At 38.2% G+C, this 72089-nt stretch overlaps 1 protein-coding gene across 2 annotated transcripts; it reads left to right on the top strand.

Annotated features, from left to right (window-relative positions):
- Nucleotides 1-23836: 23836 nt before the first annotated feature.
- GNAI1 (G protein subunit alpha i1) lies at nt 23837-57278 on the top strand. Of its 2 annotated transcripts, XM_040061414.2 has the most exons (9): nt 23837-24186; nt 43277-43319; nt 43397-43538; nt 47934-48091; nt 49579-49707; nt 52791-52920; nt 54117-54270; nt 55152-55355; nt 55468-57278. In XM_040061414.2, the coding sequence occupies exons 1-8, from the start codon at nt 24069-24071 to the stop codon at nt 55340-55342; spliced, it is 1065 nt and encodes a 354-aa protein (XP_039917348.1). In that variant the 5' UTR covers nt 23837-24068; the 3' UTR covers nt 55343-55355; nt 55468-57278. The 2 variants fall into 2 exon arrangements, with proteins under 2 accessions (XP_039917348.1, XP_039917347.1); XM_040061413.2 differs by having other exon boundaries at nt 23838-24186; nt 55152-57278.
- The last annotated feature ends 14811 nt before the right edge of the window (nt 57279-72089 follow it).

The raw sequence follows: 72089 nt of genomic DNA, 5'->3' as shown, positions 1-72089 counted from the left end.
GGTGGGTAAATTATTTTCATCAGATTTGCCACACATGCCAGTATGTTTAGGCCAGTATGTTTCTGAGAAAATAACCCAAATATTGATAAACTCAACAAGCCTCAGGCAGGTCTGTTCCCTCCCAGGAACAAAGGGACTGGTGTTATTTGCAGAGTACTCACATTACAGAAAATCAGGGGAATGAGAGTGCAGTAAAGACTGCACTGGCAGATGCAGAGCTGAATCAATCAATATTATTGTACATAATTCAGCTAAAAAGTTCCATTTGTAATCTACTAGAAAACTGTCTTAATTAGGACATGGTAATGGCAAGTCTGTTTTCCCTTGAATGGGCATACTGAATAAAAACCTATTTTCTAAAAATGCCTGGAACATAAAAATTTGAATGAAACAAAATACTTACCTTCCTAAAAATAATACTCACCACCTTACAACTTAGCCTTTTTTTTTTTTTTTTTTTTTTTTTTTTTTTTTTTTTTAATTCCTGTAATCCCAATCAAACCATATCTTTACAAAAGCTGGAAATGCAGGTTTCATTCATCTGACCTGACATTGCTTGACCTCTTGGTGCCAGAGGAACATACATGAATTATACTGAAATTATATTAATAACAAAAAACAGCATTTGTGGTGCATTCTGGGCACTACAGTGTCCCATGTAATGCATCATGATTATCACTAGGTGATTTCAGAAACGGTCTGAGTTTTAACCCTGTGTCAGAGCAGGTTTACAGGACCCAGGTCTGATTTAGTAACCAGTGGTCACCAGAGCCTCAGAGGTGAAAAGCTCCCAACCCTTGCTGCCAAAACTGGAGCTGTTGGGACGAGAGCAACCATAGGCAGGTTTTGTGAATAAACAGAGCTGGTCAAAGAGAAAGAAAGAATCCCGAAATCACAAATCCAGTTTGTGGTGGAACTGAAGCCAGAAATATCTAGCTAACTGCAGCTTAAAAGCTTCCCCTTTAGGCTGTGCTGCATTTTGTATGTGCCTCAATGCATTCCGCTTTGGCACAGTGATGGACAACTTGATTGCTCTTCAAACAGCACATCAGTTACTACGGACTTCCCATGCATCTGAAGGAGACTCAGCCTGAATTACCACAACAAATCATTTGAATATATATACTCATCTTAATAACTAAAGGTACATAGCTAATGTAACATTGTACATTACTTAAAATATTGCTCCTCAGTGTTTTATTAAACAGTTGAATGCTTTCAAAAATTGGAATGCCAGACTGTGTCATATTGCACCATTTCATAGTTATTTTCAATTGAGCACGCTGACAGGAGTGAGTATTTACTCATTTGAAATAAGTCAGATTTATACTTAGACATATCATAGGCTCAGCATTTCTTACAAAACTGATGGGAAACACAAGCTCTGGCAGATGTTGGTTTGTCCAAAACACCAAGGTCACGAGCAGAACCTGTTGTTGATCCTGTCAGTTTACTGTAAACTCAACTCACCTTTCAGGCCACACCTTGTCCAGGTGGTTTCTGTGAAGGTGATTGATCTGCAGCCTTTTACAATTTGATGTTTGGATTCCTTGTCCCTGTGATTGAAGGGGAACATTACCAAGAGAATTAATGTTAACTCTGATATTTGGGATGAAAGCTATCAGAAGAATTTGGTCTATTCACATGCTTCTCTAATAATTAGAATTGCTTTGAGCAAAATGTTTTTAACAGAGCTTGAAAAATGTGATTTGTTTGACCAAATAATTTCACAGAATCATCTAGGCTGGAAAAGACCTTTGGGATCTTCAACTCCAACCTATGATCCAACACCACCTTATCAACTAAACCATGGCACTGAGTGCCACATCCAGTCTTTTTTTTATCACCTCCAGAGACGATGACTCCAACACCTCACTGGGCAGCAGAGGAAGTCAGTAACCTGTAAGCATAATGCATGAGAAAGAAAAGTCCAGCAGTCTGTAATATTTCACTCTACTGTCAGTAGCATTTCAAACTAGGTGCCTCTCTCACATTTGGTACAAACATATAAACATGTTTGATGATAGAAACTTTAGAAATTATAATAGCTTTAGATAGAAACTTTAAAAATTATAGAAACTATAAAATATCCATAGCCTGATACAATCAGGCTTCTTGAATGTATTTTATTTCCATGGTTTGCTTTTGGAGTTGGTACTCCCTGAACTCGCAGACCCTTGTGCTCACATGTATCCATGCCAAACCCCAGAGCCTGATCCCTGGTCTCCATGCAGCTGCACTCTGTCCCTTGCCACTGCCGTGGTGCAGACCAGGAGCACTCACACAGCCTCACGTGGGGAGTCTGGGGATTGGGTCCTGCCTACTGCTCTCAGCCCTGGCTGCTAAAGCTGTTCTTAGAGATGAAAACACAGGACTGAGTCAGCCACTCCAGCTGTATGAACAGTTTTCATGCTATTTCAGATGAGCAGTGAGGTTCAACCAGCACTCCACTCATTTCTCTGAGATCTCCTTGTCCTCCCTGTAGGACCACAGGCTTGAACAATGCACCCACAATGAAGTAAACACTGTGCTCCTAATTTAAAAGATGTATCTATATGAGCACCTAGTTCACAGAAAAAACACACTTTCTAGGCTATAAAGCTGAAACATTTCTTTGGGCATGCTGTCAAGATCATCTATTTGAAGTAGTGTCAGCCACTATTCAAAGCTACACAATATGCTGTTTGTTTACTGTGTGCTATAAATAAGAATGCACAGAAGAAGAAAAGATGCAATTGTGTTTCATCTTGGACAGTTAAATGGAGCAATTATTTCCATTTCCAGATTTCTCTTTACACCTTTTAAATAATGGAATTATTTTTTTCAAAGCTTTCCATCAAAATACATAGTTTCAAAATCACAGTTGGCATAAATCATGTTTGCTGTGCTTAGTGGAATTCTGTTTATTTGTAAAGTTAATAATTTGTTCACAGAGCTGTTGTGCCTAGACATATCCATAGTTCAACTCCATTAAACTATTGTCAAACATTACCAGTGCATATAAAAAATATAAAATGCATTAACACATTAATGCATTAATGAATAAAATATTAATAATTTACAATAATTAAAATTATTGATAAATAGTAATTAACAATAAAATGAATTAACTTTGAGTATCTCTTTTCAGTGGAAACATAAAATTTTTAACATATCATGTGATGTCTTATCTTTTGGGGTATGTAGTATGGCATTTTGTAACAAAGCTTCATTGCACTACAAACTCATTTACAATACTTTACCACAATGAAATGTGGATCTATTGTTTTGGTACTTCTATTGTTTTCTTGTTACCTTCTATGCTGCCCAGACCTATATTTCAGCTTCCTTTTCCAAAATATGTTTTCAATCAATTTCCCTGCCATTCAGGTTAGGTGAAATTCCTGTGTTCAAGCTTTATCATCTGAAAAGTGTCGCAATTCAGATTAGTCACACAGGTTTCCTTTGTAATCACTGTAAAGGGTCTGATAAATCCGAGGAGTGACTCATTTAATCCCCAAATGATTGAACACAATAGGAGACAAAATGTCTTTCAGAAGTGTCTCTTCCACATTGCTTATATCCAGGTAACACTGACTAGATAAATTTCTTGGATTAGACACCTCATTTATAGACAGTTAAAATGAGGGGGGAAAAAAAAGAAAAAAAGAAAAAAGAAAGAAAGAAAGAAAAAAGAAAGAAAAAAAAAAAAAAAAGAAAAGGAAAAAAAAAAAAAAAAAAGTCTTGACCCTTTAATGGGAGGGGAGTTTGGAGATACCTTTAACCACTGTGGCAGCACAGATGCCAGCATGCACTGTGAACTCACCTGAACCAAAAAGAAGGTTCACCTGTGGCCAGCCCCAGGGTGCTCTCTCTGTGCTCCTCCAGGTACCAAGCACAGGTCAAGTAACATGTGCTGCTGCAATGTCTGTAGCACCAGCCAAGTGTAGAGGTGAGAGAGATGGAAAGCGTTGGCTGAGACAGACAGGTCAGAGAACAGTGGGAGTTCTACTGCACATCAGTGTTCACCGAACTGAGCACACCCAGCTTTCATTGTCCTGGAAGAATTTGAGGAGTCTTATTTCTCTGTATAGAAAATTCTACAATGCATGTTCACATCCACTATACCAACACATTGTAAAAGACATTTTGAGTAATATAGCTCCCCTTGATTCCTTTTGCATTAAAATGAAGATGTGTTGGCAGCATGAGTCCAGGGTCCCTCCTATTTCCTCCATCAGTCTCACACACCCATTTCCTCACTTCCACCACTTATGACAGCAAATAAAGTGAAGAGCTCACAAGTTTCCCTGCTTAGTAGCACTTCTTGGATCTAGTCATCTCAGCCTATTACTGCCCTCAGCAGTCACTACATTTTCTTTGCCGCAGGTTATTGCGTCTGCAATAGGAGGAGCAAAAGTCAATGTATATCAGCTTCTCTGCTGTTACAGGTCACTGCCAGCCACATTTGATTAGAAGGATACTGGGTGATGACAGGGAGAAAAATGAGCTGAACACAATCTACTAACCATAGTTCTGTCAGCTGTATTTGCAAATTATTAAAAGACTTGTATTACTTTACATAAGAGCAATGAGAAACTCAATTGGACTCTGAGAACTCAGTCTCTGTGCTAATAAAACCCACAAAGCTAATTTCTTAAAAATAACACCAAAAATTAACAAAATTGTCATGCTGATTATTTACCATTTGGGTGAATAGCTGGGACAGAAGAGATGTGGAGAATTGGAGGCTCTGGGAAAAAAAAAACAAACCTCAACAACCCTTCAACCTTTCCGTCCTTCTCCTCCTGCCCACCAAAACGACCCTTCTTTCCTGAGATGGGAGATGTGGCCAGTGAAAGAACAAGAACCAAGTATGCAAAGGTTGTAAAGCTGAGGAAAGGCGACATAACACTGCACAAGACAGTGATTAAAAAAGCATCTCATTGAAAGAGGGAAAAGTCACTGAAGGAAAAATAGTTATGATCTGGTTGTACAATGAAAGATGTGAAGCCAGACTGGGCACTCAGAAAGTCAACTGGATGGTAATGACTGCAGTCATTTTCCACCGTTAAAATACTTCTGTTGATCAACAGTAAATAATATACTGTGGGCAGGAGCTCTATACAGGGCAGAAATACACAAACAAAAAAACAGATTAAGCTTTTGTTATATTTAATTCTAATGGACAGAAGAACAATGACAGGCATTTCTCCAGTATTTCATAATTAATTGAGAAGCAGAACTAATGAAGGTTTTCTGGAATCAATAGTGGCAGTCAACAGCACCAGCCCCTTTTGGGCATGTTTTTCACACTAACCATGGTAACAGTGTTAAGTGTTTCCATTAAAGTGACTCTATGTCACCTGCCATACTATGCATTATTTAATGACCTTTCTCAGACATATAATTACTTCTTAAGATTAGCAGGTGATTTATAAGATTGTTTGATTGTATCCCTTGGAGTCAGCTGTCATACCAGCCCAGTTTTATGCTGGTTTTAAGAGCACAGGAAGAAATGAACTGGCTAAAAAGAGAGAGCAAGTGTTCACACAATGCCCAGACTGAAAACCCAGAGGGATTTCATAGTAATCTGATGTTCAGAGAATGTAATAATAGAAATGACCTATTCAAAGCCATAGAAACAGCTGTAGAGTTTAGCAAAAGGTCCTATGATTCTCTGTTAGCTTCTCATTTTGGACACTAGATCAATGTCTGATGTTTTCCCCAGGTTGATTCAATGGCTTTATCAGCTTTTAGTGACAGCATTTGATTTCTACATACTTTTCAAATTTTTAATACAAAATCAGAAGCTTTTTGTCAGACTTGGTTGTCATCCCTCGTTTCTTCTTTTCAGCTGTGACTGTTTATTTATTGAATTTATTCCACCTACCCTCCAGCTATTAGCTATATATTGTCTCCATAGCAATCCCTCTCTTCTGCTCAGCACAAAAGCAAAAGAAGAGGCCTCGTAATTGTGACTTGAGATGCAAGGTGTTATTTTAATGCTTGCAGCAGTGCAAACAGCAGGGAATATGGCACTTCTGACACTTTAGGATATCATCACTGTGTGCATTATTTTTTTCCATATTCATGTTTCATCAACCATTTGCAAATTCTCATTTATCTTGACTGACTTTAACATTAGCTTTGCTCACATTTTATAATCAATATAAATTGAATGATACTGTGTTCTCATTAGGCTGCTTTCCTCATACAATTTTACATTTACACTGTATGTCTTAAGAAGCCTTTAAAGATTTTCCTTCCCATAATGTGGAGGGAAATCACTTGGTTAAATTCTCTAGATAACATGTGAATTAGGAGTCTTTCTCCCACAAGCCTTTGCTATATCTTTTCCATTTTTTTGTGTGGGTTTTCTTACAAAAAATCAATATTGCTAATATCAAGGAAGTTCACTTTCTCTCCACAGTGGACAACAGTTAGTATACATCTATTTCCTTGAATCCTTCACAACTTATCCTGTACTTCTGGGATAAAACAAAATAAAACAAAGCAAAACAATTTTGTATGGGTATGTTAAGAATATCATCCCCAGGACTGGATGTTCTGTTTCAGCTTCATCCAAAGTTTTGCTTCCATGTCAAAACAGACTTTCTGTATTAATATGTCTTGGTTTAGTAAGACAGGTGTCTGCCAGGGAAAGCTAGAGCTTCCCTTGGAATGGAGAATGTAAGCCCCTTCCCTCCAAATTATTATAATTTTGCAATTAAGGGCTTTCGGTCAAAGACATGGGAATAGGAATATCAGTTCTTTACTAGGAATATTAAAAATACAAATTTAGTAGAACAAAAAAACCCAAGCAAACAAACAGACAGACAAATCCTAGAAGCCCTGACAGAGTCAGAATACAACCTGACACCCTGGTCAGGGTATTAGTAGTCCAAATAAGTCCTTCTGGAGTAACAGATGTGGTTCTGTTGGAGTAGAGATGATCCTGTAGAAGGGTCCAGTGGCGGTGAGATGGGTCTGGTCTTTCCTCTGGGAAATCCAGTGGAAAAACAGGCTGTCCTGGTGTTCTGAATTTAGCTTTTATCTAGATAGGAATGCTTGGCGCCTCCCACTGGGTGGAGGAGCTACCAATGGGGTGATGTCATTTATCAGTCATGTGGTGAGCCTTAATGGCCCATTAACAGGAGATATCCTCTGGAGGGAGGATGAGTCGTGGAAGAGATAAAGAACACTGCCCCACCTGGTTTTAACAGCTGGCCCATTAACAGAAGGCACCCACTCCCTCCCCTCTGGAGTTATGAGGAATGGGTCATGCAAGAGATAAAGAAAAGCACCTCCCTAACCAGTTTCAGCAGATGGCAAATAGAATACACTTTTTTGTTTACATATTGCAACCCAAGATAAAACAGAAATGGCAATCTATATTTAGATCTTACTACAAAGAACTGAGTAATGTACATATTTACCATTGATTTCAATGTTGCTAGATAGCAACTGGAACAGAAAAATGACATCTCAGTCACCAAGAGGTGTTTTTTATTTTGTATTACTGCTTATAGACTGAATAAGTCTGGATGGCTCTCTGGAACACAGTGGGCTTTAGGCTCTGCCTTGGTTAGTTCCGTCTAGCATGTGCCTTTACTAAATTTTATGTAACAACGCAAGACTAGGGGCGGACAGTTTTACATACAATAATGGAGTGGAGCAGCATAGTCAAAAAGGGATGGCAGAAAATGGATAGAAAAGTTAGTTACATTTAATATAGAAAAATCAAGCTGAGCCCCCAAAGAGGCTAGTGAAGTATAATATTTTTCAACTGTGAAGAACCACAGGGAAAATTTTAATAGAGCCTAATGACCCAAAGTGAGTTCAGGCAGCATTGTAATACCTGCTTTTACAGCAAAAGGTGCTGTGTTATTAAACACTATACTTACACAGATTAATTCACTCAAACAAAATGAAAAGGATTAGATATTTGTAAGTCTGTACTTTTGCTTTGACTTGAAGCAGATGAAGGTCACTATTAAATACTCTGTGCAACAAGAGCATTACCAGAAATTCGCTGCAATTCTATTAAGTTCATTTGGATCAAGATAAAAGTCTAAATAAGATTTTCATATCTTTTCTATGGTAAAGAACTACAGTCCCCTTAATCTTGTTCCCATGCCCTTTGTAAAAATCACTTTTAGGCTTTTTTGTAGCCCTTTTAGCTATTGAAAGACTGCAACAAGGTCTCCCCAGAGTCAGCCTGAATGACCCCAACTCTCTCAGCCTGCCTCCTTAGGAAAGGTGCTCCAGACCTCTGAAAGCCCTTGTGGCCTTCTCCAGGCTTGCTTCAGCAGGTCCGTGTCCTTTACATGTTGGAGACCCCAGACAAGGACACAGAACTCCAGGTGGGGTCTTACTAGAGCAGAGGGGCAGAATAAACCCCCTCTCCCTGCTGCCCATGCTGCTTTGGATGCAGCCCAGGGCACAACTGGCTTTCTGGGCTCCAAAATCACATTGCTACCTCATGTCAAGTATACCATGACCTCATCAACACCCTCAAGTCCTTCTCCTCAGGACTGTTCTCAATCCATTTTTTACCCAGCCTGAATTTGTGCTTTTTATTGCCCTGACTACATAGTTCTACAGCGAAACACAGAGATTATGCACTGCTTCAGTTAAGGACCAAGACCAGGGTTGTGAAAAAAGATGTAGCTCTTGTTATGCCTTTTCCCTTGCTACCCAAGGAGCTCACAAGGAGGAAATAAATTTCAGAGAGCAGAAAGAAGTTTTGGAAACAAGCCACTTTTAGGAAGATAAAATTATTTTTCCTCTTTGCTGTTACTTAATAGGAAGGAAGGCTCCATGAAAGAATTCAAGTTTAAATTTCAGCAAATTTACTCTGTTGAGAGATCCAAGTTTTTGGGCGTTATTCCCTACCTAACTAGGCTTTAGAAAGAAAAGCTCTGACAAAAACAATCTCAATATATTAATTAGTATCAAATTCGGGACAATCATGTTGGTAAGAAGCCTTGATTGACAACTCAAGTTACAAAAACATTTTTGCATTAAACAAAACTTCTTCAATGTTCAGTGTTGTTTTGAATCAAATTTAATTTTCACTTTCTTTACATTCAGTCTTTTGTATACATGCTCCAGATTGACAGCACACATCTTGCCAAAAAGCAGTAGCAATCCAAACTAGCTAGCCTTGAAGCAGAAGACTGCATGACAAGGACTAGAGGCCTTTTTTTATGATTTAACATAAAAGCCCCATTTCTTGATAAAATTCACTCTAATTCAGTTTACACATATTAAAATCAGAAACCTAAAGGCAGATATGGAAATCTTGTTTTCACTGCAACTTTTAATTCACTTCTTCACTACTATAAAGTAGTTGTGTGACTATAAGAAGGCTTAAGGAGAGGGAAAGTAGACCAGAATGAATAATAAAATATTGTCTTTAGTCTCACAAAATCAAGATACTAATACTTGGAGCACCAGTTTGTATAAACAAACCATTTAGTAGTCTCAGCTACAAAAAGGTTGCCATGTTGATGTGTTCTTACCTGATTGTCCATTATAGTATTTTGGAATACTTACCGGGGAACATTAAGAGCCAGCTATTCTCAAGGAAGGAATGTCACAAAAGTGTAATTAATTTGAGATAATATTACAATTGCTGCATGTTAGTAACTAACATTCTTGGTCTCATCCTGGAAGAGAAAGAGAGAATGCAAAGGAAGACCATAAATTATCCTTCAGCATCAACAGATTTTCTCTTCAGGCTACAGTAAAAAATAATAGCAGAAATATCAAAGAAGCTTGTGCTATAATTCCCCTGCAGAAAATGTGTGTGTATATATATATATATATATATAAGGCTTTTTACTGCAATTTATTTTTATTTATATAAATATTTTAATGATATCTATATTTATATATCTATATATAATGTATATATCTATATAGATCTATATCTATATCTGTGTGTAAAGGCTTCAGCTTACACAGTATAAATTTCATACATTGAAACACCACAATTCTATGCAGTTTAAAATCTTATTACCACTGGGAGAAAACTCACACTGCTGCCATGTGGTTTTTACTGATGCAAGTGCAGTTTTTCAGATATTTTGTTGATATTTTCTGTGAAATTACTCTTTTGGAATAAGAAAGAGCAAATAAGCATTAACACAAATTCTAAGCATCATTTTTTGCAGTGGAAAAATCAGGAAGAAAAGCAGGGGTGGCAGGATGATTTGCCAGTGAGCTACATTATTTGGATTTGTGAATTCTGGAATTCAGTTCTACAACTAAATCAGTCTATGGCTATTTTAGAGTCACAGTAAAATATCTCTAAATCAAGTTATACATATTTCATAGAGATCAGTATCAGATATGATCACTCATCTGCTTCACAAACCATTTACAATATACTGCAGATGTTTTTGCAAACAGGTGTGTTGAAGGTTGAAGACCTCTCAGATTTTTTATCTGAGCCTTTTCCAGTCTTTCTACCAGTATTTAGATTTCAAAAGCTGGACTTGATGATCTTGGGGGTCTTTTCCTTCTTAATGACCCTATGATTCTAAATATTTCTAAATTTGGATATTATTAATTAAAAAATTGATCAGCATACTGAAAATGAAAGGGTTTTTGTCCTATTTTTTTTTGTTTCAACTTCGTCAAATGTGATTCTCATTTTGCACAATGCTGAACATTTCTGAGTTGGCTGATCATGACCCATCTGCATTATGTAACTGTCAAAAGCCTGTCTTAGCCTTGGATAATGTTGAAAGCAAGTATTGTACACAGGGTCACTAGCCATTTTTATGTAATTTTCCAGAGAATGTCCTAGTTCACATTTAAATGACTCTACGATACAAAATTTCTTCCCGCATTCAATCAGCCTTTTGTCTTGCTCTGAATAGGTCCTATTAAAAAGCAGAAATGTATGAATAGAGATACCCCACTGCCTGCTTCAACCCACTGGAAGCTGTGACATGCTTGTGAATAAACAATACATCCACATACATAAAGAGGAAGTTAAAATTAAAAAGTTTGGTGTGAAAAATAACATTTATGTTTGGATGGGCTAGGCTGCTGTGGCCAAGGCAGACTGATGAGCACCTATTCCTAAGAAAAAGGCCATGGTTCTATGATACTTTTAAAGGCCCTCATCCCTGAAATGTGTCTTGTTTGCTGTCTTATTATGGCCTTAAATAGGGCACAGCAAGCCATGACTATTCATTACTGTTTGTACTGTGGACTCTAGCAGAGGGTATCCAGGTCACACAGAGAATTTAAACTGTTCTAAGGGGCCAGAGGGGCCAGGGACCCTGTTCTGCAGTGCAGGCCAGGTATGGCAGCACTGCCTGGCCTTATGAGCCCTCCTTGGAGAGCCATAATGCAAAGTGTTTTCCTTTCACAGCCCCGTTAGCTCAGAACTTGCCCTGCTCCTCACTGCACGGTGTGGGGACTCCATGCTCCCTGCCAGTGCTGGTGATGGTGCCGTTTGTGCCTGAAATCACCCGTCAAGTCACACAGTCACATCACAGGTTCACCCATGATGGCGCAACTGGGAAGCACTTTCTCTTCTCTTCTCTCCCTATTGTCACATTTACTCAGTTATATACATTATCCTGTTCAGATATAGGATGAGAGACAGAGGAGCTGGACTACTCTGCACAATAATATCACTGCCAAAGTGGGTTTTAGTGCCAACACCAACTTCTTTTTCCAGCCACTCACCAAGACATGAAACAGGTAACTAAGAATCAAAACTCAGCAGCCAGATCCAGTAAAACGCACAGTAAAGCTGGTGGATAGCCTTATACTGAATTATTATGTGTTCATACTTCTCTTTTCCAGAGGCTTTTACATGATTTTTAATCAGAAAAATAAATCAGGTTTTGAACTATATCTGCAAGGCCCAGCAGTCATTTGGCTAGCAATGAGCTAAAAGGGAGTTCAAAGGAACATCAAAGTTACCAGGTATCTCCACCATGTTTCAGAATGAACTAAAAGGTTCCTTTTATTTAAATTACAGAATTCTGTATCACAGCTCTCTGTGGCAACTCACACAGCTTCATTTTAACTAGGGGACAATCATGCCGCTTTGAGAATCTGCTTCACTTACTGACATTAAAGATGTATAAAAAGTGGATTATCTAGTTTAATAATCCATCTCTCACTGGCCCTTAAATTGTGTACTTGTCATTTGAGAAAGAAAGCTTTGGTGGTCTCCTCAGTGTCCTGCCTGGCATGAGGCAGCCTTTTCATCTCCATCCCTGCTTGCTCCCTGGTACCACTTGGATGTGTGACACCTTCTGAGAGCCTGTCCAAGCTGCTGCCAGACACAGGGCAGCCAGTTCCTTCTGCTGCTGCTGCTCATGTTCCTCATCCTTTTTATTAGAGAATTCTCCCTGGGCATTTTAATGATAATTTATACCATAGACTTTCAATTTCCTTTTTTTCTTGGTGCATCCACATTAGTTCACTAAGTAGTGTTTCAATACTGGTCTCATTAAAACCTCAGTGAGAGATAAAACTGCTTCTTCATACACTTACTCTTTGTTTAGCTATATAAACACATTTTGCCCCCTTTCCTAGGGCCCTGAAGAACAAGAATTTTAGGATACTGCAAATAACTGCTTTAGCCTCATCATTACTTAATGTCTTGTTGGCCTGGGTGTCATATGCACGTTTTGTCAGATATGGTATGATAACTAATTTGAAGTTATCACGTGCTACGTTGAACAGACCAGAAATGAGGCCTGCTTTCTGCAGAACCCTTCTACAAATTCCATCCATCCATGAAAATCTGGACATGTATGTCACAAACAACAAAAATACATACCTATAAAAAGACACAAATTTTCATATACATTTTTAAAATCTGCCAGCTCACTTCTCTGCAATCCCTCTAAGGTCTGAATCATAGAAAAAGCATTTTGCTGCATTTTAGGTCTGAATGTTGCAGAATACTTAGTCAAAAGCATCACAAAATTTCATTGCAAAAGTTAAAAGATTTATTTTGGGAAAACCAAATTCAGTAAAAAGTCAGTTGAAATTGATTTTATTCCTACCTTTTACTTCATGAAGAAGTTAATTGTGTATCTGTTTTCTGTTATTTTTGGTCAGACTGACCAGCCTACTGTAGCAGGGGATATCTTAGCAGCACTATTGCAATGTTATAACCACATTAAAAAACAAAAAACAAAAAACAAAACAAAACAACCACAAACAACAAAAAACCCCAAACAAACAAAAACAAAAAAATAAAAACCAAAAACAAAACAAAACAAACCCCAACAATTTTCTATATGTATAATCTTATTGCTACTTTTATAATAGATAATACAATAACATCAGATCTGGTTTTTTAGGAACAGATGCTTGTAGGGACCTATTGTTTATACATTAATTGAAAATACTTCAGGAATGGAATAGCACAATATAGCCCGTACTCATGCCAACTTTGCCTAGCAAAACTAGGAGTCGGGCTGGGACTTACTCTTATTTTGCTCCAATAAACAAAGGATGCATAGGTCAGGGAGTGAAAAGGCTTATTTAACATGAGGGAAACCTACCAAACAAGTCAGTTTAGAACTTCCGAGAATGTTATGAAGTTTGGGGGCAGATTGCAAAGTGGGGGTTGGGGGTTTGATTTTTCTGTTTGGTTGTTTTGGATTTTTTTTTTTTTTTTAATATATATATATTTAATGCAGTTTATGGATTCTGAATTCTTTTGCTCACTCTACACTACTGATCTGCTTTCATTCTAAGACTGTTCTGGGGGGAAACTGCCCATGGCTTCCAGGTCTGTTGGGAAGCCAGAGCTCTGCCCCAGCCCTTTGGTCCAGAAAGGACTGCTGTGAGCTTTGGGAACTAAAACCTGAGATCTGCAGCTATTCCTTGACAGAACAATCTTTACCCATCATCAGAGGAGCCTGCACAGCTGTCTCAGCTGGCCAGTTTCAGAGCCCACAAGGGATGAGTGCACTTGTGAGTCCCTGGCCCAACATATGCCTGTCCGTAGCCCACCTGCGACAGTCTCGGGCAGTGCAGCTCTGCACTCACACCACAGAGCACCTGCCAGGACGGCACTGAGCCCTCCTCCTTCTTTCCAAGGCTCTCTGTCCTGCAGATGATAAACCATTCCGAGTGCCAGCACTGTACGTGCTCATATCTCCATTTGCCACCAACTCTGGATTACTCTGTACTCTAACACTCAGCTCCAGCTGGAGCTCACTTGTTCCCTCAGTTTGCCTCTGACTTCTCTGACCTCAGCTGCAATACTGTGCTTTTTAGCATGTCCAAAGTCTTTTTTCTGGTCATAATTCTTGTTTGCAGCTTCGTCTTACTAATTTAGGGAATAGTTGGATAGCTGACTCCCTTGACTCTAATTCCAGTTTAAGCTTTTTTAGCCGGTGAAGCACCTTGTGGACAACTTTGCACAGCTGATATGGACTGCCTATCCCTACACAGGGTGTCTGTCAAAGCTCTTATAGTCAGGGCAATGGCCGTTCTGCACACAGCATTAGCATTCTGCAGTAACAAACAGTACTCAGCCTTTCCTGTTTAAATTCCTGATAGTTTTTTCTCATCTAAAAACATTTCCTGTTTTTGTTCCCTTAGACAGTTTTATCAATACATAGTTTTCTTAATCTGGGTTCTCCAAAATCTTGCAGCAGAGGCTCACAACTCAGTTTTATAGTTCTGCTCAGCCAGGGAAATATCTGGATCTTCCAAATATCCCTCATGAGAGAAGCTTGAAAACAGTATCTATTTTCTTGGGAACGAATCCTAGATATACTAGCCAGAACTCAACATGATGGAGCAAACTGTGTAGAGTAGTTTGCCAGATTATTCAATCAGGTGATCTTACGACAGACAAGGAAGAATTATTTTTGCACACTGGAGAGAAGAAACTATTTTGTTACACAGGGTTTTTATTTGTAGCTTCTTTTACCACTGTCTCCAACACTGTATAATGCAAAGCTACAACCAAGCCTTACGGATATTGATGACAGCGATCGTCTTCCCTTACAGTGTACCTGGCATTTGGAATTGATGCTGACAGCGTAATTTTATTTCTATTGTTAATAATCTTTTTGAGACAAACCATTTCTGAACATATTTCCATGTTTTTTTACAAGTAGATGTCATGACTTTCACCTTTGTATTTTTATAAAAAACATTGCCTGTGTTGCTTTATTTTATTTTGTTCACACAATTGATTCTACAAACTTTATTCAAGAAGAGAAAACCTTTCAGGATTCTCCTCTGGCACATGTAGGTTTTTTGGGGGGCATGGAGGGGTGATGTTTAAACAGATAAACAGAGTACTCCAAGGCAAAACTGCTTAGTTTTCAAAGTAAATATTATGCTCAAAATGTAATTTATAGTACCAAACACCATTAGACATAATATATTATTCAGCTGAACACCATAATAGTATCCAATTCACAATAAAAATTAAAAATTAATAACTTTGTAACCATTGATTTTCTGTATTCTGCATAGATATGAGAAAAGTGAGCTAGTCTACTTGAGAAAAAAAAGTAACAGCTCATTATTTCTACAAGCTTTAAGGACAATGGACATGTAAACAAACAAGAGTATGAAAAACATTATCCAGGCAACTTCTACTAATTTATGTAACAGCAAAGCCAATGCCAAAATAAACAAAGGGGCACTGGAATATAACCAAATATGTGCTGGGTTTACGTGTTCCTGTTTGCAAGACAAAGGAAGTAACATTCAAAACCGCTATTTCCTGCAATAAGGCTCATACCTACTTTGCTATGAGAAATTATTACTTTCAGATAAATAAACAAAATATAACCAGTCTTGTCACTGCATCAGAGAATACCCTGCATACTTATCCAGGTCTTTGTGGTGACATGAGGTGTTCTGCCTTTTTTAGGCCATTTAAGAAGAATTAAATGAGAACATTACTCAGTCAAAAAACCCACAACATTTTGAATGGAAATAAACTTAGATGTTACTATTTCACGTTCTAAATTTTAATTGCATTTTTCCTACCAAATAACTTAGGATAGTATTTTAGACAAAAAGTACAGTAATCTTTTTCATTCGCCCCATAAAAACAATGTGTCAGCATAATTTGTTTAACTACAAAATAGTTTTGAAAGTTGCTGAGAAGTCTGGCTGTAGATCAGGAATTCACTTAAACACACGTGTAACTTGAAGCACTTGAGCAGCTCCAAAAGAGAAATTCTGGCTGTATATACAGAAAGTAATGGTAAAGTAATAGTAATAGTCACACTTCCATTGACTCTAATGTACCCAGAACCACAAACTTCATTCCTTCTAATAAAATGCCTAAAACGGAGGCTCGTTGGTTTATTTAGATTAACTGGTGTAGCTAAGGAAAAAAGACAAGATTTGGGGTACACAAGCCCTTATTCAGAAGCTGCAGAATTCAGAGCTAATTACAAGCTGAGGGTAAAAGAATGTATAGGTGCAAGTATAACTCTGGATTGAATCTGGAACCTGGTGTGACTGAGAATGAAGAGGAACATTTTGAAGATTCAGCAAACATGTAAACATAAAACCACAGCAAAGGCCTTCCTTCAGATCTGCTTCCTGCCACTGCTCCACAACAATCACGGAAGAAAGTAGGCAATTATAGCACTTTGTTTCTTCTCCATCTTTTGGAATCAGGAGAATCTTTTAGGGTTTTAGAACAAAAGTCCCAAGGTCTAGTATTAGAGTCTCTGTCATTGTGCCTAGGGAGAAGGACAAACCCACTTTGATAAATATTTCAAAGTTATTTTACTTGGTATTTATATATCAGCACTCACAGTTGTTCAGTATTCTAAAATGGAAAGACTATTGCCATAGCCTACACATAAAGAGTTGCAAAAATAAAAAGGACTACTTATTAAAAAAATACCTTTCTATTCCATGTAAATATTGTTCAACTTTCATTTGAAACAAAACAAATAATATTGGATAACATGGTCAAAATCCACTCCTTTCAATTAATACACTTTACCTACAGTTTATTTTAAAATTGTAATTATTGAAAAACTCTCTGAATTTCCATAAGCAATCAGTCTTATTCTTTGGCTTGTTGATATGCTTTGTTGGCAAAATCATTGCTGGATTTATACTATATTTATAACTGGAATTAAATGCTTCTATTAATACACTATAGAATTAATTTATCTTAAGTAATATTCACATATTTTCATATGAAGTAAAGGAAAACTCACTATTCAAGGCATCTACTGATATGAGCTGCCTTTCAGAGTATGTGTGAAGACACAGATATGACAGTCAAAAAGTTGTTGCATTGTCTTATAGATATGTTGTGCTTATGTGAGATAAAAATTGACCATTCCTGCAGCAATTTTCCTGAGTACCTCATTTAATGTAACATTTTATGCAGTAGTTTCATTTATTGTACTTTTATGATTCTTGAATAAATATATATTATTGTAAAGTCATTTAAAAAGACATCCATTTATGAATACCTAGTATTGTAACAGGAAATATTATATTTGTTGATAGTTTTGCTTATGTATGCTGATATTTACTTCCTACAATTCAAAACTGATACAGTCACAATAAAAAAGAGTTTACGGGAAATAAATGATTTCCACTTTATAATTTTAATTTTTGCCGTTGTGACAATTGTGCATGAATGTACCTATTTATGTAACTAATTTTTATTAACATGCAATCACATTTACAAATACAACAATTAGTGTTTCAGTGCTGTTTCACACTAACTGGGAAATAATTTCAATTTACTAATATGTACAAAGGAACAAAACGTAACATAACCGCTCGGATCACATCCCCAAAAGCCATGTATCTCATAATATTACAGATTTACCAGATTTTTTGCAGTTCAATTTATGTATAATCCATTTCTGGTATGGATATACTAAAGGCATTATGTCCTGAAATTCTACAGGATTTTGTGCTGGCCTCTTAACACTATGGAAACAAATGTCTATCAGTGTGCACGTGTCTCTTTCTCTTGTAAATGAATACAATCTTTATTAATAAAGTGCTCAATTTTTCAATGAGTTTTTCCTTTATACTATGAAGTCTACAACATGATTAGTTCATTTGCAGGTCGGGGGTAGAACAGACAGTAGATTATGTAGCTTCTTCTGCTATAACTACTCAGAATTGAGTCTAACGTGATATTTCAAAAAACATGCTGACTGCACAAAAAGAAATCTTTGCTGAACATTTACTCCCGGTTCTGTCATATTCTAGGAAAGGACCTATGTACAGTGTTTTGAACATTGAAATCATCAACTTAAATACTTGCACAACTAGTTGGAAACCTGGCCTCTTGGAAATGTTAACATAAAATGAATGAAGTGTCAAATTCCCTTCTTCCCCGTTGCTCCGCCTTCTCCTAGCAAAATACATGCAGCCCACCTCCAAGGACCTCTGGATTACACAGCGTGCATACACAAAGCTGATTTTCTTCCCACATCACTGTAATTAGTCTGCCTTCATTAAAATTAACAGAATTCTCGCTGTTTATCTCAAGGCAACAGTGAATACTAGGATGTGCATAGCACTCACTGGCATACACAGCACACGTCTCCTCTCCCTGCCAACAGCACCTCCCTTGCACAATATACACCTTGGAATCTCCCAAGGCACTGACAATAATTATTTGCATCCATATTAACAAGCACTATAGGTATTAGCATGCTACAGAGCTACAGCTTAATCAATTCAGTATTGCTCAGCTAGAGTGTTGGCAAATTTCAAAGCCAAACTAGTTTTGTGGTTCCAAGAAAAAATTCATTTTGAATTAAGTGTATAAAGTCACTTAGTCAGAAAGGCCCTTCACAGAGGTGTTGCATGAGCTCTGCCCTGTCATTAGTGAGCTTGCTGAACAGGGACATTATCCTAACTAATTAATATCTAAAGTATCCACTATCCATTAATTAATCACAGTAAGGTGAGAGAGGAATCAGCGTTGTGTATGCATACAGTGTAATCCAGAGGTTCTCGAGGGTGGACTGCAAACACATTGCCAGAAGATGCAGCAATGGGGCAGAGGGGCCTTTGACATTTAATTAATATGAAGGGTTTGTGTTTGCTCGGTTTAATTATTTTTTCATCGGTTTAAGTTTCAAATGGTGTAATACAGCTGTTGTTTTAGATTCAGAATGCCAACCGTGTCCTGAGCTGCATCCGGAGCACCGTGGGCAGCCAGCCAGGAGGGGGTTCTGCCCCACCTTGGGCACTGCATCCAGGTCTGGGGTCCCCAGCACAGGAAGACCAATGGACCTGTTGGAGCAATACCAAGTTGATTGGATGGATGGAGCACAGCTCCTATGAGGAAAGGCTGAGAGAACTGGGTTTGCTCAGCCTGGAAAAGAGTAGGCTTTGGGGTGACCTCCTTGTGGCCCTTCAGTACCTGAAGGGAGCCTAAAAGAGGATGGAGAGGGACTTTTCTCAAGAGTGTGTAGTGACAGGACAAGGGTGAATGGAATCCAACTGACAGAGAGCAGGTTTAGATTAGATATTAGGAAGAAATTCTTTACTGTGAGGATGGTGAAGCACTGGAACAACATGCCCAGGTAAGCTGTGGATGCTGCATCCCTGGAAGTGTTCAAGGTCAGGCTGGATGGGGCTTGCAGCAACCTGGTCTAGTGGAAGGTGTCCCTGCCCAGGGCAGAAGGGTTGGAATGAGCAGTACGGAAGGAAATACCTTGCACCATACTTTGGGAACATTTTATTTTCTTAGCACAAAAGCAAATTAAATTACTTAAGTAAAAATATTGTAGTTCAGGCATTCAGATATAATTATGCATATAATTACATGCTTTATTCAGAAAGTATTTTACCTTGCTCTATTTACTTTTTCAAAGGCTGAAATTCAAATTCTTGCCCACTTTCCTGTATTTCTTTTGTAACAACTGCATTCAGTTTCTCATATGTGTTTTTGTGTTCTGTGTCTGGGCAAAGAAAAGGGCAAATAAGATGACTAAATCAGATAATTTAAATTAAAATCTGAAAAACCGTAAAATAGAAGGCTGAAGGCTGATCATTATCCCCATAAAACACTATGTATTCCATACCAAACACAAGAAAATTATCTATTAAGCCCATGCAGCAGTAGCTAAAGATAACCTTACAGAAAAATGAGCCTTAGAGCTGGTGATGCAGACTCAAAAGGAGGTCATATCAAACAACAGCTATTTGTTGTTAAACCAAGCAAAACAACAAAATCTCTTGAAATAATCACCTCTCAGGAATGAGGCCATGAAACACAAAGCTCCTGAGCAATCTCCCAGCTTGTCAGATGAAGGTAAAAGCTGTACAGTTCTAACTGCAGGGATGAAATACTGTCTCACATAACTATACTGCTGTTAGGCAATGCTAATCAATGAGTTTGAGCTTGCAGATTGCCTATGTTTTTGGAATAAAAAGGAATCACTGTTGTACCGTCCAAATACAGACTAGATTTATCTATTTAACTACAGTTTCTTTCACTATCTAGTAGACTACTTTATCTTACAGGAAAATACTTTCAGACATCAGGTACAGATCTGTGGTAGCTCCAGATAGTGATTCAGGCCTACACTGCTCTACATCACCATGTAAGACATTATTTGTTATAAAGCAATGCACTGACAACCTTTGTTCTCAATATTGGGAGTTTCCTTGCCACAATCAAGTTAGTACAATCATTCCTCAGCCTTCTTGGGCACTGTACAAAGAGTTTCTGCTATTCCATGATCCTGAGAGCTGCTATGTGTGTGAAGTAACTAGAATGTAATAATTTATCCCCTGGGCCACTATTGCATAAGTAGAACTAAACAACTGACATTGCTGAACACTGTTGAAAAGATCTCTTATTGTTTCAAAGATGACTGCATAAGAAAATAATATTGGTGAATCTGTACCGTGTAGTACTTCCACTTCTGAAAAATTAAAAATTGAGAATAATTGGCTTCAAATTTCAAATGAATGCACATTAGATACTCAGGAGATGCCCTGCATTTTTGTAACATTGCCCATGTACAACAAGGTACAATTTATCCACAGGGTTGTAATAGGAAACGATAGTAGAAAAGTCCTAATTAAGAAATAAAGTGGGCTTGGGTTAAATAGAACCAAAAAGAGAATTCAATCCTTGTTTTTAAGCTGTATGTGCAAAAGAGGAGATACTGTACAGTTCTATTTTCCAGTAACAGGGTGATAAAAAGAAAAGGAATTTGGGTCTATTTCATGGTTTTTGCCTATGAATGTAGTGACAGCGCTGGAGAGGAAAAAGGATGGAGAGAACACCCTTTCAAATACTCCTAGTCAAAAGTATAGAAATGTGTGCTCTATGCACATGATTAAATGAAACAAAATCCATGTAAAATTGAGGCGTCCTACTTGTAGCATCTTCATCTTTGTAACATCTGCTGCTCTCATTATCACATTATTGCCACCTACTATAATCTCTGTTTACTACTTCCTTATCCCTTAATCTGTACTTTCACTTGCAAATATCCTAACCACATGTTGTTTCTCTCAGAAATCATTCTTTATCCTTGATCTCCAAATCAGAAAAATATCCCTAAGCTTATTAATTTTCATCTCTGCTAACTCTGTTCTTTCCTGAGCAGCAGTTGACATTACTCTCTCTACCACAGCAGAGGCCAGGAACCCTAAAACAAGCCTAGGTTTCCATATGTGAGATGAATTGTTTTGTAAAAGCTTTTATACCATGCAGTACCAGTGTCGAAGTCTGCCCAAGAGACTACAAAATGGACTAAGTACTGAACAACTCAGGAGGGCAGAGAAGAAACAGACACCTCTCAGGTGCCCTGGCATTCTCCATAGCAGTAGGAAAAAGAAGATGGCCAAATAAAATGTCTCAGAGGTCTTATAAAGTCTTAAGAACTGATGGTTTTTGGTGTTTCTTTAAGAAAGAATTCTATACCATCCTTTGCTAGGGCTGAGAACATGCCTACCAACCAGATGTGAAAAATATTTAAGTCATAGTTTGAGTGTTATCTACTTCATTTTTTACACCATTACTTATACTTCATTCATTGTCAGCATCCAAAGACCCCTGCAAAGAATCAACACATCCAATAAAAATAGGACATTTGTCACACTTTTCCATTGAGTATTACAAGAAAAAAGCCTTTTAATTTGCTAAGTATAGTAATAGCTGAGTCTGACTTAAAGTCTTCGCACTCTAATGCTAAAACACCTTCTGTGCTGTAAAATGCTGCTCTTTTTGAGCCCTTTCTGGGGGCAGAAGTTCTTGGAATTCTATAGAAACATAAAATCCTAAGGACTCACTGGAATGATGAATCTTAATTTAACAGATTTGCCTCGTAGGCTTTTGTGCCTTATGTTTTGACTGAAGTTTTCCCTGAGTTTCATGAAGTTTTATTGGCTGTGCAGAGCTTTATCTAGGAATTTCAGTGAAATCACTGTTTCACCCTGTCAGTGCTCACCAGCAGGGGTGGTGGGTCCCAGTCACAGCGCAGCTCAGCTGCCCTCGGGCTGCGTTACCCCGAGGTCCCTTCCACCCCATCTGCTCTGCGATCCCGTTATCGGGTTACGGGATCTTTCTTTTGCAATCCAAATAGGGCAACATGTGCACCGTGGGGAAAGACTTGCAAACATCGCATAGTTTTCTTAGGTTTTTTTTAATATTAAAGAGCAAAACAAGTCACAAAACAACTTTTGGCAGGTCACAGATGTGCAGACAGCCCCACGCCTGGGCTCTGAGATGGGGCACGGAATCACAGAGTGGGTCAGGTTGGAGAGGACCAGAGTGGGGGCGTCTGTTCCAACCTCCCTGCTCTAGCAGGGTCATCCCAGAGCACTTGGCCCGGGATTGCATCCAAATGGCTCTGGGGTATCTCCAGTGAGGAGGGCTCCACAACTTCTCTGGACAACCTGTTCCAGTGTTCCGTCATTGCACAGTGAAGCTCTTTCTTATATTCAGGTAAACTATGTGTGCACCAATTTCCCCCTGTTACCTCTTGTGCTACTGCTTGGTACCACCGGTAACAGCCCGGCTCCATCCCCCCGACATCCCCTCCCCCATTTAAATATTTATATACATGGATGAGGTAAGGTCCACAGGAAAAGACAGCGGGATGAGCAGCTTTGAGCTGTGAGGTGGGATGGTTAGATCGGCTTTGGGCTCCTGAGGTAAAGTAGTGCTGATCAGCCCAGGTAAGAGCCAGTCCTGCTACTGCCCCTCCCGAGGGCCCACTGCCAGCACCCAGCCTGCGGGGCTGCACCCCGAGCAGCTTGCCTGGATCCCGGTAGCGGAAAAAGCGGGACAGGGGGACAGGGCGGGAGGGGACGAGGAGCTCGGCTCCTGCATTTCCCCCCCCGGCGCCGGGGTACCCCATTGGTACTGCCCTGCCCGGCGCTCCCCCGCCCCGCCGAGCAATGGAACCTCCCGCGCGCGAGCAGTTTAAATTCGAGCCCCACCCTGGCAGGTGCCCGGGGCACGCGCGCGGGGGAGTCACGGGCCGCGCCGCTTCCAGCCCCATTCGCCTTCCGCTCCCGCTGTGCCGCCGTTTCCAGCCCCGTTCACGTTTGGGTCCCGCTCTGCCCCCGTTTCCAGCCCCGTTCACGATCCGCCCCCGCCGCGCTCCCCCCATCCCGACCCCCGCCCCAAAACGCCTCGCCGCCGCGGTGCGCACGCGCGGCCGCGCCCGCCGCTCTTCCCGCCGTGCACGCGCCCCGCGCGCCCGCGCCCCTCCTCCCTCCCCTCCCGGCGTGGGCGGTGCGCGCGCGGTCGCGCGCCTCCGGCGGGGCGGGGGCGGTGTCGCGCGCAGCAGCCTCAGCGCCGGCGGCGGGAGCGGCGGCCCCGGTGCGAGGCCTCGGTCCGCCCGTCCGCAGCCCCGCTGTCCCCGCTCCGCGCTGCCCCGGCCGAGCTTACCCGCGCCCCTCCCGCTCGCTGCCTCCCCTCTTGGCCGTGAGGAGAACCCGGCGCGCGGTACCCGCGGCGCCGCTGCGCCCCAGGTGAGGGAGCGGGGGAAGGAGAGAGCGAGCGGGGAGCACTCGCTCCCCCTCCCTCCTCGGCGCCGAACCCCGCCGCTCCCTGCTTCATTTCTCCCGGCGGAGCCAGACAGCCCCTTCCCAAGATGGGCTGCACGCTGAGCGCCGAGGACAAGGCGGCGGTGGAGAGGAGCAAGATGATCGACCGGAACCTGCGGGAGGACGGCGAGAAGGCGGCCAGGGAGGTCAAGCTGCTCCTCCTAGGTAAGGGATGCCGTGAGGGGAGGCTCCTCTTGAGGCGGCCGCTCCCCGAAGCTCCCTCGCCTACCGGGGGGGTACAGTTTCATAGGAACCCGCCGGGCTGGGCGGGGAGCGGTGCTGCTCGTACCCCGGGGTACGTGCCCAGGGCTCCTCAGAAGTTTTGGGGTCGCGGGAAGCACAGCAGCTTCTTGGAGCAGGTGGGCGCCTCGGCTGCTTGAGGGATCAGAGGCAGCGCCCCGGGGAAGCGGCACGGCGTGGGCTGTCCGGGCCCTGACTTCCATAGGAAAGGGATAACGCCTGAAACTTTTGACCTGGATTCTCTGTTCTTCTGTTGAAAGGAAAGAAATGTTATGTTGGGGGGATATTTATTCTTAATGTTTCTTGTAGATCCGAACAACTCCTGAACTGTTGCTACGAGAGTAAAGTATAGAAATGGCAAAAGAACGAAAGGCAATGCACCATTTCAACTTTTTTTTTTTCCCCCTTAATTATTTTCTTATTTTGTGAAACTTGCTTATGTTTCTGAGATCTTACAACGGGAAACACCGCCTTAATGGAGCTACTACATGTGTAATATAACGACCTATAGCGTGTTATCATGTGTTCTTCAGTTTTGCTCACGAGTACTTGAAGCTTGCCTTTTTGTGTGTTTTAGGATATCCTTGTGTGTAAAGATAAGGTTACTTTGAAAATTACAAGAAAAAAGGAAGTGAAGCTTTTAATTAGAATGCATTTGTTCAGGACTAAAACTACTGTAGGTTGGGGACAGCCGAAAGCTGCAAGATTTGCATTGAATTAATGTTGTAGGAAGTTTTGTGGTATATTCTGTATGGCTAAACCAGGCTGAATGCTTCTAATAGCGAGTTAAAATAGCTGCTGAGTTGCAGCTTCCCTCTCAGAGGTGAAGTTTCGGACAAACTTTTTAAATGATGCACAATTTCTCACTCCCCTCGACATTGATTTTGCTCTCCTGCAGTGCTCTATTCACTACAAACGTATTAGATCTCTTGAATAACTTTCCATTGCTAAATTCTAAGATGGCTCCAGAAAGGGACAAAAGACTGAGCAACTTTTGTAATGAAGAATTGAAACAAACCTGGAATGGGAAATACAAAGATCCTAAAATGGTTTTCTGGATTTAAAATTTAACTTGTGAGATAAACCAGAAACAAAAGCTTTAATTGTTTTCGAGGAAGTTGAAGTGGAATACTATTAATGGAAACCTGAATCTGTTAGATTTTGGGCTGGTACTGTGCCTAGTCCTGATCACCTTTGGAATCCTTGGATTGTTGTATGGAAACGTTCTCCTATATGTGATAATAGCAATACTGCAGATGTTACTGCCTTTTTAAAAAGTGGCAAGGTAACACTTTGTGTCATCTGGCAAGGCATTTGAAATTAATTTTCAGTGTTTTGCTGTTCCGTATGGAACTTGTAGTGTCTGTAGTTTGGTACTTGTTTTCCTGTTTTTCATCATAATTCTTGGATACAGGTGGCATCTCTTTAAAGGTGCTTTAAACTAAGTCTTATGTTATGAGCTTAAATTTCATAAATTCTCTGTTTCTAATGCTGGAAAGGCTTTCTGCTGGGCTCTCATGAGGTCTAAGAACATGGAACAAATGGTCCAGTACATGTGGGTTCTCACGGTGTTGTGAGCAGCAGCTTGCTTGGGTTACTGAAAGGAGGTGTGAAGGCTGGCAGCCTGGCTTCTCCTGGGACCAGTGTTGGGATGGTTGTTTAAACAGTGATTACCTAAATGTTTAGTGAACTCTGGATGAGGTTCTGTGTATACATCCATGGATACATACATGTATTTCACATGTTTTGGAATGAAAGTTTTTCCCTTCCTCTTCCTTGCAAGTCTGGCAGATGAATTGAATATCTGATGGCAATACTATTTAAAGTTATTTCCACTAGAGTCACTTTCTTCTCACCACTCGCTTTCCCAATTGCTTGTTCCACCCACGTGTCATGGTTTATCATCTATTTGGTTGTACTCCTTAATCTATTTATGGGCTTGTTCTGCTAAAAAGATACTGAAATAAGAGGAAAAGTACAAATTGCGGTCTGCTGCCTGGAAAATGCAATGTGTGAGTGGCGTCTGAAATGCCTTGTTTATGTAGAAGAAGGTCGTGAAGCTGTACACCTGTTATTATTAATATTGACCCAATCAATTTGATTTATTCTAGCATATATGAAAATTTTATTTTTGCATGGTGATTAGAGAATCCTACTGAAGTTTAATCTAGAAGGCTCAATTGAGGGAAGATATGTTCATGAAATCAGTCTATTTCTAGACTGAAAATTTAATTTATTTCATTATGTGCTTTTCTAATTTTTTCTAAAACAGGAAATTGCAGGGATTTGATTGAGAGAAATGTGACATTGCTGTACCTGAACCATCACTGTCAACAATAACACTGATCCATGTTAGATTTTTTTTTTTTTTGTCTAGGAATATTCTCTAGGAATAAGCAAATATATTTAATTATGCAACATACTATTGAACTGGATTATTTAAGTTCTTTTGTCATATCTGTAGATTAGTTCATCATGTCATAAAATTTTGAATGCAGGTGTTAGGAATAAAAATATTGGATTTGAAACATTATCTATGTACAACTATTTCAACCTTGTAATTCTGTGCACTTCAATGTGCTATCCCAACAGCAGGAGAGCCTTTCCTGAAAAATTTAAGAACCATCGTTCTTAGAAGTAAGCTGAATTTGAGCTTGTAGTTGGTAAACCAGATGGAAAATGCTTGTTTAATCATGGGATTTGATGATTTTATCTCTTAAAAGCCATTACATAAACAAGCTTATTTACTTTATTTTCAATCAATGTGTAACAAAGAAATACTTAAGTTTCATGAGAACGGAACAAAAAGTGTAAGTGCAATATAGTATATTGGCCTACACTAAAAGTTCATCACACAAAAGTATGTGCTTTTTGTTAAGCAATTTATTTGTGACAAGTTGACAGTTCCTAAACTTCTGTGTCCTAATTGAAGTAATATTTTCTTTTCTTGTATTTTCTATTTTTTTAACAGATAAACTCATATACTTAGTGTAAGATTTTTGAAAAGCAGTTTATATTTTGGCTGGCTTCCAAGCAGAGAAAGTAGTAGATCCAAATTGTGTTTTTCTTCTGTGGTTCTTCATCTTAACTTTTAATATTCAACAAATAAAAATTCTAGTGATGCTTGCAGAATGAATGTAATTGTAGTCATGTTAGGGGGTGGTGATTCTGAGTTTGTGGGCTGCATTAATAGATGTGATCCTGGTCAGGTGTGTGTGTCTGCAAGCACATTTCTGTTGCATTAGCTAGAGCACATAAGACTGAGTTTATGCCAACTGCAGGAGAACAGGCAGTGCCTCATTTAGTAGAATGCCTTCTGGTATGAGGTTAAACTCATCAGGTTTTATGAATACATTCAAATTGGCACCATGAGTTTATAGGATTAGCACTTTGTCTTTTGAATTATCACATCCCTCACCTAACATAGCAAATTTGGTGTTAAGGGTCTTTGTATCTTGGATGAAAAAGGCAAGAGATAAGTCTTAAACGTTCTTCAGTAGTGGGTCCTGGGATCCAGGAGGTCACAGGCCATGTGTTTGACAGCTGTCATTGTGTGTCTCCTTTCTGGATAATCACGGTTGTGGATGTAAGTTCAATGGATACCTTCATCCTCATGACTAGCAGAGCCACTTTTGTTCCTGAATAGATCCTTGTGATTCATACTGGAATGTGTGCATGTCATGTTCTTAAAGATAAGTGACATTTAACTTCAGGCAGTGCTTCATTTAATCTTTTCCGTTGCAGCTTCCTCTTCTTAAGATGGTAACTAGAGCAATTCTATTTAATTGTTTTTCTAATTCTTCACATCTCAGGGCATCTTTTTCTGTCTGCTTTTCTTTTGTTCCAGACCTGCATCTTTCTGTCTGCTCAGCCAAACTGACTCCTGCTGCACACTCATCTTTTCAGCAGCATGATCCTCACAGTGCTTGGCAATACCTGCCTTCTTCTAGACCCCATTGCACATTGGACCGAAAAAATACATTTATGCTGTTTGTACCATTACTTCTCTTGCCTTTCCTCCAGAATATTCTTTTTCTCCATGCTTACAGACAAGAAAAACTTTAGAAGTCTGAACTTAAGGGAGTTCTCAAAAAAGCCTTATTCTCACAAATAAGTATTGCACATTTCAGAGATGTTGACCTTATCTTCATAAATTCTGCCAGCCTAGTCTAAAAATTTTCTAACAAACTATTTCCTGTTGTGCCTTCAGAGACAACTATCTACAGATGCTTACGAAGTTCACCCGTTATTTAAAAGCTGATTTGTGATGCCTAAAGGAAGTGTTTAATGTTTGGGTTTGTTTTTTTGCTTGTTGGTCTTGTCTGTGTTAGTGTGAGCACCCTGAACACCCCCACCCCCCCATTCCTGCCCGTCTCCTTAGATTATTTAGCAGGAGTTCTGAACTAGGAGCTCTCTTGCATTTTAATACGGTACAGTTGGTCTCTGCCAATCAGGAGTGATTTATGTGGAGTGATGAGATTCTCATAATGCAATAATCCCTCTTGCTATTGTGAAAGGAGACTCAAGGATGTGCAGAGAGCACACCCATTTAGTTATGGTTGTGTTTGTACAGTTACAGTGTGAGTTTTTATGCTTGTCTCTGTCTATTTGTTGGTGTAAAAGTTTACAACATCTTAATATTGGTCTTTAATGTGTATATAGACTTCAGTACAAACTATCTTTAATGATTTCAGGTCTTCTGTTGCATTATTATATTTCTTCTTTTTGGAAGTTACTTTATAAAATCACTACTTATGACAAAATTTACTTCAGTACATACTGTTTTAGGAAGGTTTAAAGAGAAACTGTGTTGTGTGCTATTTTGTAATACCAGTAGCAGTGACTTTGCTTTTATAAAGTCTTGATTAAAAACCCTGGTTATGGATACAAAAGTTAGTTGTGTTGTACCAGATATTATGGATTTTTAAAAACATTTTAAGAGTTAGAAAACATCTTAAGCTTGAGAAATGGTTTTTCTTCAGCTTTTCATTCAAAAACAGTGTAAACCTGCTGAGCTTCTTTTTGTCCCCCTTCTGAATTGGAGGCTCTAGTAAGATACTTTTTGCTAAGCTGGCCACTCCCAGCAGCAGTGGTACCTGAAGACCACTCATAAGTTTTGTAATATGCTATGATGTGATTGGTGTCTTCCTACTTTCATGGCAGCACAGTTTATTGTATCATCATTGTCATATATGACAGCTTATTTTCTCCTATGGATTATATCACCAAAGTGGTTCTGTATTTTGTGAAGTTATTTTTAACTTGCATCAGAACTAGACTTTACAGTACAGCTCCCTGCGTGGTTGTGTTGGCACAACTTGAACTCGGGGCTTTGTGCTACAGTTAGGCTGTAGTGTTTTACATACTCATATTGCCAAAGGTGGGTTGTTCTTTTGCTGCCACGTTTTACCCTTTAGTTGTTTTGGTCCTCTGGGAAGGAATAATTGAGTAGCCAGCACATCCTAAAGTCTGGCTAAATAATTTGAAACCAAGCCATGAGTCTGGCTCAGAGGGCATAAAATTCTGAAGTCAGTTTTGCTATCTAGCTGGTGGATGTCTGCAGTGTTTCCTGTAACATGCTATCTGGCAAATGTTGTGGTGCAGCAAAACTGGATGTAGAAAAGAGGTATTTAAGATGTTAAGTGTGAGGGTGGTGGGTTTTTTTGGTTTTTGTTTTGTTGTTGTGGTGTTGTTTTTTTTGTTTGTTTTTTTTTTCTTTTTGCCATGGAAATGCTGAAATAGAGATCTTAACTGACTTGATAATTAGCTATTAAAAGTTTGAGGGTTTTTTTTCCCCAGGACATGTGTAGGAGAACCTGTATTAATAAAAACTTCCTATACTGAATCTTAGTCCAGCTTTTACCTAGGTTTGCTGTTCTCTTTATTCCTCCTGTTTACTCAGTGCCCTACTGTTACCTCAGGCTTTGTGTAAATTACACAGTTATTGTGTAAATGGAAGTTGGTTGGCTTTACCCAAGAGATTTTGGATCCACAAAGTATTGAAGTTGGTAAGGTATATAGAGTAGGTGGAAAAATCAGAACTTTTTTTCTCACTCAAAACCTTTCACTCTCAGAAGGCCAGTTTTTAAGTGGCTTAACTTAGTGACATTTCTGAGTGGAAGGATAACTAAGATTTTGGAATTAGACTATTAGGACAAAAATAAACTGGTTTTGCTGAAACAGTTTTGTGTACCAGGACTGTATGCATTTGCAGTAAGAGATTTGAACTCTTTTCTTAATGCTGAACATTTTATTCTCCTTGACCATTAAGTAGGAGCAGACAAGACAAAAATAAGATTTCTCAGTAAGGATGGGAAGTAAAGGAATGATTCTGTAGACTGGTTACCCATATTTGTGGCTGCTCATAGCCCTTTTACTATACAGGTGGAAGAAGTATTAGAGTTGGGGACTTGGAAGATGCGACCCATCATCACGGCTTTGCCCTTAGAGTTTGCAAAGCTGTGGAGCCAAATTCAAGGCCTCTGGAGTTATCTGCATCTTAAAGCTTATCCACCTAAGTATCACCTTGAGTCAGAGATACCCATATGCACCAATCCTTGATTTGAAAGTGTGTTTCCTGTTGTGGTTAGATTTTGACTTTGTTTCATTTTGGTTCAATTGCTGACTACTCCTTCCTTTGAAACATATTTTTGTGGGTTTTTTTAAGTTACTTTTGGTACAATTTTTTAAGGATCGCAACTGATGGAGCTAATTGACATAAAGCAGTTAAGAACCAATTCTTTAAATAAGACACTTTTTAAACATGTGATGAGTAAGTAAATTGGTTTTCTGGCTTTGGTAATTGGAGGGTCATTGGAGCTTTAAATAAGACCACTTCTGGTATGTTTTGGTAACAATTTGATAATCAAGTTGCTGTGTTGACTTATCAATGTATGCTTACATGGGTACTCAGTATTTATATTTACCAATACATGTAAAACTCAATATTTTATATGTGTATAAAAGTGATAATGAAATTAGAAAATTTTTTTGGGAAGCAACTTATTTAAAGGAATCAACACCATTAAAATACACTGTGCTTCAACTACTGAAATCAACTGACATCATTACTTTTTAAAATATTCTAACTAGAAAGTTAGTGTTGTCTTTTTAGTGAGTAATATACTTAGCAAAGGTGCCTGATTAAATCTTTAGTGCAATATAAAAGTATCTAGGCAACCAGAATGGACAGGAAGTCTTTACAATCATGGCTCTAAGCAGATTGTTTTTATAGAAGTAATCAATGTACTATAATGAAAATTCCTGTTGAAACTGTGAAGTGGGTTTATAATTAATAGTCTAGAATTTGATATGACCTGTTTCTTGAATTGAAAGTACTGTTGCAATCAAATGGCTACATGCAATCCCATCTTCCTGATAAAATAATGTTTTGTATGTGACTTGGGGTGTTTTACTTGGGTGAAGCTGTTGTAGTTGTTTGAATCTTACTGCAAGTTTTTATCAGTCGTGGTTGTAAGGACATTCTGAATATCTGGGGGTTTCTAATAGTTTCCAGGAAAACTCAAGAGGTTCTTGCCTACTTTCTAAACCTGTATTGGAACTCTGGAAATAAGTAGTGGATGTTGTCTTATAAGCAGCAGAGCTAGTCTAGAAGCTCTGTCTTTTTAAAAAGGAAAGATCTCTAGCAGCATCTGGCTGAATAGCTCTGCCTTCTCCCTGACACTTTTAAATGCATAATTCAATTTTTTTTTTTTTTTTTATTTTTTTTTATTTTTTTTTTTTTTTCTTTTTTCTGGTTGTCCTGATTGGACTTCGTTTTCTGTTAGAGTGGTCAATTTAACTGGTATTTCATAATGGTCTGATGAAGACCTGACTAAAGGCAGGATGAGGAGCACAGATATGTGCTGGATGCAGATGAGTGCTGGAAATGAAGACTAGCAGGTGGAGGGGAAAATAGATGCAGAACAGGATGCTTTCCATTTCTGTATTTGTGTCACAGCTCACTGTAGAATTGGATTAGGAATAATGTGAAGTTGTGTTCACTGCAAGGTCCACTTGGTAGACATGTTAAACTCTATTCAAAACCCACTTTTTAAAACTTCTTTGCTACAATAGGAGATAGAGACAGCCTACCTTAAGGAATGTGCTGATCGCAAGTTAGAGGCAGGAGTTTCTTTTCATTCCAAATCCAGGGAGTATCACATCTGTGCTTTATGCTCTTCTATTTTGTAGGTTGTAGGCTTGACTAGGAAGAATTCTCTTCTAACTAGCACTACTTGGTGAAGAATGCAAGACAGTATGGGCGAGGACAACTGCCAACCCAGGTTTCAAACAGTAGAGGAGGCAACCATAAAGTTGTAGTAATATTAAAATAGAATAAATACAGTGCAAATGCAGTTTTTGAATGCAATTTTAAAACTTGCTATTACTGGAGATGTGGGTCTTGCAATAAACACATTGGGAGTAAACCAGACAATTGTTTTGAGTATTTATAAATTCTGTTTAAATAGATATTATTTTGAAACCTGTTCATTTCATGTCTGCCAGTAGTGTTTTATACAGTGGTGGACTGAGTTGCTAAGTCTCATTGAAGTGCTGTCTGTAGTCTTCATACGCTAAATATTTCTTGAAGCATTTTGAAAGTGGATTTCTCAGCTGTATGTGGATCCTTAATAAATCAGGTAAACCTGGCAAAACCTTTATATACTTTCTGAAGCATGTAAGTGCTTAAGCATAAAGTTCTTAAATCATTGACATGGATCCCTTCTAATATGCTTTAGGGCTGCAGTGTTAGGTAGCAAAAGCTGTCATTGAATTCCTAGAGGAGGGTCTATTTACATTATTTTCTCTATCTGCTGTTCTGGAACATGGAAGCATTTGGGGTTGGGTTAGGTTAGATCAGCCTTTGATTACATATTTGAAGCCTAACAGGCTGCTCTTTATGTGGGTGTCTGTCTTACTCCTTGCTTCTGGGATTATTGGGTGCAACTGTGTCTTGGAGTGGGGTTGAAATTGTTATATACTTCAAAGCTGTCTCAGTTTAATATGAAACCAGTTAAATATAAATTCTGTTTAAACAACTAAAAAAGCCATATATTTTTTAAGTACTGTTCACCCTACTTGAGGGTAGTTTTGTGTGCAAAATACATGTAACAAAAATAGAGCTGACAATGCTCATGAATTTTCTTTCTTGCTTCAAATACAAATAGGAGTTATAAAAATGTTTGTATTTGAAAGAAATTGTTCACTGATATCTACGGTCTTTTTACATTTTAATGTTTGTCACTTTAAGTCCATCCAAGTTCTGGTGGAGGTGGAGACATTGAAGTGAATTTAGGTCAACTATCAATATGCTTATTCTCCTTATTTTTGTAGATCTTAGTCCTTGAGCTACAAGATGAAAACCTTTCTAGTTAGGTGTGGATGAATACTAAAAATTTACATGAAAGGAAGTTTATTGCTTTGTTTCTACAATAATGGGACAGATTTTGGCATAATTGCATTTTCTCTAGTATAAACTTTGACAATACCCATTTATCACATTTGCAACTGTGCCTTGGTGTTATGTAACAAGTAGAGCTTTGAATAATACCAGTTGAGATTTATGTGAGAGACATTTTTCCTGTTTTGATAGAAATGCACACACAGTTTTCTGATTGTCCCAGCTCTGCACAGTTACATAGTTATATGAGGTAGCTGGGGCAGCTAGTTCTGTCAAAATTGTAGATAAGAACAACAGTAGTGTTGTTCTGAACTGGAAGCGGGGCCTGCAATGAAAATACATTGTTATTCCAAGTTGTTTTGTTGTATCTCTCTGCTAGAACAACCTCCATAAAGTATGCCTTTGTTGCAGAGGAGAATTTTTCATAAAGGATTTTTGATTGTGATTAATGATAGCCTGCTTAGTAAGTTTACTCTGATATCTCTGAACCTGCTCTTTGCACACTGTATTTATAGCATGGTGCACTGTAAAAGGCCATGAAGGCCAACCACACTGGAGAGCAATGTCAAGGCACTCTGGATTTTTGGAAGGTTTATTAGATATATATTTGAAAGTCTGGATGATGCATGCTACTCTGTTGACAGAAATTGATGGTAACTCTCTTGATAGACATTGCGAGAGTAAAGGTCATGGTTCTTTCTGTTGGAGCAGTCAGCATTTATCTCCTAGATTGGGTTCATATACAATAACTAATGAAACTCATGTTCAAGCTCATGTCTTTAATCATATTCTTTCATGCCATGATTTAAAATTATGTAGTAATTGTTTCTGAGCGTACTACTTTGTTTGGAAGAAGAAAGCCATTTGATTTTTTTTTTTAAATAGCAACTTTAAATCTTACTTCAGTTTTGTGGAGGAGGTAGTTATTTACTCTATTGAAGTTCCATGCAAAATACTAACAAGTTCTTGGGCTTTGAATTTTGAAGAGATTCCCAAGTATTTTACATGACAGTAGTGTGAATGCTGGCCTTTGATACAATTAAGTAGCCAGCTGCTAATCTCATCAAGCTGGTGTCAGTATTGACATCTTAGATAAACCTGAAGCCACAAAAGTTTAGCTGCTGGTGGTGTGCCATGCAGTTGTCAGGCAGCAAGCACGATTTCCAAGTGGTTTTCGTCTCCAAAGGTGCATTAGCACCTGTATTTGATTTCTGGCATAAGTGAGAGGTTTATTTCCAGACCTTTGGCTCTTAGCTTGTCATGGCACTGCTGGGTTTGGCACTTCACATTAAGGAAGCTATGCCTCAGTCTTAATTGAAAGAAGAACTACAATGGCACCATCCCTGTTTAAGGCCATGATACTGATTTAAGAGATCTCTTTTACATTCTGAACAGATACATCTTTTTAAAGTAGCTTCAATTCCAAGGTACCACATTTCCTTTTGACTGTTTCAGAGTTTCTGACATGTGACACTCGGCATTGTACTGGTGCTCGTCTTTAGAATGACTCGACTCCCCAGTACAGTCATGCTATAAGTGATGTACATGATGATAAAAGGGTTCCTACTCTGTAGCAGGAGCTAGTAATTTAAAACGACTGAGAAATATAGAAATGTTTTTGAAGAGCTAGGTAGAATTTGTGGTCAAAAACTGCATGTGTTTAATTTTGTGTGCACATAATTTCTGCTGAAGTGTCTGCTTATCACATGATTGAATTCTAAGCAAAAAACACTTCATAACACTTTTGTTATAAAAAGATATGAAGCACTAATTGGAGATTATAAGTAGCTCAAAACTAATTTCATACTTCTGGAGATAAAGATGTGAATAGGAGTTACCTTAAGGTTTGCAAAATGGAGTCTGTGCCCTCCTTGTTTCACCATAAGATTTATTTTTAGGGTTCATTGGGTCCCAGAGGTTATATGTAATGTAAACCCATATTTTCTCCTTGTTGTTTCAATACTAAAGTAATTAACACTGTCTTTATCACTTGCATATATGTTTGTTCTAGTAACAGCCTGGGTATTTCAGAAACTCAGAGCAGTCTATTAGACATCTAGACCTGAACAAACATACAGGATGCTACCAGGAGTTTATACTTGATTGCTTCTGGTGACATTTTATCTTAACAGTTTTCTTAAATGATGTCTCATGTATAATTGACTATTTTATTGTATACAATTGATTTCAAGCATCTACTAAGAGCAATACTGAAAACCTAGGAAATAAATAATTAGTTGTAATTAATTCCTGATTTGTTAGGGAATTTACAAGAGTGACAGTGGCTTACAGGCATAAGTGGTACGGCTTCTATAGGACTAAGAATGCAGCTACTGAAACCTTGAGAATTATCTCAGAACTTTTATCTGAGTCAGTGCCATAATTTTAGAGCCTGTCACTTCTCTGGATTGAATAAGTGACGTAGTCTGGGATTCACACTATTACTACATGGCTAATTTACTGAAATATTTTCTGACAGAAGCTAATCATATAGATTCTTAATTCATTGAAAGATTCCTGGCACATTCAAATTCCAGTAGCTGTGGAAATTCTGAGACTATTGCCACCTTAGAAGTAATGAGTACTAGCTACCTTTGGTTGACTGTATGAAAACAGTTGGGAACAGGAAAAAGAGACATAAACTGCCAGGGCCAGCAGCTGTCCCAGAATAAGGAGAATACCAGATGGTGGTAGATGAGTTACTGTTGGGTGACTTCAAAAAGGGGGAGTGAAAAAAATAAGACAATTCAGGCAGATAGAGTAGTGTGGGTTTCAGAGAATGTTTCATTTGGTGTTCAACCTATCCAGAGTGTGTTGTAGCAAAGTTTCCACTGTAGGTTTCTTGTACTAGCATTGATATATTCTGAGTGTAGTAACACTGATTAGCAGCTTGCATTCTAATTTTAATCTCATGTCTGATGATGTGTCATGAGGTGATAAATATTAGAGATTATACTTCCAAGCTACAAAGCCATGTGTTTTTGTAAGACATTACTGACCCCATAGTGGAAAGAACAGAAGTCACTGGGTATTAAGCTTGTGCTGTGACCAGTGGCAGCTGAGAAACAGGCTCCATTCAACTTGTGCCTTCTACAGTGAAATTCAAGTGTCTGACAGAATTGGATAGGAAAGTTGTGGGGAGAGAACTTTACAGTATCTGATTCCAAAAATTTACAAGTCCGTGTATTTTAAATTTCACATGTGTCTTTATGCTTAAGTTAATCTGGTCTAAATGTCCTATTCTGCAGGCTGAAAAGCTGGCAAACCTCTGCTGAAAGTTTTAAATTAATATACTCTTGTCCATACTTGAACTCTCTTCTGGCAACATACAAGCCTGTTCTACTTTTTTGTGGGTTTTGTTCCTTAGTCTGACTTATTTGGTGTTATTTCAAAGCTGACCCAATTTTTTTCTCTTCAGTTTTTTATCTAATGCTTAAGTTATTTTAAATTAGTCTGCATTTTTTTTCCATTTTAGTATTACAAGGAGTATATTTATTCTATTAGAAATAGTTGTACTTGACAGTTGATTTTATCCAAAGAGGGATACTGTGAACTTGAGGTTTGCCTTGCTTTTTACTTTGGTATTTGATTGGTTTCTTCAGTAACCAATTTGTAAATGTGTCGTGAGTTAGAAATGTTACTATTAAGATCTCAGCCCTTTCAAGCAGTGTTTTTGGTACTTGGGTGCATAAAACATTTGTTCCAGAAATTTATACTTCTGGAATGCTTGCTATGTAGGCAGTGTGTGGGATAATAAATCATGAGACATTCTAAGTAGTTTAAAGTAACATTTTTGCTTACCTGTTAATTTTAATCAAATTATTTAATGTTTCAATTCATTTGAAACACAGATTTGCTCTGCTTGTGAAAGAATATTCAATCTAAGATGGTGTTTGCTACAATTTCATAGTAATAAGTCAGAGGTTGATAAAATCATTCAGGTTCGAAAACAACCGTAAGATCAGGTACAACCCAGTCTTTTTAATATATATTATTTTTTTCCACTGTAATTGACCAAATCACAGATTGGAGAATCAAATATTACTTTAGCTGTTTCTTAAATTTATTTGAGCTCTCCTTGTCTTACTTTGTTCCTTCAAGAGGAAGATTCATTGAGATGGATCTCTTAAATGCTTTTTTGATTGTCTGGTGTGGTTGTGGTTTTTTTGTTTTGTTTTTTTAATGTGAAGATGCTTTGACTTTTTTTTCTGTTTCCAAAGTAGAGAGCTGGCTTTGAAAGAAAAATCATAATATGAGCTTAGTCCCTGTTATTTAGCTGAGTGTCAGCTTTGCTGTGCTGTGGGTGTTGTGATAGGGTTAGTCACTGGCCTTTGAATTCATGGAGTGTTGTCAGAATTCATGCTGGATCCAGGTAAATGACTGCTTCAGTTATCACAGTACTAGCTGGGAAATAATGACCATGTGAAGGTAGAGCCTGAGTATCAAACTTGGATGCAGAACACCCTTTAGATTATAGTAGAATCCATGTGGAAAATGTGAAATTTTGCTATTTAAGTTGGATGTGCTTTGCTCCCATTCTTTGGCAGTCTGCATACTGAAGCATAAGGATCTACCTGCTTTCTGGCAAGCAGGTATAGGAAGAGTATTAGATTTAATTCAAGTTGCATTCTTACTCAACTATGTGAACAAAAGTTTTAAAATTCTTTACTTTAAATTATTTTTGTAGATTGTGTTGCCCTCTTTTTGAGGAGCACACAAAGGATATAAAGTGTGCGAGGAGAAGAAAGGACTAATCTGTTATTAAAACTTCCATTAATGTAATGACCTAACAGTTAACTTAGACTTCTATTTAAAAGTAAACAAACAAAAAATGTCCCCTACTCTTTTAAATTCAGAAATTACATGCTGCTGTTCTTCTAGTCTAAGCAGAACTGTCATGTCTTTTTAATAATATTTTTATTATAAATAAATAGTAACACAGCCAGTAAGACTGGTCAAATTGTTGACAGTAGTGATCTGAAATCAAGTATGTAAATGGCAAGCAATAAATAGCATCATTTTGTAGATGATTGAGGAATATACAATCAAGTCTGTCTGAATTGAGGTAGTGTATGGTTATGACAGTATAGCTAGCTCTGACATTTGACACAGCTGTCACATGTAATATTTAATACTGCCTGCTTCTATCTAAAACTTTCTAAACCAGAGTTCCTGTTTTGCTGCATGAGCAACTTATTTATGCTGAGATAAAGGAGGAAATTTACAAAGTATATCTCTCAGAAAACCTGGCAGAGTTCTGTATTAAGGAGGGCAAAATAATGAAATTCCTTTCAATATGGGACAAAGAATAAGGTGAAATTTTCCCATCTACTTTGCAAAGATTATTAGGAATGGTGCAGTCATTTCAGTGTGCAGTTAAAGGAGAAACCCAAACCAAACACAACGATTTCTGTTTTCCATTAAATAAGATAGGGGAATTCACCTTCCAGGAACTCACTGCTGATGTTAGCTACTCTGTAATAAATGACTTAATTATTCTTTATCTTTATTGTGGGTGTTTGTGGTTATGTTATGGGGACTGCTTTTATGATAACTGTAGGTATTTGGTATATGTGAATTCTGATACCACAGAGAAACATGCATATCTGACTCAAAAAATGGAGTACAAAGTGTATGACAAAAATAATGAAATTTTTATACCATAGCTAGCCCTGGCACTGACATTCTTGGTTAGTCAAATATGACACATTTTTAACAGAACGTTTTATGAGGTTATGTAAATTAAATGCTGTAGTATTTTTCTTAATATGTCCAAAATTTCTGTTGAATGCAGGGAATATACCATGTTCAAATTATCTGAATAAAAAATATTAACCCAAAGCAAATTATAGTAATTTCATTAATAAAGCTAATCTTTAAACTTCTGTCACGTATTTGTGCTTAGTGCATAATTAGCTATTTTGAGATTGATAATTTGGTTTATAAATGCTTCAGGTGTCTAAATAACAACTGACTTTTGTACTGGTGTCTCTGATTTCTGTTTATATTAATGTACTTCCAGGGCAGCTCAGATTCTTGAGAACTGTAGCTGCTCTATAAAGAAACTTGCAGATTTATAAAAAACTTAAGTCTTTTGCTCTGACATGAGCTCAAGATGGCATTAATCAATCTAGATTGATGCTGATAGGCCTACTCTATTCCTTAGCTCTAGTCCTCTGAGCTCAATGTCTCCTCTTGGTGCCAGCACTCATTCTGTGGTGTTGGAGGAACAGAAATGGAACCATATCAGTAGCAGTGCTGAGGAGGAGGTGGGACAACTTCTGACAGCCGGTCTTGAGTTGGGCTGAGCCTGTCCTGAAGCTACATATTTGGTTTAATAAGAGGAATATCCTAAAAGCATCATTTTACAGTATTTAAGTATAGAAATAATTTATTCTACGGAAATGAAATATTTAAGTTGGAAGAAACCTCTTAGAGGTCATCTAGTTTAGCCCTTGGCTCAAAGCCAGGCTAACATCAAAACAGGTAAGGTTGCTCAAGAGTCTTGTCCAGTTGAATCCTGAAGATGTCCAAGGCTGAGTTTCTACTTCCTCTCTGTGCAGTACAACCTCTTCCATGGAGTAGATTCCTTGCACCTCTTTCCCTTATATCTCTCTGAAATTGGCTGTGCTGGAGGTTCTTAATTGTTTCACATCTTTTTGTTATGTAGGTCTGACAAGTTTACTTGTGCTTTTTAAGCTGTCTTAAGTGAGTGTAGTGGAAAGCACAGAAACTTACAGACATCCAGACTTCTCCCGACACCAGTCTTCTAGGATTAAAATGTCCAGTTCCATGTAGCTTTTCCTTGAATATCATTGCCCTCTAAACAACTAAGTGACCTTCAACTGGTTTTTGTCTCATTTACTGGGCGTGAGGGGGAGAATTGTATACAGTACTTGGATACAGCATAATGAATGCTGACTGCTGGGGAATATGAGCGTCCTTTGACTTCTCTGCACTTTTGCCACTGCTGCAGTGGAAGCTGTTGGCCAGGGTCAATCCAAACACCCACACAGCTGTGTGATTGCTCTCCTCTCCCTTGACATAAGGAAAAAAAATGGAAGGCAAAAAGACTTGTGGATCAAGATAATGATGTTTTAATAGGGAAAGCCACAGCTTGCCCATGCTAGCAAAGCAAAAAGAACTAACTCCCTTCTTCTCCCTGTGAGGCAGGTGTTTGTCCACTTCCTCCATGGAAAGAAGGGCCTTGGCATGTGTAATGGTTGTGTGGAAAGATTCATAGAATCGTTTGGTTTGGAAAAAGCTTATAATGTCATTGTCTCCAACCATTAACCCAGCACTGCCAAGCCCACCACTCAACCATGTGCCCAGGTGCCAAATCTAGAGTTTTTAAATACCTCCAGGTGTGGTGACTCAACCATGTCCCTGGGCAGCCTGTTTCAATGCTTGACAATGCTTTTGATGAAGATGTTTTTCCTAATAGCCAGTTGTAATTTCTCCTGGTGTCACCTGAGGCAATTTACTATTGTCCTATTGCTTATTACCTGTGAGAGGAGACTGACCCCACCTGGCTAAAACCTCCTTTGAGGTAGTTGTAGAGAGTGTTGAGGTCTCCCCTGAGCCTCCTGTTCTCTAGGCTAAAAACCCCCAGTTCCCTCAGCTGCTCCTTATATGAATTGTGTCCCAGACCCTTCACTATAACCACATTTCCAAATGTTTTAACAACAAAAGGTTCAGACAAACACTATCACAACAAATGACTACCCCTCTTCCTCCCTTCCCTGAGCTTTTACTGCTGAGCATGGCATCATGTTGTTTGGAATATCCCTTTGGTTGATTTTGGTCAGCTGTCCTGGTTGCGTCCCTTCTCAAGGTCTTGTCCACACCCAGCCTACTCACTGGGGCTGGGGACATGGTGGAACGGAGAAAATGCCTTGATGCTGGGCACGCATTTTTCAGCTGTAAGAGAACCATCACTTTCCTTACTAATGAGTGTTACCAGTGTTGGTTTAGCTGCAAACCCACAGTGCAGCACAAACCCACAGGCTGCTGTGATGAGAGTTAACTTTGTCCCAGACAGACCCAGTGCAGCAGCCTGGAATGTGATTGACCTTCATCACCACAAGGCCCCACTGCTGACTCTTCAGTTTCTTGGGCCCCACAGTTTTCCTAACGCATTAGTCCCAAATCAGATGTGTTGGATGTGTTAGTCTGTGCCATTTGCAGGGTTTCACACTTGTCTGTGTTCACTATCATGAGATTCCTCAGCTCAGTCTTTAAGCATGTTGAGGACCCTCTGAATAGTGCCTCTGTTCTCTAGCACTGGCCACCACTTCCTGGCCTCCTGGGCTCATGTCAGCTGCAAACTTGATGTCAGTGCATTTTTCCTTTGCTTTCAGATCATGGGTGAAGATACCAAACTGTATTAGCCCGGTATTGTCTCCTGGACACTGCCTAAATGCCTTCCCATTGGGTTTTTGAGCCATTGGCACAAGCCTTCGTGTGTGACTGTCTAGGCAGATTTTCAGACACTCTGAAGTTGGTACATATCCAGCTTGGTACTGGGGCTGCCATGGAAGGTGGCATTGGAAGCCTTATTAGAGTCAAAGTAAATTAGATTTGTTAGCATTCTTCACCCTCAAACCCACCTGTTTCCTCATGAAAACTTACTACGTGTAGTTTGTACTTTGTTAACCTGTGTTGCCACTTCTCAATAACCTCTCTTTTGTCTGAGATGAGGTTGACTGTCATGCATCAGGTTCTTGCCCTATTTTGGCCTTTCTGTGGTCAGAGTTTTCTTTGGTTATATTGGAATTGGACAATGGGTCATCTCTTTGTATGACAAATACCTGTACACTGTATGAAGATTATACTCACTTCTGCAAAGTTATATTGAGAAAGGGGAACTGTGAGAGGGAGAACTCAGCACGAATCACAGACAAACTGGGACCACAGCTGTAAGCGTTCCACTTATTTCTTAGAGAAAGAAGCAGACTAAAGACAAAGTTTTTGCCCTGTCTCAACAGCCTGTCTTTTTCCTTGTCTGTTGACAGAGATACTGTTTTTCTAAGCTTTGTATTTTAACATAGATTTTGTTTTGTCTTGTTTTGTAGTTGTTAAGCACTTAAAATGGTATCAGGTTGACTGGTAAACCTCATGCCATCTGTTCTAACAAAAAGTAGGCTGACTGTTGGTTTATTCATGCAAGGGTCAAAAGAGGGTTACAAGGACTAAAGCCTTGAAGTATTTTAAGGTGTTCATTTGCAACGTGGAATACATTAATACAATGTGAAGAATGGATTTTGGTCAGGTTTTGATTAAAAAGGCAGTTAAAGGAATTGCGCTTTAGATCCCTTTGATGTTGAGCAACTTATCATCTGTTTGCATTAGAAACATCAGCAGACTATGTAAAGATTATGCTCACTTCTGTAAAAGGAAAAAACTTTTTAGAACTGAGATTTGTTTTTAAAATGGCTTGATTTTGCAATTTCCAGCTGAAGGTGTACTTTTATATTACAAATCAATTTGTAATATGTTCTTTTACCTGTTGAAGGTTTTTGTATTGGTTAGATACATGAAGTGTAGAATCAAAATGTATTTTCAAAAATTAGTATAAGCCTAATGTTGAATTTTCACACATTTATTTTTCAGGAGCTGGTGAATCGGGGAAAAGCACAATTGTCAAGCAAATGAAGTAAGTGTGGTGAAATACTGTGATAAAGGAATATTTTTTCATTTGAATAGAGAATTTATTTTTTTTTTCTTCCATAGGATTATCCATGAAGCTGGCTATTCAGAAGAAGAATGTAAACAGTATAAAGCTGTTGTCTACAGTAACACCATTCAGTCCATTATTGCTATCATTAGAGCAATGGGGAGGTTGAAGATAGACTTTGGTGATCCAATCAGGGCTGTGAGTATTGGAGTACACATACAGACATACAGCTGAAATATCCATACTATTTCCTTCAGAATATTTGTGAGATACTGTGTTTGATAACTAAATGCCTTTGGTCTTTTCATGGCAAGGTGACCTGTGGAGCAGTCGGCACTGGGTTGATTTACAACTATTTGGTTTAGATACTAATTTCTGAATTCTGTCTAAATTTGGAGAAGTAAACATCTGAATCTTAAGGAGTCCACATCATGTCTCTGTTTGTATGGACTTGTGGGCTATTAGGTAGGTCATTTAAGTTAGACATCTTAAAAACCACAGCTTAAATAGGGAGGAATCTAGCTACTTCTGTACTGTACTGCCTGCACCTCTCTATTAGGTCATAGGCATAGTAGTGCCTGAAACATTGCCAGCCTCTGAGCTGGATCCTGTTTCATACTGATTTCCAGTGCTGAGGACTTTATTTTGCTCAGAGACACAGGTATGGACCTGCTACTGCGATCCCATTTTTTCCTGATACTAATCCTGGGATTTTTGCTAAGCAATGAAACCCTTTCCTAAACTTTTCTGTACCTTTTCCATCTTACTTCATCTAATGTCCCATATGCAAAGCTCTGATGAGTTTATTTGCCATCCCACCTATTGGTATCTCCAGTCCTAATCCTGTGCTCTTACCTGTGGTGACCCTGATTACATCCACATCTGGTCAGTCAGGGAGATGTTTGGAATATCTGTAAAATGCTTAGCTTCCCTGTTTTTGCTTGTTCTCTCATTACAAGACTCTATACAGTCTGTGTTGCAGTGCTGAAATTGATCCCCAGAGTAGTTACTCTGAACAACAGTTAAACTTGGTTCAGGATATATGTTTTTATCTCCTCCCCACAGAAATCAGTCACAGTGTGGAATGCTTGCCAGTACTGGTTTTGAAGCTGGAACTTGCCACACTGTCGCTGTCTCACTGAAAAGATGGAGGAAGGATTTTGTTGTTTATGAACATGTTCATAAGTATATGTAAGGTAGTCAGAGGAATATTTTGTCATAAGTTCTTTCCATCACTTTAAGGTGGAATTACAGTTTGGGAGGAGAGGAGGGTTTTAAAAAATAAGAAAACAGTATGTAGATTCTTCATTCTTGACAGTCTTCAAGATTTTATTGGTTGTTTGAAAAACAGTTTATAATTGTTAGACAGTACTCATTCAGTAACCTTGTGAAATGCAGTATGTATGGTTGTCATAAGGAAGACATTTGTAGAATTATGTATAGTGAGTCATGAAGTTAGATCTGAAGTCTAAATCTGATTGACAGCCAGTTATTGCCATTATTTTGTGTACATATGTTAATTCTACCCGAGTCTCTTCAGCTGCAAGCATAACTAGTAAGAGCTTCAATTTCATTGGTTATTCCTCTCTACATTTGCTCTCATGTTTGATATAGCGTGCCCTTAAGACCAAAGTTTTCCAAAGCACCAAGAGTATTTCAGTGTTTGCTAATTCAGTGTTCGTGTAGTCCTCTCTGGAGTCTGATAGTTAATGCTGGAAAGAGGCAGATGGTAGACTTATGTTACTAAATGCGTAGTAAGAGAAAACGGAGGAGGAGTAAATTTAGGTGTTAGCAGATAAAATGACTAACAAGAAGATTTTGAGGGCTATGTTATATATGATGTCAGTTTTAAGTCATCTGAGTTTCTCCACTTCAGAAAGCTCTATAAATGATGAGGCAAACTTGTGTCAACAAGTGTGAACAATCTTAAAATAGCAGTCCATCCCTTTGTACTTAGTCAGGTCTTGGTGGTCCAAATTCTTTTTTTTTATCCAGGGGAACATTAGCACTAGATGTTAGTAGTAGTATGTTTATACCTCACTTATTTCCAATTTTGTTTTAATTTTGTTGTCTTTTGTGGGAAAAATAGCTCAAAATTGTAACTCCTGGTGTAATGGTGTAAACTGTTACATTCAGATTATTTTTCTTAAATTTCTGAGGGTTTTACTTAGATGGGGTGAGGTTTCATTGAAAATCACATACTCTTATTTCTGTCGTAAGACTAGTGGCAGAGCAGTGAATTGAATGTTCTCTTTTTTCAATTTATTGAATCAAGGGAGTACAGATAATACCAGCAGGTCAGTTGTAAATCTGGTGTATCGTCCTCTGTGCTACAGGACAGTTTAAGTAGAAACTGTGTTTTGAGAAGCATTTAGTAAATGTGCTTCAAGGGACTGTGGACAACTTTCTGAAATTTGCACTAGTTGGAGAGATGGTTAAATTATTTTTTTTTAATGTTACCTTATGTATGGAATCTGGTTAAAGAAGTGACACCTGTAGAGGAAGCTACCATATTTCAGTATAACTAAAGGAAAGTAATTAGCATTGATTAGTAATGAAAATAGGACTTGATCTTGCATACTGCCTCGCTTGTGGTGTCTGTGGTAGTTGCCATTTTAGGAGAAGGAAGATGAGGTAACAGACACCATTTTTCATTTTCATGTTTGGCCTTTTAAAAAGCTGAAATCAATTCTTTTGTTCTACCTTCCCTTTCCCCACTTCCCTGTTTGAGAGCTTGTAGAGATACATGAAAGTCAGACCATCTTAGCTATAAAATGTCATCTTCTTTTGTGACAAAACCTGTCAGTTTCTAAGCTGTTTCCATCATGTGTCTTAATATATTGTCTTTTCTTATAGATCTGCTGCTTTTGTGAGTTGTAGGTCTTTGCATTTTCATCCACAGACAGTATTCAAGACCAGAACTGTTATTCAGGTTTCTTTTGTGCAGGCATAGTGTTCAAATTAAAGCCCATGAAATCTGACTATCCAACCCTTTGATCTTTACAGCTCTGGGTTTTGTATGTAGTTATTAGTGCAATCTATTAAATTTTTATTATTTGTCCACAGTTTGTTCTGTGTACGTATAGTAATCAGTATTTTTGTTTGATGAATGTTCTTTTAGATTTCAACCTACTCTAGCTTTCAAAAGGCACTTTTAACTATACATCAACAACCTGTTCTTCATATGTATACCTACAAATGTACATATATAATGTTTAAATCTCTTCAAGTTTGACTGGAGTTCACTGAACTGAAAACCTTTAGTTTTCAACCTCTGAAATTCTGTATTGCCCAATCCATCTGTAAACAATTTCCCTGTTAGCTCACATAATCTTTGATTATTTAAGTCTACAGTGGACAGTATCTTTAGTGGACTACTTCCTGTGCTTATCCTGACAATGCTCCTTTTCCCTCACTTAGCTTAGTATTGGAACAGCAAAATGACAGATTTTTCTACAGATTTTCATGTGTGTCTTCACTTACTGTTGTGTGAGAATAACCTTATATGTTGCCTTTTAAAATCCTCCTCTTTCTTGAAATACTTTCAGTTCCCACCTGACATGTCTGAGTCTCCCTTTTCTCCTTCCTCCTTTCCAAATTCATTGTTCTCTTTCTTTTGATTGCTGGACAAACAGTACATGCTGTGGGTAGTAGTTACAAGTTGATTTTTCTGGCTGACTTACCTTGGCATCGAATCATGTTCTGCTAATAATCAAGGTCAAGCAGCTTCGCACAGGAGTGTACTAATGTGGGTCTTCCCTATACCCATTTGCTCTCTTTCCCTTAGTGCTTTACAGGTCTAAATATAATAGAAATACTTTAGAAAATAAAATACTAAGTTTTGTTTCTCAGTCAAAATTGGATGTCTCTGGTCAACTGGCCAAATATTGATAAAAGAGGAATGGTGATTTTACATCCTGCACTCCATTAGTCTTACACTCAAAGCCAGTTATTATATATAGTTTTAAAATCCAGCATTTGCTCTTAAAAATCTTGGTGATTGCTTGATGTTGCATTTATCAAGAGAACCTGGTCTCTGTAGAATAATTAAGGCAATGGATATTTGTAGCTGATTTATGTGAAAAGGTTTTTTGAAGTGTTTTTCTAATTCCCGATACATGATTTAGAAAGAAGTGATTATTTGTCACTTTCAAAGTAGTGTAATTAATTAAAATTAAGCAATTAATGTGTTTTCTTTAGTTGTTCAATATACAGCTACCCTTCTGAAGGGTCTAATTTGTATTTTTATCCTGTATGTGGTATTTTATGAGCAAATGTGGCTAACTTTAGGTTTGAGCACAAAATGTTACTACTTCTGTTTATAAAAACCTCCCTCAAGTTATAAACAGACCAGAAGCTTTATCAGCTAATGATAAATTCAATTTGCTAGTCTTTTTCTGTTGTTGAAAAATGTGGGAATTAATATCCAATGCAGAACACTAAAATAAATTGTTTTCTTTCACAAATTCTTGTTTGGTTACATTCACATTTACCAGGTTAAGTAATGCATTTGCTGAATCTAGTTCTTAGGTGATAATACTTCTGTTGTGTTTCTCAATATTTCTCTCTTCACCCTGTGTTTACATCCTGAAGGATGATGCTCGTCAGCTCTTTGTGTTGGCTGGAGCAGCAGAAGAAGGATTTATGACTTCAGAGCTTGCGGGAGTTATCAAGAGACTGTGGAAAGACAGTGGGGTTCAAGCCTGTTTCAATAGATCTCGAGAATACCAGCTCAATGACTCTGCTGCGTAGTAAGTACAGCGTGACAAGATTCTCTTTGCCTTCTAACTAGTAGCTGAAAAGTATGAGGTGTAATCTTCTGACAAATTCTACTCCCACAAAATAGATGGAAACCACAGAAGTATCTGGAAAAAGATAGTGTCTGCCTAGGTCATAACCCGGCAGCAAAGCATTGAGGCTGGAAAGGAAATGTTGTAGTGTAATTATGAACTTGTCATGTTCTGACTAGGTATTTCACTCCCTTAAAGAAGACAAAAATTGATTTAAGGTTCTTTAATAGGTTTTTTATTACAAAAGCACAACTAAAGTATCTGATTGTGTCCAAAAAATGTGATGACATGATCTGTATCTGTATTACCAAGGATACTTTCTTTCGTAATAGAGTTCTTTCCTATTTCAACATTGCTATGCTTTCATTGTTGATTAATGGTCTCCATTGGAAATATGTTGAGCCAAGAAACAATTAGAATGTATCTTTTATGCTAGGGCACTTCAGTAAGAAAATAAGATATTATGGAACTAGGAAGGCAAAAATAAGGTAGTGTGACAGTGAATAATGGTAAGTCAGTCAAAGAAAGGAATCTACTGAAGGAGATATAAGATGGTAAATAGTGGCAATAGCAGTGATACTGCCTTGTAGTGCAATTTTTTGTGATTCCAAAATATTTTGTAGCGCTTAAAGTTGTCTCTCAGTTTTATAAACTTTTTTCCATATGGGACACTTCTTTTGGAGATTCCCATATTCTCCTGTGGTAACCTCCTGTGCACTATTTTGTTGTTTTAAGCAACCATTACTCAAGTTTCATAAGAAAACTGTTCTTCTGGCCATATAAATGTAGCTGGAAAATTGTTAACTTCTTGTTATGCAGAAAATAGAACACAATGCCTTCCCTATTTACTATGGGAAAAGTACAAGTAAGAGCTGTATAGTTTTTTGGAAACACTGGACTTGGCCTACATTGCAAGGATTTTGGCAATGAAAGCATACTGATTGTAAAAAATATGTGCAATTAGGAATTCCTAATAGAAAGTTAATTGTTATATATTAGGCATTTTCTTAGACACATTAATTCTGGCCAAAGCACTGAGTTATTCTTTTCATATCTGTTATCAAATGAAGTGATTTTGGTTTTTTTTATGGTTCAAAGTAACCTGCAGTTCAGTAGGCTGCAAAGATGAAGGTGTTTTAATTAGTGCCAATAACATTGATGTTTATGGAACCATGTTTGCATTTTGGAATTTCTAGAGAAGAATTCTTTGTAGTGGAATAAATTGCGTAAGTTTTCTTTCATCTAGGATGAAATATCACTGTGTCTCAAAAGCTTATTTTGAAAAAACTTGGAAATTTGAGTAGAATACTGTGTCTTGTCTCAGAGAAAGCTATTTTATAAAATTCAGGCACACTGTAAAGAATGGACTTAGAATTTCTGTAATTTTTTGTAATTATTTTGTTGCTGTTTTGTGAATAACTGAAAGCAGTGTTTATTTTTACCTTTAGTTACTTGAATGACTTGGACAGGATAGCACAAACCAGCTACATTCCAACTCAACAGGATGTTCTCAGGACTAGAGTGAAAACTACAGGAATAGTGGAAACTCACTTCACTTTCAAAGATCTTCATTTTAAGTATGTAAATCATGCTGCATGATTATCTTTCCATCAAAGTTCCTAAAATAATGGAATATAGCATTCAATGGTGTAATTTAACAAATTTGTATAACCACAAGTTTGATTATCTCCCCCCACTGTTTATAGGGAACAAAAAAACCAAACTTGTGTTTGACTCAATTTTCTGAAGGCATGTGAGAGCTGTTGGAGCTCCAATAAGTTTTTTTGTTATATTGAAAATGTTTTGTAAGGATACTTTTGATATAAATTAAATCTCAAAACAAAATACTGCATTTTCTGCCATGTTAAATAGCTGTTCTGTTGGATTCTTGTTTCTAATTCTGTTGGAGAACTGGAAGCTTAGAAGAGTTTGCTGATGTTGTATGAAACAGTAAATACATTCTCCCAAAGAGATGAATTCAAATATGTCCTATACTTTAAGGTAGTATTTTAGATATGAAAGACTGTAACTTATATTTTCTGTGGTGCAAGATTTAGACAATAATGATAATATTCTGAGCATTTTATGTCTAAAGACATAAAATCATAGAGTGGTTTGGGTTGGAAGGGACCTTAAAGATTATCCAGTTCTAACCCTACTGCAGTAGGCAGGGACCCCCTCCACTAGACCAGTTTGCTCAAAGCACCAGCCTGGCCTTGAATGCTTCCAGGAAGGGGGCATCCATAACTTCCCTGGACAATTTGTTCCAGTGTCTCACAACCCTCACAGTAAAGGATTTCTTCCTAATACCTAATATAAAATTAAACTCACTTTGAACTCGTTCCCCCTTGTCCTCTCACAATGTGCTCTTGTAAAAAGCTTGCCCTGATGCACGTGCAGCATTCAGAGTGAAAACACAAGATAGTGTTAGCCATCAGTGTACTCTACCTCCTCCTGATGAGGAAGAATGAGAAGAAAACTCAGTAAAGCACACATTAAATATGAACTTAGATTCTGCAGAAATTGTTCAGCATGTCTATATTATATATTTGCTTAGTATCTTCATGGAAAATATTTTTCTCATGGAAATGCATGGCGAATACTGAAATAAGGATACTTTAGGAAAATCAGTACTGTGGAAATCTGTTTTGTTACCTTCTTTTGGGTTTTAAGAATACAAAATTTGTATTAATCCACAAAAGAATAGCTGATAAATGGTAATAATTCTATTGCGAACCTAAAGAGAGTAGTACTTGGTCAAGCCTGAAGAGAGGACTTCAGGATTGTCAGGAGCTCTCCATCTTTTCACTTACTTGCTATTGTTTCTTGTTCCCTACTGTAGATAGGTCCAGTCTGTACAGATTATTGGGACTGTTACAAAAACCATATGATTACACTTCTGTAAAATGTGTCTTTGAGCCAGGCCTGGGGAATTATTTATCTGTAATGTTGTACATTCAAACACCTGTAATTGTGCCTTAGGCAATAGGCTTAATGAGTTATTGGGAGGGCTTGAAGCACACTCTTACATAACCTTGAAAAGAACTTTTAAGATCCAATCACATGAAAGGCTCGATAATACTAAGACAAGGATACGTAAGTATGACTAGCTGCACAGGATCAATTTCTTTCATTATCTTTTCTTGTTCTTCTGTGTGTGTTTAGATTCCTTCGGGTTGAGCCTCAATTCAAGGCTTCTCTATAAAGCAATTTAGATTGCTTCAGGTTGAGCCTCAATTCAATTGCTTCTCTATAAAGCAATTAGCATAGTTTGATTATTGATTCAATCCAAAATGCAAATAGCAAGTCATCTTCATCCTGTTTCTATAGACTAGTCCAAAAGTTGAGTCTGATTATTAACTACTGTTGTGTTCAAAGAACACTATTTTTGTAGATGTGTTAATTCTTATAGAAAATCAGGTCTCAGTAAAAAGTTATAAAGCATAGCATTAGAATTGACAGAAGTAGTTGCTTCTAAAAGTTTAAGGGATGAATTAAGATATACAAGTACAGAATATGTTTTATGGTTACAGCCAATGCTAATCATTTGAGAACTAAGTAGGAGCACATTTGTATAGGGTGGCTGGCTCACATTTGTATAGGGTGATACCCAGAGATGTCCCTTCAAAGATTTTTCTGAAGGTAAAGGAGCACCTCTAAGGAATCCTTTTTTCAGCAGGAATAATCTTTCAAGTGTTTTTAACGTGGCATTATCTCAAGGCAGAACATTAAAAGGGCAGTGAGCATTGTCACTTCTGCAGTATTTTACCCAAGTAGAAGACCTTGTTAGAGGTTACAGTGTTTCTGACAGTTTTCCATGAGAAAGCAAAGGGTCTTTCTTTTTCTTAGAAAATTTGTTTCCTTCTCTACCTATTTTTTTTTTTTTTTCAAATTAAAACCTAGCAACTTGGAACACTTGAAGATATCTAAAAATAACAACTGTAATTGAATCCCTTCAAGTGCAATTTACAGTGTTTCTGTAGTGCACTAACATTAAATCGGTAGGGGTTTTTACCTGCCCTATACTTGCAATCTTACAACTCCTGGAAAACAGGAAAGGGGAATAATAAAAACACAAGTCAGCTTTGGTAAGTGTGTCAAATGCAAGACTTAATTGCATTTCAAAAAATGCATTTATTGGAGGGAAAATGAGGATTCTTTTTACTATATAATGCTTATTTTTTCTTCCATGATAATCTCTTAAAAATATCCCATTTAAACATGGCCAGTTGAAGAATAAATTTAAGTTGTAATTTGACTTAGAAGAAAGAGGACATAAACCTCACCAGAACTGACAGTCCACATTGTTGATCAGTATCTTTTATTATGGTAGACTTTTTAGTAAAGCTAACTGTATGTTTTTATTTTATACAGGTTACAATTAACTTTGTTAATGAAATATAATACTGTAAATAGTTAATTTTGTTCATCTTTAATCTTATACTTTCTTGTGTTCTCTAAAAAGTAAGGAAGACTTTTAAGGCTTTATTAAAATTGAGGTCTATACTAAGAAAAATAGTAATGATACAGGGGTTTTTGCCTTCTTTTTAAGATGTGGTTCTCAGGCTTACAGAGCTGATAATTCCAGATTTTGTTGGTTAATATTCAGAAAGCTAAAAATTCCAAAGTTCATTTACTGTTTTTTACGTCTGTTTTGCAGAATGTTTGATGTTGGAGGCCAAAGATCAGAGCGGAAGAAATGGATTCATTGTTTTGAGGGTGTTACAGCAATTATTTTTTGTGTGGCACTAAGTGATTATGACTTGGTCTTGGCTGAAGACGAGGAAATGGCAAGTACCGTAATGTTGAAGAAGGGAATAGTTGTTGGACAGAAGCTAAGCTTGGAAGGAAAGCTATAAATGGGTCTTTTGAAGTAATACTGCTTTATAAGATGTGTGGGGTTTGTGCAAAAGGTCTCAGTGAAATGGTGGTAGAATTCATGCTTTTGGGTTCTGAAGTATTTCCTCATATTCTCAGAAGGAATAGTAATAGCTACACTTCTCATGTTTTAAATGAAGCATAAATTAATGAGGATACATTGTCATTAATACACGTTTTAGTCTCTTTATGGATACTAGAAGTACATAGTAAGAATTTTTTTTTACTTACCTGTATCTGCTTTACCACATTTTGTTTTCCTTTCCTTCCTCAGTCTTCAGTTTTTGTTTCTTTCTAACCGTGTTTCTCCAATCTCTTGTCTTAGTTGCAGAAATGTTTCTCTTCCTTTTCCTTTCCAACACCCTCGGCTCCTTTCTCCTCTTTCAAGAGTTTACTCCTTCCGTGTCACTGTGCACAGGGTGCATTTTACTATCTTGAGTGGTCTGAAGTGATGCTTACCTCTGTATGTGAATCATTAACAGACTCTTGTGCTCTTCCTTGTGTTCTGCAACTTTCTATAAAATATAATTTGGGGAGGAAAGAGAAATAAGAAAACCTTTCAAGTCAAATATAGTCAAAGAAGGTCATAGCTAGCATCCTGCTACTTAAATGACTGGAACTTGGCCAAAGTACTTACATGTTGGATAATTTTTCTACAGAGTTAAATATTATGGTAAGAGTTAAAATGCCTGCTTACTTGATTCTCTCGCTTTGTAGAACTTTTTCCTTATTCTGGAATATCAGCTAGGTGCAGAATTTATTTTCAATTTCCAGAAGATCTAATCAGTGTTAAGACAAATTCAGGTAACTCAGCAATTCTTGTAGAATATCTGTACTGCAAAATGTCAAAACTCACAAAAAATTCTGAAACATTAAGAACTTAAACCTGGAAATGAGAAAAAGTAGTTGCTTAAATCCTGCTTGTGGAAGTGATCTTTGTGGTAGTCTTGGCCTCTCCATAGTTCCCTGCAATAAAATGTGATTTTGTTTGCTAAAAACTTAGTTTCGTAGCTGGTTCATTTGTAAGTAATCAAAAATATGTATCCTTATTTTACCACTTAAGTCTGATAAAATAGAAAGTGATGCCTTTTTTTTTTTTCAATTACAGAATCGGATGCATGAGAGCATGAAATTGTTTGACAGTATCTGCAACAATAAATGGTTCACAGACACTTCTATTATTCTATTCCTGAACAAGAAAGATCTTTTTGAAGAAAAAATCAAAAGAAGTCCTCTCACTATTTGCTACCCTGAATATGCAGGTATTTGAGGGGTGCAGATGTTAAGGTTTTTGGGTTTTTTTTGTTAAAACACCTAATTTTTGATGCACAGATCATGAGGAGTTGTGTAACTCTAGGCATCTAAAATATTTATATGACCTGAAATTTAAGATGGGGGTTGTTTTGATGGATCACAAATAAAATGGTGCTTAAATCTTTTTAACCAGGTGAAGTAATGCTGGTTCACTGATAGCATTTACGTGTTACTGCTGCAATTGTTCAGGCTCATTTATTTAGCCTGTTCTCATTTCTGATGTTGTCCTACTTTTGTACTTTGATAGAAGTAGGAATTCCTGAGGTACATGAGAGATTATTGAACAGGGAGTGTACATACATTTTGACATTGTGGCCTACTCAGGAAATATACAGCAAAGGAGCATGAATTCATTTAACAAGCCTTAGCATTTTTATGTATCATTTTCATTGTAACTTCAGACAGAAAATAGCGTGTTGGAGGTAAAAAGCTTGGGAGAAATGTGTATGCAAGTGTCTTTAATTGAATATGGGAAAACCCCAAACCTTTTAAAAACAAAAAATGAAACCAAGTAACCTAAATGAAGGAAACAAAATATCCTAAGCTAGGAAAGTGATGGGTCATTAATGACTTACTTCTCTAGTGCTGAAGTAAATGAAAAGATTATTTCTGCACCTGGAACTGAGTGCTAAGATTTTGTTATTACAAATGCATCCAAAAGATCTCCTTCCATGGTTTTTTTTAATGGTATCTTAAAGCAAGGGCTCTGGGATTTCTCCTCTTCACTTTTAAGTTAACTGTTTCCAAAGAACGCCTTCCTTCAAAGATAGTGTGTATCCTGTTCTTCCTCTGTTGGAAAACTGCTTACTGAGCAATTTTCTTCTTCTAGGGTCAAACACTTATGAAGAAGCAGCTGCTTACATTCAGTGTCAGTTTGAAGATCTGAACAAGAGAAAAGACACAAAGGAAATCTACACTCACTTCACGTGTGCCACAGACACAAAAAATGTGCAGTTTGTTTTTGATGCTGTAACTGATGTCATTATTAAAAATAACCTTAAAGACTGTGGCCTCTTCTGAGAACAGATAAAAGGTTGTTAAATAGTAAATTACATGCCTGAAAACAGGACTTAAACATTTGGAATATGCCCACGCTGTGTAAAACCTACATAGGTATACTTAATTCTTTTTTATTTTATTTTTAGGTTTGGAGATCAACTTCGCACAATTCTAATCTGATTCTTTTCAAGGTGAAAGAAGTACAAAATGCATTGTGCTCAATGATAGATCAGTACTGTACTTGCCTGTTTTAACAGCTTTATTTATGTTTGTCTTGTAAATTTAAGTAATTAGTTAACACTGAGATGTCAGTTGATTGTATGTAAACTTACAGTTGTAGTAACGTATTTGTATAAACGTTGAACGGAATATTTTAGTAACTTGATGTCCTCTAAAACATTCCTCTAAAATTTCCATGTTTTATGAAGATACTCTTAGAGGAGACAGACACTTTTTGCCTTGGGATTATTTAAACATCTTGTAAAATTAATTTTTTTTTCATCTTAAGGGTGCATGCTGCCTTATTCTTTACTTTTGTTGGTAATGCTGTATATGGTGTTAGCTTTTTTGATATTTAAACAGCCTCATACACCTTCTCAGACTTAAAGAAACATAACCAATAAACTTGTTTTTTGCCTTAAGTTTTGAAAAAAAATCTTTTTATAAATTTAAGATAAATGCAAAGATTATTTTAAATTTTAAATGAAATCCACATTTTATGAAATCCAGACTTGCAGTCTTTGCAGTGGAAATGTGGCAACGCTGGGAAATTGATGTTTAAGGGTCAGCTGTCACTGAAGCTGATGGAAATACAAAAAGGAAGTTGTTCAAACTGTTCATACCAATTAAAAAAAATTGATGCTGTGGCCTTTACTCTGTGGAGTGAATGGAAAAATTATTTTTGGGGTGTTTTAAATAGACAGCAAAGGCTGGACTTAAGAGTAATGTTTTTTTCTGCTTGCTTAAAACATAAATTCATGTTCTCCTTAAACTTTTTGCTATTTTCTGGTAATAAAACTAGTTTGATAACTTAACAACCATAGAAGTATTGGATTCTCCCACAAGATAAGGGAGCTTCAGAGATTAAAGCAAATTCCTGTTACATATAGCAAGAATCTTCAGTGTTTTGGGTAGGGTGTTTTAGTGAGTTAGAAGTGCTGATTCTTTAATTTCCTCTTTAATTATAGCCCCACAGTTTCTTGTAAGTTAAAGATGATTTTCTTCTGGTTATGCTTTCATTATGTGATTTGCTGTCTTAGGTACCTATCATCCGTTGCCTTAGGGATAGTGCCAAAACTGTTTTTTTTAATACAGATTTTAAAAGGAATAAGCTTCTAACTGTAAATAAGTTGATGGTTGTCTTAAATGTATGTTGTCATCTAGAAAACACGAACGTACCAAACCTGGAGATACAATTTTCTATAACTGTTAAAATATTTCAGGCAGCTACAGTACACCGTAAGTTCTTTGAGAAGTAAATAAGTCTTGGAGCTTGTGGCTATTTTTCTATATTACCTTAGCATTTATGTTCTTAGAAGTGTTCAAAATATTGAAGTCATTGTTCTGTTGTTTAATTTTTGATTGTGTATGTGTTTAAGTTAGGCCTCTGCTTACGTAAAACTTACCTGCCCTTCTCATTCTTTAATGCTTTCTTTGTTAGGTACAGAATTGCAAAATGCATTTTAAATGAAAGATTAGAAAGGAGATAAGTTATTGCTGGAGGTTGTTAAATATGTTGATACATTATGAGCTCTTTCAGCAGTTATGGTAAGCAATCTGTATATCCTGGGCTGCTTTTAATTGTGCTTTATGGTTCTGGTTATGATTTTAAATCTCACTGAACTACTTTGTGGAATTGTATTTTCACCTTTGTTCCAGCTGGTTTTTGTACTTAATGTAAAACAAAAATTCGGATTAATCAAATTAAATAAATCTAAATTTTGTGCCTTGCTTGAAAGAAAGGTTTTTCATTAAAATTGCTGATGGAAATCTTTTTGCATCCATTCTGTGGAGGTAACTAGGTAGTAAAAATTAGAAGATAGGAAGTCAGGAGTATATGTAAAAACTGTGCTAGAAGCATTAGTTTTTTTTAAATTAATTAATACTTTTCTTAACACCTTCAGTTGGAGAGTTTTTGGAATTTTGTAGCTAGTGGTTTATGAAGTCTTCATGTATGAATACAGAACAAAACTGTGAACTAATTTGGCTTGCTAGTCCTCAGATAATCTTGTTTTTTCTGACCTGATGCATGTCCAGCAGGGATGTTTCCTTGTAGAGGTGCTGCACTGATAGATCCGTCTATGTCCAGAGATAAAGTTGTCGGCCTAGGCAACTTCTGTAGGAAAAGCCACAAGAGGATTTGCAAGCTCTTGTGGTGGGAGCCACACAATTAGTTTTCACTGCAGCTATAATACAGCTCCACATCTCTGTTCCATCAGGAGCCTGCTTCTCTGTCAGAGCACTGCAGAAAATGGAGGAAATGCTGCAGGTGCACCACTGTCTTCTTAAGAGGGTCAGTCTTGGCCCTCGGTGGCATAAGCTCTGCTCTTTTCCAGTTCCCCATTCCTCTGATTTCTTCATGCAGAGTGTGCAGGCAAAATGCTTTCTCTAGCATGACACAAAGAAGCTCCCTCTATTACCTAAGAAATTCCTTCAGGCTATTGTAAATGTAGTAAATTTAAAAAAATCAGACCTTTGAGGAGACTTCTTCAGCCCCATGGTATTGTGCATGTCTGTGGTTGAAGTCTCTCAGTAAAATGCAGCTGTCATTAAACATGTAGTTATTTTTAAGAGGCTTAACACTGTGGAAAGGTGGTTTGGAAAATTTGCTATTTGGCTTCATTATCCCACCTATAGAATCTGGAGGTAATTTGATGTTAAATGTAGTAACCTCTCATTAAGTAAAACGAGGTCCAGGATCACAGCATGGGAACAACGTAGATTTGCTGGGTTGCTGTTTCTGGTTCCATGTTGGCAATTAGCAGCTTCATGATTTAAAATCTACATAACACCTTAGGGAGCAAAAAGCTGAACAGCATGGTGGCTGGTGTGCATTCAGAATTGGGGAAAATTAAAGAATAATTGTCTGTTTCAAATCAAGCAAAAAGGGAACCCTGCCAAGATGCTGGCTATCCTACTGTGTGAATGTGTCTTGAAGTTGTTATACTTCATATTAGTAACAAGATCCTGTGGGTCAAAGAGTAGTGCCAGGGTTGTAAGCTTCAAAGCCTTGACTAAATTTCATTTTTTAAAAAGTGCAGAAGGTGCAACAAGAGTCTTTAAGCAGCTCATCCTTGAATAATTCATAGCCTGTGGAAGTGCACTCATGGGCCATGAGTGTGGAAGGTGAAACTGGTAAAAGAGGAACTTAATCAGTCATGGACTATAAACAGCGCTTGTAGTATTTGTAGAAGTGTCAAGTTTTTGGACTCTGAGCAGTAATATTGAAATTTCTGTTGCATAGGTGCAAGAAAACCATTTTGTGGTTTTGTCTCTGGATTTCTTGCAGAGAACCTGGCTTGACACAGAGGGAACTGAGGGGGTTTTTTAGTTATATTTCCAAGTTATGAATATATGCTGTACTTAAAAAAGGCTGTTAAAATGCATTTATCAAGCTTTTTGTCCTTAGTGTATTTAGAAGCAGTGCTTCTCAAAGTTGATCATGATTCCAGACACGGTGCTTCTGGCTAGTTTGCTCTGCTTATGTTTTCTTTTTAGTGATAATGAGAAGAATGACTGTTACCTGACACAACAGAGGTCAGGATTATTGAGCAGTTTGTTGTAGGAGTAATGTATTTGATCTTAGGCTTATTCTTAAAAGTACAGTCAATAAGTTGAGATCTGTATGGGGTAGTATAATATTATACTATTTTTGGTCATACTCCCTTCTGGGTATTAGGGCAGGAAAAATTGAGCCCGCAGTGTAAAAATACACTTCTGTAGTAGAACTATTTCTCTAGTGCTATGTGTCAATTCTGAAAGGAATTTCACAGCATCTGTTACAAAAGATTTATGCATGCAAGGATGTACTGATTAGAATGTGCTATCTGAAATCTGACTTTTTAATTGCAGTGGAACAAAAGGCATTTAAAACCAAATATGTGCTCACTGGAAGTCACTGCAGCTTCACAGAACTAGCTGTTCCCAGCTGCCTTAGTCTTCCTCCTTTACTGTCCTCCCACTAAGTTTGGGGAGAGGTGGTGTCACTGCTTTCTCTCATGGGTTGTGCTATTTGTGTCGACATCTGAGGAATAGGTACCTTGAATCATGCAGAATATGCTGATCTGTAGTTTCTTTTGCAGATAAAGGATATGCTGATGCCTGATGCAGGATTATTATTAATATGATAATGTAAGAATATGCAGATTGATTAGAAAATAAGTGTACTTAAAACTGCATGTTTTTGTATTGAAAAGCATGAAGAAAAGTCTAGAAAACCAGGAACCTTAGCAGGTGAAGCTTTTTTGTTCTGTAGTTTACAGTTCCACAATGAGCCCCAGTCTGATCAGAAGTCCTTATGACATGACACCAAGCACATCTCAAATACGTCTTACCAAGTGTCCTCCTGTCTACAAAATCAGAATGCACTGTGAGACAGTACAGTTCAAGTGACTGAGAGGGAAACATTGCAAATAGAAACATACTTTAGGTTTTCTCCATTTGTCAAAATAAAGGAACAGTTTTCTAGACTAAAATGAGTAAACCATCTATTTTGTACATAGTTTCATAATAGTTTGTCTCAGGGACTCATAACATCTTCCTGTGGAAAAAAAAATATGGGGAGGTACAATCACAAATTTTTCACTCTTCCTCTGTTCCAGTGTCGTGATTCTCTTGAAATGTGATTAAAAAGAACCCAACCCACAAAATCTATTCTAAAAATGCTATGAAACTGTCATCCTGAGAATGTTAAATAGTTTTGATTAAAAAATGCTAATACTTGTCCTGTAAGTCAGGATTTTTATTTTGATAGATTAAAACAAAGATGAAGCTATTCCTGTTTTGATTCCATAAATCACAAACTTATAATACCTTGTCTAACTTTCAAGAGCTTTATTAAAACAGAGATTTTTTTTTTTTCTGTGAGAATACTACTAACTTTGACTTGGTGTGAATTGCCAAAAATTATATTTCAATTCCTATTAATGACAATTAAAGGTGAATTCATTAAAAAAACCCCCAAGCCTGTAGTTATTAGCATAGTTTAGAATGTAAAACTGAACACAACAACCAGAAGAAAAAATACATTGTGCTTTTACTGTTGTAAACATTAGAGCATATTTTGAAGATGTGAATTTAGTCTGTAGGTCGGTAAGTCAATAAGGATACTTTATTACATCCAGTTTCTAATGATGGCCGTTCTGCTATTTTTGCAATTTAACAAAAAATTTGATTTTAATCCTTCATAATTCTAGATAGATTATTGAAAAAAATTGAATTTGTTAGGGACTGTACATGGTGATGAGTACATTTGTTCAAATTCTGAAGTTGTTGCATATAGATTCTGCTAGTATCTTTCATAGCCAAGCTATGTTGGTTTGGCTTAAATGACATTAGTTTGCCTTGTTTTTCTACCTATGAATTCTTTGTAAAGTTCTCAGTCTTTGGCCCTCTGACTCAATTTAAGGAATAGAAGAAAGTCGTAAATTTTATCATCTACTGAGACAAAGAAACATTTTCAGATGTCTGTAGTCAGTTTGGCATATATGAGATTAGTGTTCTCATATAAGCATTAAAGAAAATATTCAGTGATGATCTTCACAACTCTGTCCAACATTAGAAGAAAGCAGCTTTGTGAGAGTGTTGTGGCAAAAGTTGTCTTTTGATATGTTCTTGCCTGCTTCTGTTATCTGGAGCTCTAATTGTGAGACAGTAATGGTGAGGTATGTGCAGATGCTCAGCTACTTATCCCTTTCTCGGGAGAGGATGTTGAATGTCTGTGTGTTAAAGGCTCAAGCAGCCTCATCTGTATATTGAGGGAAAGGGATCTGAGCTACTCAGCAAAAGGAAATGGGCTGGAGGCACCCTGATCCTCCTGGAGAGAGGGAGCACCCTTCAGCAAAGTGACGAGAGGTAGAAGAGTAAGGACACAGCTGCGCTTCTGATGTCTTGTATTAAGCATGTATTTGAAGGCTATTGGGGATTAATACAATTTTGTAAGTAGAGATTATGTATTTGGGTGCTGCTAGGAGACAGCTGTTGATATGTTGTACACTTAATCTTGGAGTATGTTGTCCTATCAGATTCTCAGTCCTTCAAATCTTTCTTCCTTTAGTTAAAAGCAGTGCCAGAAAGAATAGCTAGCAGAGTAATAGTTTGCTAGTCTTGAAAGAGTTTTGTCTTCACCCCCAGAAATTGCAGAGTTGCAGCATTTCAAAGGTGATCTGAAAGATAAATCATGAGGTTAAATGAGTTTTCTAGTGATTTAAATATTAAAGTGCAGAGACAGGAACAAGTTATTTTATATTGCTTAATTTTTCCTCTACTAAATCTGAAATGAAGATAAATAGAGAACTCCAGGTGCTCTGTGTGAGTCTTCCCAAGACCAGTGTTGAAATATGATGGATGCTTCCTTAGGCTGTAAGAGAAGCAGAATGAAGCATTTGTGTCTCCTGTGGAATTTCAATAAAGAACTGATAGCACCTCCTGATAATACTGCCGGTGTTAATCCAGTACACTGACAGTTGACATCCTTGGCAAAGAGGAAAGAAATACTGGAATGGTATTGATGTAGGACCCTAAATTACAGGAGTACAAGTGTTCAGGTAGTTTGAGGCCAAAGTGTGATGGCTGGTGCACATGGCTTGTTTACACAAACTGACTTCCAGGGAAAGCTTTGGAAGGAGTTACCTGTCCTTAAAAGGACTGCAGAAAGCAATGAGCAGTTGTGCTAGAAGTGCATGATTTGTTTTGCTTTAATTTTCAGCATTTCAAGTGAGTTAAAAGAGTTTTTCAAGTGATTGCCTGTCAGCTGGCATGGGGTAATGTTTTCTCAGCATTTGGCAAATGCAGTGTAGTTCACATTATTTAAAAGAACAAAACTTGTACTTCTGAGAAGTAAGGAAGGCACGATCACTAAGGAAATAACTTGCAAAACTAAAATTGCATATTAGGTAACTAAGACTTGCATTCTTCTAATAACACACAAATCATGTTATGTCAGCATTTCAGAAACTCAGTTTTTGAAATAGAGCTATGCCAGGTAGTGTTTCTCATTGCCATACTTTCTACAGAAGTGGGAGGATGATGACAGTAATAGTATTTTCTGAAGTCCATTTGCAAGGATGTTCAGCTGGCAGTTGGGATACTAAGTCTCAAACTCAGTCTGATATTTGAATTACATTTGGCCTGCTGAAATCTGAGAAGTTCTTCCATGAAATCTGACATGGTGGGCAAGTAAATATTCTGAAATTGTTACTTTTACCTTGTCATGTTAATTTGATTTCATTTATATGATACTGACCTCCTGCAAGGACTAGAATCTGGGTCACAGTTACCAATACTAATTATTTATTACTTTGCAACAGATGTCTGTATCTTCTACTAAATAAAATAAGTTCAAGAGAAGGTTTCAGAGTGAGACCCTTACTCAGCTCCTTGCTCTGAACTGAAGCTGAACTCTGTTGCTATCCTGAGGGGGGACCTGAGCTGGTGATGCTCTGTTATGAGAATATTGCTGTTCCTTCTCTTCACCTTTGAATGAAAACAAAATCATCCTTTTCAGACTTTTTTTTTTTTTCCCACCACAGAAAACATCTTATTTAGAATAGTTCACAATGTCTAATTCAATTTGAAATTAATAATGTTTTTAGCTACCAGCTCACTTAAGACTGACCTAGTCATCCTTTAGCTGTTCCTCTTTTGAGCTGGATGGATTTGGCCTGAGGAGACTTTCTGTACAATGCATTTTTAGTCCGTTCATTCTTGCAGTTTTTCCTTGCATCAGTTTCCATTTTGCCTTGTATATCTTGAATTGGGAAATTATTTATAAATGAAAGGGCTTTAAAAGTGGAAAGCTTTTTTTTTTTTTTTTTTTAGATTTCCTTTTGGTGGGGTGGATGGGCATGGAATACAAAATTAGTGTTTTACTAAAAAATACCATTTTGAATCATCTCCACAAGCTTCAAAATTTTCCATTCCTAAAGATTAGACACTACTCGAGAGGCTTGTAGATTAGTAAACAAGTTTATACATTTTTACACCAAAAAAAAAAAAAAAAAAAAAAATCTGATTGAAAAGAAAACTGATAATACTAAAACCCCCTTTTGCCTCTGTCCTATTTCTAGTCAAACAAGAATGGTTAATTGGTGGCTTCATTAACTCATGATGCCATTAGACCAGGGGCAGACAGACAAAAATCAAAATACTATTCATTCTGAAAGAATTCAGGTAGCACATGAGGAAAGGCTGAATGATAAAAGAGGACTGCAGGAGTTTAACTGGATAATGGAACACTTTTAAATTCCTGAATGAAGGCATGCAGCTTCCTTGCAAGGTGTTTGTCCATTGCCTGAATTGACTCTAACTAAAGGCTGCTGTGAAAGCATTTCTTCACCTCATTGCCAACCACTATTCTGCTTTAGAGCATTAATCTTTGCTGTGTTCAAAAAGAGACTCTTAGAAAGTCAATTTTCCAATGGCCCAGGAGGTATAAGCTGGACTTCTAAGGTGGATCTTTCTTATGAGCTTTGTTCTGGAAGGCAAAATTGTAGCGTTAATGTGTCTACACAGGCTTCTGTGCTTTAAACACAAAGCAAAATGATGTTTATAGCATTTCATTATACCAAAGTACTTTGTTAGCCATTCTGTCAGCACATCTCTTCGCTTGTTTTCTTTGTTAGGTGCCCAGTGATGCTCTTTGAAAGAGAAATGCCGTGAGAAGTATGGTGAGAAGGTACAATCATTTATCCTCCTATACTGATTAATCTTTAATGTCTGATTTGGGTTTTTTATTGCTGTCAAACAACCTGGAGGTCATGCTGCAGAGAATGATAATCATGAAACAGCATCATCAGAATGTGTTTTGTCATAAGGATGAGTTTGTTTCTGATGCCAAAGACTGTAGATAATGGAGGAGCTAGAGCTGAGTGACAGAACTCGATAGTTCTGTGGGATATTTGGATAGCTTTATTCAATGGGTCTTTGCTTTAGATCTGAGCTGCCTGCTGCTCCCTGGAGGCTCTTCAGCTCAAGAGGCAGGTAGGTAGTTTTGTGGCTTTGGTAGTTTGTAATGCTTTAAAAAAAATTCATACTGTCTTTGTTGGAAAGTTTCTCCTCATCACTCTCTGTCTTCTACAGCTATGATCTTAAAGCAGTACATGGCAAATGCCTCAAGTAACTATACTAAGGTTTCTCATTGTCTTGCGATGGGTTTAAATATTTAATGGGTCTAATTTAGAGATCTTTTTCCTTCTGTGGTTTCCTTTTATAAATTTGTTGTTGTTGTTGCCCTCTTTTCTATGTACTGTAGTACTGCAGCTGTACTTAAGGTACTGTTAAAAAAAGAAACCCACAAGTACTTACAGTCTTGCTGATACATCAATTATTATGGACACAATAATTGTTTCCTCTGCAGTTTAGAAATGTCATGCGCATTTTCTTTTTCTGTTTTAGTACTGTACTTGAAGCCTTGAGTGCTTTTTAAATTTATTCTTTAGTGCTTTTCAAAATTAGTTTTTAGTTCAGGCTGCCTGAAATCTCTCAGTAGTTTAACTTGGGCCATTAGCTCACAAGACATACTTTGATAAAAGCTGAGTAGTGCCGTGAAGCTGTGACCAGTGTATCTTTCTATTTACAAGCTTCCCCCCCCCCCCCCCCCCCCCGACTTGTGTTATTTATCTACAGCTAAAATTAACACACTTTCCAAATGAAGAATTGATTTAGGGGGATTTTTATTAAGAGAGGGAGGTAACAGGAAATGTAATGAATGAATCTTGGGGAAGAGGAAGCAGCTGGGGGTGCTGGTGGCTGTGGGATGTGCTATAGCTGAAAAATAAGATTTTAACATCTGTCTTGTGAATGCTATATTTAGCATTTTGGAGAGGAAGCAGAGGGAAAGAGGCTGTCAGATCTGCACACTGTGGAAATATAAAGAATAAGCCCTTTTAAAGCAATATAAAATCCATATGTGCTTCCTCTTCTGTAACAGCTTCCTATGATGCTTACATGGTTACATATGCAGCCTCTGGCTGCCCATGCAACTCCTGAGCTGCGTGTCTTATATATGATCGAAGAAGGTTTTGGCACCTGTTTCTGAGCATTTGCTGTGTTGTGTTCTTAAATGCTTTATGCCCCACTTTAATCATGTGGCTTTATTGGGGCTGGTATTTTAAAAGTATTGTTTTCAGTCACTCTTACCCTGCTGATGGAAGAAAAGCTCCTGGCTGGCTGCTCTTTTAATGGTGAGGGACACAGCTGGTCAGTGTGACCCAAGGCAGTGGAGTGCCAAGTATGAAACCATGCTAAATCAGGGATGAAGCAGTGATGCTCCAAGACAAGTTAGAAGACTGCCCAAACCAGACTTTCTAGATCTTTCCCATTTAAAGTGAGCAAATTCATCCTAAATTGGAAGTTGCCTCATTTCCTACACAAATACCTGCTCTGACCACAAATGCAAACCTCTTTTTGCTTTGTTTCCATAAATGATCATTTGAGGTGAATTATCTGGAATAGCATTTAATGAGAATAAGACATGGGTAGTATTCAGTTCCCCACAGTTATTTGGGACATGTAAGAAGTCATCTCACAAAGTGAATCACAGCCAAAGGAGCCTGAAGCATGTGCAGGGACATCATGATTTACCAGTCAGACAGCGTTTCACTGCAGTAAATAAGCTTGAGATGTTAGCTTGGTCTGGAGAGGGATACAAATCCTCTTTAGGGAAAAAAACCTCACAAATGTCAGAGCACATCACATTTCATCCCTCAAAACCAGCATCAGAGGTTGGGAATTTCTCTCAAGATACAACCAAAAGGTGCTGTAACTAGAATACAATACTAAAACAGACCTGACAGTGCTGCCCATTGCTTTGCTGGCAACATAGATGGGAGTTTTGTGATCAGCATTGTCTGTCCCACACATGAATTCTGCTTCCACTAAGATTAGAGGATGAGCAGCTAATCTAGTGCTGACTTACCTGTGATGGCCACAAAACCCCATGCTGGCCAGTAAGTCAAGTGAGCAACCACCTTTTAACATGGCAGGACTTAAAATGGATGATGTGTAATGGTTTAGTAGCAGAACTTTTTAGCATGGTATTTAGTATCCAGTGAGCATTTAAGATGGTCTCTGTTTAGTCTGATGTAATAAAATCCAAATGCTGTCATAAACAATAACATCATGTAATACTAGCAACAGGATGCTGCTTCTGTATATTTTAAAATCCCCCTTTTATTCTGAGTTCAGAGTCGAGGTTTTTTTTATTTATTAAGTATGATTATATAAACAATACCATGTGCAGTATAGGTGAGAAGAGTTCCTCTACCTGTAAAGCAGTCCTTTTTCATGCTGCAATGTGCTATCATGTGTTAAAGATATCTTCTGTAAGAACAAACTGGAACTTCTTTTCCACTGATGGAAATGGCATGAAGTATTGCTCTGTTACTGAAAACAGAAGCCAAAACTGACTTCTGTAGAATCTCTGAAAGACCACTTCCTGGCACACCTCACTCATTTTAATAAATTTCTTACTTGAAGTTGCACATGAAGTCTGTGGCAGAGCAAGTGAATATAAGATAATCATATTCAGCCTTACTCTTTAGGTATCTTTAAAACTGCACTATTATCCCTCAGCCATTTCTGAGATCTGGATCTCTGAGCTGCAGTGATGTAGTACAAATCATTTATTTAGTATTTAATTATTCTCATGTCCTGGAAAGGTACTGAGCCTTTCTTTAAAGGCAGAGGTTAGAAAAGCAGCCTAAACGTTCCAAAGAAATAGAGTAAAATACTACTTTAGAAATGATATCTATAACCTTTTTCTTGGAAAATGTGTGCTTGTCCTTTTAGAAAACATGTCTATCTGAACCTTATCTTAAATTAGTTTGTTTTATCATATTTTCTCTCTGATAAAAAATAGCTGACTTCAGAGTGGTATTAACTTCCCCATAGAAAATAGGTTTCATAGCTTCTCTTCAGATATAGTGTTCTCAAATCCAGACGTGAGGTAGTAAATGTTATGTACTAACGCTTTTCAATATGATCTGTCAGCAATACTGTTAAAGCAAAATTGAACATCTTTTCAAGGATTCATAAAAGCTGGTACTAAAACCAGCTACTTGCTAAAACTGAAATTGCTCAACCTGTTCCAGCATGATATGCTTTTTATATCCATTAGAGAAAAACAGAACACTTGTAACGTACCTTGCAAAGAGAAGGAATCTATGGAGAATTGCATCTCTGCTAACTTTTGTAGGGATCGTCAGGGAGGGCATTTGAGTCCTCCTTCCAAGTATTGCAGACTGGCTTGTTGCCATGCTGTTCTTGCTTGTGCTCTGTAGTGGCTTGTCTGGGCTGTACTGTGGTTCAGCTCCAACACCAGCTCCGTTATTTTCTGGAGTGTGTCTCTGGTCCACCTGTGCTCATGGATCACTTGTCTCACACTCACCTTGGCCATCCCTGGTAGCAAGTAGCACTGACTGCAAGAAGCTGATTTGTTCAAGTAAAATGCCTGTTGCTAAGGGTGCAGTGCCCAAGGTCTCTGTTTCACAGGCTGTTACTCTGAACCAGATGCTCTTTTGGACCAAATGCCCCTCAGGAGCTCTAGGTGCACTTCTGGTATAGAACCAGATTTGCAGAACTTATTCACCCTGGGAAACAAGGAGGGATGCATTTCCTTTGGAAACACATTCCTGGTGAAAACTAAACTTAGTGTAGACACACACATCTTGTCACTCACTTGAGGGAGACTGTGCACAGATGCTCAGCCTTTGTGTATCCCTGGTGTAGAAACAAGCAGCAACCTGTCTGCAGTCACTGCCCAGTGCTCTTATTTCTGTTGAAGGTGCAGTCTCCTGGAAGCTCATGCCTCTGGAAGAGAGCCTTGCCACTGCTCTCTGGATCTTGGGAATCCTTCACTTGCTCTGATCAGTCAGGAATCAATTCAAAGTAAGATTACCATCTACTGGTGGCCTAAGCTTGTGATGTTGTATTTCACTTTTAGTATAGTTCGGTCTTTAACAGTTGTATACCCAAGGGTAATCAGTACTGGTGTGTTATTAGTGATCTCTCAACTGAAAGGGAGTACACATCCCTGTATGCAGTTTTCATAATAAAATTATGATTGTATTAAGTAGTGATTATTTTATCATTTCAGAGGCCCTGCGAGCTGTTGTGAAAGGTCAGTTGTGTGTCTGAGTCTCTGCAACAACAGCAGAGACAATTGCTTACATCACAAATTGGCTTTCACACTTCAGCCTTTTTCCACTGAAGATGCATTTCTTTTCCTCTAGGCAAAACTTGTTCTCCGTGGTCTTCATTACTATTCAGTTCTACCAACGTTACCTAGAGGCTCATGCACTTGCTTTGAAAGTCTCCTGACTCTTCACGGTGGACATGCAGGGTGTTTTCTGTCATCTCACTAAGGAAGATGGTGTGGGACAGCCTTTCTACGAGCGTTGTAAGGTGCTTGAAACCACTGGTGCAGAGAGCTGTGAGCTGTGCCATCCCATCCCAGTGAACTGTTCAGCAGGCTCAGCCTTGTCCAAGGTTGCCATTCTCCAAATTGCCGTGTCCCCCTTCTTGCCCAACCAGATGGTGGGACTATCAATTGTCAATACCAGACTTTATGCTCATCTCTATTGTTTGTTTCCCTGCCTAGAGCACTGTTCTGTTCTCCATAGTGAAAGTTTGCTGCATGCACAAAATGTCTCATAACCGTAAGGATACTTTATAAGGACTCTTGTATAATACAAGGCATAACCAATATGTTGCTGTTATTGACCACGAAGGCCATCCTTGTTGTACAGACCTATGAAAGTTTTAGTGAAACCTTTTAGGCTGCTGGGAGGCTGCTCTTTAGCTATGGCCAACCCTCTACAGGTTCTGGGTGTTTCTCCTTACCGCTTGCAGCCTTTTGTCTTTGGAGATAAAACATTCCTCCATCATAAATCTCCTGATTAGCAACCTGGATTTCTATATCAACTGTCAATTTGGGCTGCCTTCTTGGCAAAAAACTTAATATTTGTGAGAGGTATAGGAGCAGAAAAGGCTCCCACCAAAACACTGAAAACAATTTTTTTTTTTAAAGTTTTGTTTTTGTTTTTTTTTTAAGGATCCAGCCAGTCTGTTGGGATAGGAGACTGCGATGAGGTTGTCACCTGTCTTAATGGCAGCCTACTTGACCTCTGCCTGTACACCTGCTACACCTGTAGAGCCAGAAAGGTGTCCTGCCATGGGGTCTTCTAGGGTAGGGGACTTGGATTAGAAGATCAAGGAACTACGCTTTTCTCGGTGTCCATGATGTTCCTTTCACATCAGCCCATCAGTCAGTCTGTTTTTCTGTTGCTCCCTCTTCTCTTTTTTGCAACATTTTGTCAATCAGTCTGCTGCTGGATAACCCACACTGAATTGTATGTGCAAGCCTGGGGGTAGGTGAGGCTAAAGTCCTAGATGTGTTTCTGGTGAGGAACTGTTTTAGTCTGAAGACATGCATTGTTGCTGGTATCTGGGCTTAGCTAACTGGGATCTCGAAAGTTTTAGTAAGAATATTCAGTTTAATGACAATACCAAAAATAATCTTGGAGAAGGGTCTTTACTGAAATGATTTACTAACTACTGCTAAACATCCTTCAGTGTGGAGAGGGAGAGGATGGCAGTGCCCTGTGTGCAGTCTGTATGATCTCCCTGTTTTCATAGTAGCCTAGGGATGAGAACATGGAATGAGTTTTTTCTGTGAGAAAGGCAGTTGAGTTGGGAGTGTTGGGCTGGGCCTGCTGTGGGAACAGTTCGATACTACTGGTCCATTCCTTGTTGCAGTGTCCCTCACGCCTGGCAGGCGTTGACCACCGGCTAGTCCAGTTCTGCACTGTGGCAAACGTGGATAGGTCGGGGTTACAGGCAGGGTGAGCAACCTCCTTCCTGTGGGTCTTTGGTTCCCCACACTGACGGCTGGACCTGATGGCGTCACGACTGCGGCGGCGGAAAAAGGGTCGATTCTCTCCAGAGCAGGGTAAAAGGTGGTTTATTAAAGGGGAGTCCGGCAAGGAGCTCCGCCTCAGACCCTTGCTGCCCAGAGAGAGAACCCAGAACAAACCTGAGAAGAGACTGTTGCCAGGGGTGGCAACAACAGGTCAGCCAATAAGGGAACATGGGGGTGTAACCGTGGGTGTTAACTTCTGAACAACGAACGAATCACAAGACGGGAGAAGGGGATTTCCCAGGCACCAGCCTATCACTCGATGCCTCCCCTGGATCTTTCCAGAATCCAGGGAAGGGCCCCGAAGTGACAGACAGGGTGCCCAAAAGGAGAGAGAGGGGATTGACAAGGACAGGTGGGGGAGAGGAATGATTGACATAAAATGACTGGTTATATAACAAACTCATAGGGGGGAAACCATCACAGAAAACGGAGGGCACAGTGGAATGAACCATTAAAAAAACTTCTTATAAAACTTACAAAACTAACTTAATAAAACAACTCTTGCACCGTCACAATTCCTGTTTTTCCCTTGTTGCCTACTTGGAAGGGATCAGATTAATGCCTTTGCACTGGCATAAGGATTTGCTCTGTCACTCATCACAACAGCCACATCATCCTTTGAGGAAACATGCCCTTCTGCTAGGAGTTGCTCTTCTCTGCCACATCTTGGACTATGGGATCTGCTTCTCTTCCTGGTGGCAGCAAAATACCTGGCATGGGTACCGCAGGAAAATCTACCAATATTTCTTCTTCTGGGGAGGTCAGTATTTGGAATCCATACCATGGCTGGGCTGTCCTGGTAGAGGATAAGCAGTCTTAGAAGCTTGGAGTAGCCTTGTGGGAAGGAGGTAGATTATGGAGGCCGGGGAAGATGCCAGTGGGATAGTAATTAGGTGTTCCATACTGGGTGACTGGTGTCTTGTAATGTCTCTTTCCCACAGCTGCTTGCTTTCATCCCACACCATGTGTCCCCAGTGGGCAGCTGCTGTTGGCACATCCTCCTGCCCACACAAACACAACCCAAGGCACGCAGGGCTGTTCCTGCTCTTTGCCTTACCACAGTGGGGCTGGGGCGGGCTGTTTGTGACTGAGGCAGGAAGGTGATGAAGATGTGTTTAAGTCCTTCATTGGCCCCAGAGGTACTGAGTCCATGCACTTACAGCACATGGAATACTTAAGATTTCCCAAAGCTGCCACAGAGATGTGAACTCAGAGATGCCAAATGGCAATCTGAGAATCTGCAATTTCTGTCTGTGTCTCAATTCAAGAAATACTGATTCTGAACTGATGGGTGAAGAAAACTCTGGTGAAATAATATCAATTCCTTTCAGGAATCTTATGGCAGATACCATGGCAAAACACATACTATTGGTGTGGGAAGAAAAGAAAAAGGCCAGATTTGCTGCTGGAGGTTTCTGAAGTCAAATCTTCTGAAGCTGGTCTGCATCTTACCACAGGATTTGATTGCATAGTCTGAATTTTGTAATATTTTCATAGCTGTAGGTGTGAATCATTCCATTTGGAAAAATAAGTTGTGACCTCAATTTTTTTTTTTTTTAATTAAAAAAATAATTTAAAAAGAGGATAGGATGATTATATTTTTCTTTACAGTTTTTGGTGCTTGATTATGCT

The sequence above is a fragment of the Hirundo rustica genome, chromosome 4, assembly GCF_015227805.2.
Source record: "Hirundo rustica isolate bHirRus1 chromosome 4, bHirRus1.pri.v3, whole genome shotgun sequence".
NCBI lineage: Eukaryota > Metazoa > Chordata > Aves > Passeriformes > Hirundinidae > Hirundo > Hirundo rustica.
The sequence above is the reverse complement of the archived record's forward strand: the minus strand, read 5'-3'. Positions and strand labels throughout refer to the sequence as shown.

Coding starts and splice junctions, on each gene's coding strand:
- GNAI1 (XM_040061414.2), top strand. CDS start 24,069: ATGGGCTGCACGCTGAGCGCCGAGGACAAGGCGGCGGTGGAGAGGAGC. Junction 24,187..43,276: donor GGTCAAGCTGCTCCTCCTAG/GTAAGGGATGCC, acceptor TTTATTTTTCAG/GAGCTGGTGAATCGGGGAAA. Junction 43,320..43,396: donor ACAATTGTCAAGCAAATGAA/GTAAGTGTGGTG, acceptor TTTCTTCCATAG/GATTATCCATGAAGCTGGCT.